The 72089-nt window shown below is 40.5% G+C and overlaps 3 protein-coding genes across 4 annotated transcripts; 2 read left to right on the top strand and 1 right to left on the bottom strand.

Annotated features, from left to right (window-relative positions):
* The first annotated feature begins 441 nt into the window (after window positions 1-441).
* On the top strand, window positions 442-3859 carry timm8b (translocase of inner mitochondrial membrane 8 homolog B (yeast)). Its single transcript, XM_035154160.2, has 2 exons — window positions 442-650; window positions 3127-3859. The coding sequence occupies exons 1-2, from the start codon at window positions 549-551 to the stop codon at window positions 3292-3294; spliced, it is 270 nt and encodes an 89-aa protein (XP_035010051.1). The 5' UTR covers window positions 442-548; the 3' UTR covers window positions 3295-3859.
* Window positions 3860-4534: 675 nt separating this feature from the next.
* On the bottom strand, window positions 4535-11200 carry il4i1 (interleukin 4 induced 1). Its single transcript, XM_035154158.2, has 7 exons — window positions 11155-11200; window positions 10025-10239; window positions 8567-8679; window positions 7561-7762; window positions 6770-6838; window positions 6538-6674; window positions 4535-5635 (listed from the first exon to the last, which is right to left on the bottom strand). Exons 1-7 carry the CDS (start codon window positions 11183-11185, stop codon window positions 4867-4869), a joined length of 1536 nt encoding a protein of 511 aa, XP_035010049.1. The 5' UTR covers window positions 11186-11200; the 3' UTR covers window positions 4535-4866.
* A 1869-nt stretch (window positions 11201-13069) lies between these two features.
* Window positions 13070-46735, top strand: snx19b (sorting nexin 19b). 2 transcript variants are annotated; one of them, XM_035154474.2, is made up of 14 exons: window positions 13070-13103; window positions 15064-15349; window positions 15499-15693; window positions 16140-17315; window positions 18199-18397; window positions 18638-18738; window positions 18857-18976; window positions 19184-19308; window positions 20631-20724; window positions 20866-21025; window positions 23976-24105; window positions 39702-39886; window positions 40468-40555; window positions 43038-46735. In XM_035154474.2, exons 2-14 carry the CDS (start codon window positions 15146-15148, stop codon window positions 43159-43161), a joined length of 2901 nt encoding a protein of 966 aa, XP_035010365.1. In that variant the 5' UTR covers window positions 13070-13103; window positions 15064-15145; the 3' UTR covers window positions 43162-46735. The 2 variants fall into 2 exon arrangements, with proteins under 2 accessions (XP_035010365.1, XP_035010364.1); XM_035154473.2 differs by having other exon boundaries at window positions 13088-13541.
* Window positions 46736-72089: the final 25354 nt, after the last annotated feature.

Here is a 72089-nt window from a genome sequence, read left to right on the forward strand (position 1 = left end):
TTGTGTTTTATCATGTTTTTAATATAAAAATCTAAATTCATCAAAATGGCTTGTGGGATTATTGTATTTCTTGATATTGACTGTTTGTATTGAGCTTTGTCATCAGTCCACATTGCAAATAAACTCTTAGTAGTTCTGTATGTGTATTTGTTCAGAGTACAAATACACATGTTCTGCTCCAGACTAGACCCAACGTTGCCATGTCACATTTCCTTAAAAACGCACGAAAACGTCAATATGTCAGAGGCCCCTTCCAACAATATGTGACATGTGCTCTTTTCTGTACTTTACAGTGTTAACAGTTGTTGGGGAGTGTCAGTGCTCCCTGCTGCCGCCTGCTCTTCATCCATTGACCAGAGGGGGCGCGGTTCGTGTTCATGTTCATTTAGACAGCCGCTCCATATGATTTGTAGATCAGTGCTTCTACCCACAAGCCACTGCGGCCGGCTCCGACCCGCAGAAATCGAAGGTCACCTCAGTCCACCACGTTTTCTCCAGGAGCTCAGCACCGACCGGCCGCTGCCTACCTACGCCTGCGTAACGACGCCATGGACAGTTTCGATAATTTCAACGCGTCGGAGAAGGCGGAGGCGTCGGAGCTGCAGCGGATGATCGCCGTGGAGCAGCAGAAAGCTCAGTTCCAGGCCCAGGTTGGTTTGATAACCGGACTAACCTGAATCCACGAAACTGGCCCTGTAGCATCCAGGTCCGCAACGAGTGGGATCACATACCGGTGTTGACCTCAGGGCGGACAGCCTGTCTCCGGGGGTGGGACTGTTGAGACAATATAAGATTCCTCTGCAGTCTGGGCAGAAATAAGCTGTTAGAATATGATGAGATACTCTAGCTGTTGTTGATGATATAACACCCTCATGGCCGGCGCCAGGGTATGTTCTGTACCCGTGCCATGGGGGAGCTGGACTAGAGGGGCTAAGAAAACAGTCAGTTTCACTTACTTTAAATAAATCAGGTTTTTGAAATCATTATTGACCACAGGCAAATGTCCAAAACGTCTTTCAGCACCGGACAGCGCCCATGCAGCCACAATTCATACACTAACACATCCAGAGGCACAGTGTAAAGATAAAAAAGGGCGATCACAAAATTAGAAATGAAATCAAGAATAGTGCAGCCACAATGACAACTGTGTGCATCATAACAGTGCCTTGGTTCTATTTACAAGCATCTTTAGCAAACAAGGATAACTTTGCTATGCATTGGTTGCAATGTTACAGAATAAGTGTCGGTCACAACTTCAGATGAAGACCCAAGTCCCTTTTTTAATTTCAGCACCCAGCATGGCACAGTGTGATACATGGCTCATGGTTTGTTTGTTACTGCATTAAGAATGTTTTAGATGTTTAGAGATCAGTGACAGAGAGAGGCTTGAGTGTGTGAACTCAGTGATGGCAGATTACAGTGGCTTCTACAGCACAGCAAAACAATATATTGTGTAAGTGAGCGAGAGCCAATTGAAGAGCCAGGGAATGATTGGAGACACAAGTAGACCGGGGCACGAAGACTATTTACGAACAATCTTAAATTTTGCACTGAATATATCAATTCAAGCACTTTCAACGGACATGTTTAGTGTTTACATGGACACCAATATTCTGATATTAGTCTGAATAAGACACTGTCAAGTTAACACCATTTTCTGAGTACCTTGACAAGAATAAGGTCATACTCTGAATAAGCTGTAATCAAAATGAGGCAAATGGAGTGTTCTGACCTTAGTCACGTTATGTAGGCATTGTATGCATCTTAATCGCATCATAACGTCCTATTGGAGTTTTTCACAGCATTTTGCAACATCGACATACAGCAATTACCAACTGCTTTGTGACACCTTGGGTTTGATTATAAACAAGTTGTTGGACATACTGTTATCATGATTCATATCAGACTATGCTCTGTAACATCTAAATGATCATAGTAGAAATAGAAAATACAGATGCCGGTGGTTGTTAGCCTCAGTATTTGCATGCACAGATATTTGATCATTACATTCCACAGCTGCACTGGCATTAGTCACTGTGCCAGCTTAACTGTTATTTGGCCAGTGTGTCCCATTACATGTGTAACAAATATCAATTGCTCATAAACACCTGCAGGTTTGCAGCTGACTTAGCTTTGACTCTGTCGTCACAATCTCACAGCCAATGATCAGAATGCCGGTTCACTAAAAACACATGTATTACCAAGGTCTTCAGTGAAAGGGACCAACACATTAGGATAAGACACAGGGGAAAGAAAAAGACCCCCTCCAATGAAGATCAAGTTCTCAAACTCATGTTATCTTACATTGGCAACACATTGTTTGCTGTTTGATAACATAGTCAAGCTAATGTTGTAGGGAGTGACACATAAGATACATTAACTTTCTGATACAAGACACTTGTGGGTAATCCTTTACAAAATAATAATAATATATATAATATAATTTATTTATATGGCGCCTTTCAAGTTTTTAACAATTTACTTTTCTTCATTGTCATTAGAGTCGGTTCCAACACGTGTGCCTGAATTACTCCTGTGCCATTGTGTAGGCGAAAAGTAGAAACGTGCAGAGGTTTGTGTGTTTGATGAGAAGAGTAAGAGCTGCAGGGGTGGGCGAAGACAGAGGTAGTGCTAATTTGCATCTTTATAGATACTAAGCAAATACTAAGTCAAAGGTGTTACATGTAAGTCTGCGGTTGTACTTAATGGCTTGTTCATTGCGTCGGGCAACTGTGACGACGACACTACTGGTTTCCCTTTTCTACTCGTACCTGAGGTGCGGAGACTCCATGCAGTTTTCTCTTTAACAATTACCTCTAAGAAATATCCAACACTGCTGGAAAAAAGTGAAGAAGAGCAGGAAACAGAAGAGTTATGACACAGGTTTCTTTCCTCCAGGAAAGAAAGGAACGTCTTTGTTCCACCTTAATGTTTTTTTTTTTAACTTAATTACCTATGTTTTCTTTCTTCTTTTTTTTTTATCCATCCTCAGTCTAGCTTTGGATCCTGTCACTAATCACCTACTGATAATCCAACTAAAATGTGTTTCTGTGATCTGTCCATCCCCATGAATTATTATCCCCATACTTCTGTTAATCAGCTATATTCCGCTCCTCTTGATTCCAGGTGCACAGTTTCACTGACATCTGCTGGGATAAGTGTATGGAGAGTCCGGGCTCGAAGCTGGACCACAGGACCGAGACGTGCCTGGTGAGCTGCGTCGAGCGATTCATCGACACCACCCTGACCATAACCAACCGCTTCACACAGATGGTGCAGAAGGGCGCTCATTAATGATGGACCACAGATGCCAGCAGGACTATATTAAGACAGAAATAATGTTTTCCTAACACATTGATGGAAGATAATGTGAAGAGGACGTGAATTTTGATAACTTACTGTTTAGACTGATGGTGCTTGAAGGGTCCAGAGTGAGTCATGTAACGTGACCTTAGTGAACTGACACTGTGATCCTTAGTCTACTTAACAAAAAGGGGGACGAGCAGCTTTCCCTAGGCAGAGTTCATTCACCAGCATGTGGATGGAATATCTGGTTTCAGTGACTTCTTTTTATTTGTCTGTTTTAGTGTCGCACCAGTGAAAAAAATCATGTAACTGAAAAAAAGGAGTGAAGATGAGAATTTATTGAAGCATGGCCACACGAATATCAAGGACAGCTTTGATTAATAACATTCATTTCATATATTTATTTGAAACAACTGAAAGCTCCCCATCAAGGTCAATGTCTTGGTAAAACTTTTTTGAAAAACATTCTCCTCTGCTGAAGTAAATGTATCCTGAAACAATAAAAATGAAAATAAATGTACCATAATAAAGTATAACAAAAAAATCCTCATGACATCAGTCTGTTGTCTCTTTCTCTGAAAACGTACTGATTGTCCAAAGGGGTGGGGGGCAATATTGTGAATGGATGTACACACACACACATATATATATATATATATATATATATGTCAGTTATTGTTAAAAATGAATCTTTCTGTTAAAGCTTGCAAAGGCTACATGTAGTAGCACCTGCCAAATGGCTGATGTCTGTTCATGGTGTTATTTCCCTCGACCTGCGACAGACACACTAATATTTTCACATGAATGTAGAATTATATTCTTGTATCAGTACTAAACCACTCCACATGGGCCCTGGGACAACTCCCCTACAAAATGCCAGTCTGGGGCCTAATGTTGATCTAATGGATGTTCCAGTTATATCAATATATTTTAGGAGAATGTTTTTCATTGATACTTGAGACACATTGTTTTCTTTAGTAACACCTTTGTCAGACCTTTGACACCCAAATAACATTTAAACCAATTACTTCATTCAGACATTTTATTTTCTTGTACCTAAGAGTAAATTTAAATACCTGAAATATAAACCAGCTGAACTGAAATTATAACAATAATAATAATAATATAATAATAAAATACAGAAATGAAAGACTTGATAGGGGCTGGTGTAGAGAGAGTGAGTCATCAGGAACTCCTTTCAAAACAACCTACAATTACCTTCTAATGCTGCTCTTCACCATCTCACAAGTATCAGGCATTGAATTGATCAGACAATTAACCGATTGGTCGATCAACATGAAATGATCTATCTTGACAGCTAATGAATCGCTCAAGTCACTTTGAAAGCTATATTGACAATGTGCCGCCTCCAGTTTCCCAGATGGCATCAAATTTACTGCTTTTCTTTTTCTAATAGTTCAGTAAACTGCATATATTTTTGTGTGGGTTTTGGATGAAAAACAAACAGGATTCCAAGGTTCCAGAAAATGATGTTTTTCATTTCTCTGAACGTGAGTGAATGTGTTCGAACATATGTAAAAAGAAAAGTCAGAAACAAAGCTACAGTGTAAAGCTGTTAATATTTTTCGCTGCCCTGAGTGCAGACTTCATGGCAGTTTCAATCCACCCATGAGGCAACGCTGTGTGTTCTCCTGCAAAGTGCACCCGTCCCTCACTCTGGAACAACTCCCTGGCGTATTGCCCCTGCTGGTAGGGCATATACAGGGCAAAGGCTCCCAGACTGTAAGGATCCAGGCCCCATTTCTTTACCAGCCCCCCTGTCCACAGGCTCCTAATTCCTTCTCCGTGCATCTTAACCAAGTCCTCCAGGACCACTGCCATCACCTCCTCCTCACTCATCCCTTGGAAGAGGGTGGAGTCGTCAGAGCAGGTGTAAGATGCCAGGAGGGCCCCTGCGTCTGTGCCCTGGAAGCTGTGGCTGGGGTAGTAGATGAAGCGCGCGGGACGGTCTGTGATGCTCTTCCCCCCTCTGATGCCCTCTTTCTCCCAGAAGCGTTCCCTGAAGCTGAGCACCACCTTGGTGGAGCTGGTGTAATGAGTCGCGCGCAGGGCCTCCATCTTGCCCCAGGAGAGAGGGGGCTGGAAGTCAATGAAGAGGGTGGCCTTGGCTGTGGCCGTAACTAGGACGTAGTCCACTGTCAGGTTGCTTAGAGAGCCTGAATTACCCCGGTCCTGATATGTTACGGTTACATTGCTGCCACTTGTTTGGTTGATCAGCTTGACCTTGGAGTTGAGAAGGATTGTGGAATTTAACACCTGGTAGAAAGCCCTGGGGAGATGGTCGAAGCCGTCAGTCACTTCAAAGTACCTGGGACAAAAACACACCTTTAAAAACTTAATCACAATACATCATTAAAATGTCACTTATCAAGAGTTTCATTGAATAAACCCCTGAAATTCTCTCTGTCTTCCTGAAAGTTACATATTTAGATGTTTTTTTCAGTGAATAATATCTCTTCATGGCCTTAAAATGGCCTGTACGTAACACTGCATCTTTGCCTCCTTCAATAATCCTCATATCTAAGATGCAGATGAGCCCAGCCTGTGTGCAGCTCTGACTCTTCTCACACAAACCTAACTAGTGTACACTACACAATGACAAGCGGAGTAACTCAGACAGACATTGACTCATGATCGGACATGGACCAAACTAAAAAGTCAACATGCACGTCAACTAATTTATATATAACAGTTTTCTGTCTGTTTAGGTCGTTCGTATATCACCTGTGTGTTCATTTTTCTGCTTAGTTCAGTTTGGACTTTTTGATGCTATAGAAAGATGTGAAACGTTATTGATAGCTGTTTTTGGAGTGTTGCTTGCCCGCTCTCCGTGCCTCGCCCCTGCATACATCTGGTCCCTTGTTTTTCTACAAAATCACTGAAACTGGATAATCTCTGCGTGAACATCCTCTTTGAGGTTCTTCTTTTGCGTTGGTTTCCCCTGGTTGTTACAGCCCCAACCTCCAGGTTGATGAGGTAAATTCCTTCTGTGCAGTTCCATGGTGGAAATACTCAGCCATGGTGTTGACTGCAAGTTAACATTAAATGTGACTTAAGGCTACAGGCAGGAGAGTTTGTGTTATCGTTGCCTGTTGAATTGAAAAATATGCTGTCCACAATATGCTGTGTATTCAAATCAGACTGAAAAATAATGCACTCCATGTGTGTTGCCAGACACATAATAAAACAGATCAATTGAATATTTCTCACTCAGTGTTGTCATTGATGTCTAACTGTATGTACAGCGTTTCCAGCAGTGATGAGTGGAAGAGGCTGTTTTCATTCAGGAGGTCCCCAATCATCCTCACGGCACCACGGCTCACTTTGGCCTCCTTCACCAGATAGTCCTGTCAGCAGTCGAATGTAAAATGTTTTTCATTAAAATTCAAACTATGGCCTGTGTGACATTGCTAAGACAATTTCAAAATCCACAAACTGTTACCATCACTGTGTAGGAATCATATTTAGCCAGTATGGCACTGCAGCCAAAGCTCTTTAGGTCATCCCTCACCTGTGCACATACAAAGAAAGAAGGTATTTAAGTCAGTCGTTATCAGTCAGACTTTATTTATATAGCACTTTTAATTGAAAAAAAAAAACATAAACTGTTTTACATAAAAACATGTGTTTTGCCTAATATCTGTTTTGTACTATTTTGTTTCTCTTCTGTTTGTACTTTAATTTAATGAGATGAGCTGTTTTTGTTTGTTTATGTGGCGTGTGTGTGTGTGTGTGTGTGTGTGTGTGTGTGTGTGTGTGTGTGTGTTGTGTGTGTGTGTGTGTTGTTGTGTGTGTGTGTGTGTTTTTGTGTGTGTGTGTGTGTGTGTGTGTGTGTGTGTGTGTGTGTGTTGGACCCCAGAAAGAATAGCTAATGCGTATACTGGTGCTGGTGCTAATGGGGATCCTAATAAAGAAAGAAAGAAAGAAAGTTAGAAAGAAAGTAAGAAAGTCAAATCAAAAAATAAATGTGTGAAAAGTAAATAACAATAACGAATTCAAAAAGATATACCAAATAATAAAGCAAGCTAAAATACAAACAAATAAATAAATGAAATTTAATTGAAAGCCAGACTAAAAAGGCAGGCCCTGGGTTTGGATTTAGAAACATCAATATTTTTTATCTTTGTGCAATAAAACCATATTTATGTGTTTGAAAAGAACAATGATACTGTTGGTGATTATTCTAACAACCTGCAAACATTATGAATTATTCTGAGAGGAAAGTAAACAAACCTTCCACAGGGCCTCACTGAAGATTTGAGCGGCTGACTTCCCCCTCTCGCTTTCGCTCAGGCTGTAGTTCAGCAAACCAGGGTTACTTTTCACATCATAGGTTTTCTCTAGCACTCCATTTATCAGATAGTAGGTGTTGATGTCGTCTTGGATGAAGTGGTTGAGGGAAATCGATAATTTGGAGACAAAGGAAAGCAGGATCCTGTGGGATATATACTGATTATATATATACTGATTATATAAAATAAAATGACCAGTGCTTACAGCAGCAATGTCCACTTCTTGAGTCAGTGTAGCGGTGTTACCAATTACTCACAGATGAAGGCCTGTTTGTGTCCAGCTGACAATTGTAAAACCCAAATTTTGAATTTTTGAATTGAAATTTTGTAGGGGGTGCCATTTTTTCACTGCATTTCTGACGTGTGTGATGAGTTTTGTGACTTTTTCGATAATATTTATCTGTCTGTCTGCTTGTGTGCTTGTAGTGGATGGGCAGAGGGGGACATTTAATTATGTGATTGGGAAAATTAAAACTCCAGGACAACAGAAGGGGAAAACAAAGTATGGGATGCATATTTGATAATTTATATCATATAAAATATGTAATTTATATCGTTTAAAATCATGGGGGAGAGGGGAGGGGAGCTGGCTCATTAGCATTTAAAGGAACAGGCACTCAAAACAGGTCACTCTGTAGAGGGCTGTTTTATACAGGGTAAAAGGGTGCTGTTTTATATGATCCTTGTGGTATTTTGACCAAAGTATGTTACAGACATTTCATTAAGACCCCAAGGAACCATATCAACTTGTGGTAAAATGGGCATGCTATGTCCCCTTTAATGTTGATATTTGATTGTTATGATATTGAACTTTCTTACTGCAGCATGTTAAGCTTTGTCCTTGCAGTCAACTACTTTTACGGAATATTTGACAACTACTGAAATGAATTTGTTGTGAATGCCCTCGTGGTAACTGTACTCAAATATTGTACTTGAGTGACACTCACTTATGAAAGTTGGGGATCCTCATGGCACCTAATTCTGCATACCAGCCCTCTCTTCTGTTCCTGAAGGTCTCCACACGTCCTCCGATACGGCCACTCGCTTCTATTAGGGTCACCTTGTTGTCCATGGGGACACAGAATCATCATGTTAAACACACGTCTACACAGCATACAATAATTTCAAGGATTCAAGGAATTAATGGGCATTAAAATACAACCTGTGCATTTCCAGAGAAAGAAATACCTGCAGGCATCAACATCCTGATGTTCTCCAATCAAAATGCACCAGACAAACTACAATGGTGTTCAGAGCGCATACCTCTGCCAAGTGCCAACATTCGTCATTTGGGACGTCATTTTAACCGAGGGATTGGTTTCATTTATTTGCTTGTCAATGGTGTTAGATGGTCAAAGTAAGTCAAAGTAGTCAAAATGGACCATATTCCACATTTTTGTAATGCACTATTTATATCTTAGTTGATTTTATTTGTGTATTTCAACTGAATGATGGACTTCAGTCATTGGACAAGTGGATCGTAAGTTATCAGAGAAAAAAGTTGAGCAAATGTTAGCAGCAGATTGGCTGACAGGCTTTCTAGATGTCCAGCATAGAACACTTCATTAATGCATCTTTATAATGCAAAACTGTTTTATTTAGTGTTTTTACAAGATTTAACCTCTGGGTATGTTTGTTTTAAAGCAGGGGAGACCTCTATCTATCTTAAAAACTTCCTGAATCATTAACAATGAGTAGATTCTAAATGGCCTATATTTATATAAACCTTTTTTCTAGTCTTTATGACTTTAAAGTACAGGCTGTTGCTATTCACCCATTCATTCATACAGTGCACCTATGGGCAGCACTTTTTCTGTGTATCTTGCCCAAGGACACGTATGTAGATGTGGAAGACTGGGATCAAACCGTCGACCTTCTGGTTAAAGGACGACTGCTCTACCCGCTCATCCACAGCCGCCGTAACAGGCCACAAAAGGTGAGAACAAAACAAGCAACAGGTGAGAACAGGTAAGACAAGGTAATAGCAAAACAAGAAGACAGTTAAAGTTAAAATCTTATCATCACATATAGCTGAGTGGGACAACACTTCAACACCTGTGGAAAATACCATTGGATACACACACGCACACACAAACATGTTTTTACATGTATCTTAGTGAGGACACTCGGTGGCATAATGCATCCCCTGACCCTGACATCCCCTGACCCTGAAACAGTCCATTAAAAGTGGGTCAGAAAGTGAGAACCGGCCCCAAATATCCTCACTTTCCCAAAATGTTCTCACTCTGTAGGTTGTATGCTCAGAATGGTCCTCACAAATCTTTGTCTCACAAAGTACACAGACACACACACACACACACAGATAGATCAAGAGGCTGACTCAAGGTTTGATTACCATGTTTTCATGCTCAGGTCATTCTTTCATCACCATAAACACATTTTACCTTATGGCCAGCATCTTCTAAATACTTTGCAGCCGTGAGTCCTGCAATGCCGCCACCGATGATTGCCACATGACGGGACGTCTTCGTGGTGGGGAGACCTGTATTCACGATATCGAGAAGCTCACTATAGTCTCCGTCTGTGAGGCAGTCGTTCAGAGGGTCTCCAGTGATCCCACTCACAGCAATCACCACCACCCCCACTAGAACCAGAGGAACTGACGGAGACAGAAAGTACCAATTCATCAAGGGGGATTAATTCAAAGGATCACGAGGTGAATAAGGAGAAGTGAGGGGCCTTTTAAGACTCTCATGAATAAGAGTATGTTTGTATGTGTTTATGTATCTGTTTTCTTTTTTCTTTATGGTGTATGTCTTGCTATTGGGTCTAGAGCCTGTAATAAAGTTTATCATATTCAGACCTTTAACCACTCAGACTGAAACCTGCTCAGCTTACAAACGTAGTCATGTCTCTCGCCTCTAAGTACAACCCATGACAAATGACTGTCTGCACATAAATGTTGTGGTCATATTGCATTTTGCAATAATTCACTTATACTGTAATGCTAATTTAGATTTTTCACTTAGACTCGAAAGAGACATTTCATAATTTATGAAATTCCAATAGCTGCATTGGGTTTTTAGACAGATATTCCAAAGTGCTTGCTCATTGTGGGAACTGTTGGGTTTCTCTATAAATTTTAAGGTCTTGACCTTATTATGTTATGATTTGGCTCCTAAACTTGAACTTAACTGAATACCTTTTATTAATTCAGTCTTCTTTTTGCCATGGACTTTTTTTTTGTGAAGCACTTTGTAACCTTGTTTAGATAGGTGCTGTACAAATAAAGTTATTGTTATTGTTATTATTATTACTATTATTATTATTATTATTATTATTATTATTACAATACATTCGAATAATTTTTCTTAGCAAAAAACTTCTAATAATTAAATATAAATATGAAAATATCAAATAAATACACAAAATATATACAATCAGCTATGCAGTTCTGCATTATTGCACAAAAGGAAACGGAATACATTGAAATATTTTTACTAAAGACATTGAAGTATTGCACCAAATGTAACTATTAAATTAATGTATTATGTCTTAACATTTTAATACTCACAGAATTTACACAGTGCCATGGGAGGGATCATCTTGAGGATGGAACTCCAACGTCTAGACTTGTTCCCTGTGCTGCTGCTCCTGACACTATAAGAGGGAAATGACACCTACCAAAGACACAGAATTGAATAAGTTAAATGGATGATGAACTAGTAAAACTTGAATATCCACCTGATCTCAATAAACTCGGACACACATACATTAAATCAGATTTAAAACGAGCAGCACATGCAGAAGTGAATGAGAAATGAGATTTCTCTCAGGCCACATTCCACTCACCTTTATCAATGGTAAATTCTCGTACGTCATCATAAACCTCTGCATGGCTGAGGAGAAATGAGCAAGTCCTTGATAAAGCTTCACTTCTAATGCTGTGTCCCCCTATATGAAAGCAACCTGCAAAACCTGGACGCGTGGTATGTGTGAAATTGCACACAACGTCATCTTAATGAGGGGACCGTGTGGCTCCTCGAGACTTGAGTCTGGAAATATTTTCCCACACCGGCTCCAGAGTCAATCATACTGAACAAATCAGATTAGTGAGCTTCTACTAGTCATCTGCATACCTCGTTTCCTCCATCTTCATTCATTTCAATATCTGACCTGAGAGTCAGTGGTATCAAAAGAAATGCCTAGTTCAAATTTAAAGCTGCAATACATCCCATGAAACAATCTACACTCAACAGCAGTAAATGTTTTCAGTTGCTTTAATTTAATGTCATATCATCTGTAATGCCATAACAAAGCGGTTCCACTAACCCACCTCCGTCTGTGTCCAACAGGTAAAAGCACAGCTTTCAGATGCTGCAGTAAATTAATGCAAAAGCAGGATGGTCAAAAAGAAGCAACGTTTCATTTTCCTGACAGCATCAGTGGCTGTATGGTGGTGATTCATATTCATAGCTAAATGCTGAATAAACACTTCTGTAGGAAAGGAAAGTGAAAGAAATAAAGCAAGTCATTTAGAACATACATTTTATTTAATTGAAAGACATGTCAAAAACCATAAGGGGCATGAAGTGTCTGGACTTCCATTGCTCTGCTGACTTATGCCACAGCCTGGTTTGAACTGCAACAGTTTCTGGTTCAGCAGAAAGTGGGAATCCTTCACCTGATCAGCAGGTGAGACTATGTCACAGGCTGCCAAACTATCAAGCAGTATAGGAATGGTGTGTAGCTGAATATGATTCTGTTATCGGGCAGGTTTTAATTTCACATTTTGTCAGCATAAGGGGGAAAAGACTGAGTTGACTGAACCAATGAGGCTTGTGGAGTGAAATCATCCATGTTAATGAACAATGTGCGTTAAGCTGCTGCTCTCACAATGCCCGGAGAAATGAGACAGGGGTCTGAGCTATAGTCAGTTCACAGGGTCTGATGATTGCAGGTAATAAATATATATATATATGACCCCCACTGTCTGCATGTCAAGTTTCAGGGGAATTTACTCCAGTAGCAGTACCATGGGTCACCATACACACACACACACACACACACACACACACACACACACACACACACACACACACACACACACACACACACACACACACACACACACAGGGTCATCCTGAACAAGAGTGAGGTGAAAATTATTTGTCACCGATTGAGTTTTTTTGGGGAATAATATTCAGAGCAAGTTCTGAAAGAAAATTAAGCTGACTTTCCCTTTAATTTTCTTAGAAATACATGCATGTATATATATAATATTACATTTCATTTAATGTTTTGTGTGGAATGCAGCTCCAAGGACCTGTACCGTAACACCGCAAATAGACGCGCATTGATTTTTCAAGCTGCGTTTGGCGCTTTTATACACAGTCTATGGCTTAGCGTGACCGCGGTTCTCACAAACCGCCGTGCCGACGCTCGGAGTTACGTCACTATACCGGAAGTAAACAAAGCGGACCGCAGTGTTCGACGTCCCCCGTGCTGTGACAGCTCGTGCAGGTGAAACGCAGCTCTCTTGTTTTTTGGTCTTCTCGTTGAAATGTGTGTGTGAAGCCTCCTCACGTTGCTGTTGTTAGCTAACGAGTCATATTCTAATGCGACCAGTCTTAGGCCACAAACTACACAATTTAAGGTTGTTATGCGCTTTGGCTGATTATAACAAAACACGTGACATTATCACAGACTTCTGACAAGTCGACAGCGTCTTGGCTTCACTTCGGGATATACTTGACAGTGGAAGAAACTATTATGTCTCTAATATTTCGACTGCCCCTTTGACATCTAGTCCCTACCCTCGTCTAATAAACATCATGTAACGGAGTAGGTCTTACACAGTCAACAGCACATTGAAGTGGACATTGTGTTGTTCGGGGTGGATTAACCTGTTGTCCAGAGGTTGTTTGTAACGGGCTCAGTAAACTACGTGAGGATTAACAGGTTGGTAGAAGCGGATTCTTGTCATGTAACAACTGACTTGTAAAGTGTCACATTTCTCTGCGGGGTAGCAAACAAGTTTGTGTGCAGCTAACGTTAGCTAATCCCCTCACCAAGCTGTTTGGGGTCGTTATCACGGATAAAGACAAATTAATACAAGTGTGATTGAACTGAACACTGGCTGAGGAGAGTAAAACCAGTAAACATTGGTCAGACATCGTGATACCGACGTTAGCTGCTAGCATAAACATGCTCGCAGCTTTATGAATGAAAATGAACTGGAGGTCGCTTGTATTTACACCATTGCTTTTTCTACGGTGGCATGTCAACATCTCTGCCACAGTCAGTGACATGAAGCAGCCATAACACCATAACTTCAGTTATATAGATTGTCATACTTCAGTCGTTAAATGAGATGGTTAAAGATCTGGTAAATTAATACATTACATATTACTTTACATGTCATTGAATTGACGCTTTTATCCAAAGGGACTTGCAGTAAGTGCATTCAACCATGAGGGTACAAACCCAGAACAGCAAGAATCATGTTGGTACAATTAGTCTTTGTTGGAAGTAGTATCGGCTGATCACCGATCACAGGGTCTATGTCTCTGTTTATACCACTGATTAACATGCCTGATCCAAGTGACAACTGAGGATCGAATTTCTCTTCCCCGCTCTGTAGACACTAAAGGGCTGAATGAGCAGGACACACACATTAACTTTCTGTGACTGTGTGGAAATCCTTTCACGTCACAGATACAGTAGATGACGAAGACAGGCATTAATACCAGAGAGCAAGTGCCGGGCTGTGACAGGCTCTCACCTGGGAGTCGCACACAGAGGACCTCAGTAGAGGAGCTTATATGCAACCCAATCAGACAGACCACTACAATCCCCGCTCTACATGCAAATAAACATGCCCATTACCCTGTTTGCAAAGATGAAATTTATTTAAAAAAAAAAAGAAGACGTAATGCGTTTTAACTGACCTCGACACTATTGAGCGAACACACTGGGACAGAAAGAAGAAGAAAGAAATAACTTCATGTATATAACGTTTGTCGAATTAACAAGAAGGCTCAAATAATTAAGTTTTAGTCATAGACAGCGTTTCACTAAGTTCAGAAAGTTTCTCTTTACTCAACAACTTTAGCACAAACATCTGTTGCTTAAAGAGAGCACAAACACGTCAGTAGCATCACAGAGAAACAAATGGTGATCAGGCAGCATTTGTACTTACAGCACATCAGGTATAAACGATCGTTCAATGTGTCATCACTCAGTAGCCACCTCAATTCCTTCTCACCTCTGTTGAGAGTTGCACATGAGTGACAGCTATTTGTTTTTCCTCAACTGATCTGCATCCAAAGAAGCAGAGATACACACAGACACACACGCACACACACACACGAAACAAAAAAAAATAGTTTGAATGTATGTCAATGCTTGGTTTTTCAGACTGTCTCTATACCAGGACAGAGCAGGATCTAATCTGTATGCCTAATTGCTTTTATTTTTCAAGGTGTGATGTGGCTCTGGCATGTATAATCTCCATATCCCTTCCTGACGGTGTCAACCCAGACAGTAACGCCGTGGAGGGTGCCATGGCTGAGGTGATGGGACAGAGGAGCTTGCTGGGCTTTGGTGTGGTGTTGGCATGGCTGGTTCTGTTCCACCTGCTGGTCAACATCTGGCTGCTTTGTTTGTTCACCAGCCTGCTGGTGGTGCTCGGTGGCTGGCTTGGGTCGCAGGCAGTCCTAGATTCCAACAGTGTGGTTCATCTGGAGAGGTTTATCACACTGGAGCAGGTAACTTTTCTGGTATTTTGCTTTGTAACCATTTAATTGGTTATACTGTACATGGTTGAGATACATTTAACCGTAAGACTCTTTGGGGAAATAGGCTTCCTATACTTCCTGTATCACGTCATTCTCATTTTGTCCTTGCCAAATGTCAGGTTCCACCCTCCGTGGAGGCTGATCAACACTTGGACCAAGAGATCCACAAGACAGTGAGGAAAATCATCAGGGACTTTGTCACCTCCTGGTACTGCACGGTGTCCTCTGAGACTGGTTTTGAGACAGAAGTTAAAGAGGCCATGATCTGTATGGCCATGGAACTGAAAACGCGTGCAAGACATGTCGACAGGAAGGTACTTTAATGTAAATTCCTCTGTGTGTGTGTGTGTGTGTGTGTGTGTGTGTGTGTGTGTGTGTGTGTGTGTGTGTGTGTGTGTGTGTGTGTGTGTGTGTGTGTGTGTGTGTGTGTGTGTGTGTGTGTGTGTGTGTGTGTGCGCACATGGCGCAGGTGCATTCTTTGTATGTCATATGGCCTGTAATGGCTCTTTTTAATCTTATTGATAAAACAATAAGTTTACATTTACAGTTGCTTCAGACCCCTTCACTTATAACACACTGTATTCTGTTGTAGATTAATTTGTAAATGAACAAAATTGCCATTACAGCAATATTGACACTCTTAATGATAGAAACAGAATTAATAGAAACCACATTTACTCATGGAAGACCCTAATTTTAATTTTAATTTCTAAACAACTGGACTTCAGAGGGGCAAGATAAACTTTTCACATCATTGCAGGAGCTGACCCAGAGGATCCTTGATCTGTTTGGCTGCCACCTGCAGGACTACATCAGAGCTAAGGAGCTGGTGACCGAGCAGCAGATGACCATGAGTCGTGAGAGCGAGCGGTTGTGGAAAGCTTATTCCAGTCTTACCACACCTCATCTTGCCATGACCAGTGACAGAGTGGAGCTAAACTACACCAGAGCATTTGTAGATTTGTTATTGCATGTTTTGGTGCCATTGCCGCACTTGGAGTCCCGAACTGGACGGTTTGTTGTTGGAGAGCTCATCACCTGCAATGTTCTTCTCCCTCTTATTGCAAAACTGTCTGACCCTGACTGGTTAAACATCCTTATAATTGAAATATTTGGGAGGTCCAGCAAACCCCAGGAACGCATTGCGACAGAGCCACTGACTCCATCACCACCAACAGATGAATCTGATCTCCCTGCATTACAAGAGATTGCACAGGTTCCTCAAAGGAATACTGAAATTCCTCAAGCAGGAGCACAGACTGAAATTGTCCCTGAGGCAGAGATGGCTGAGCTTGCTGCCTATGACGTCTTTGACTCAGAGGAGGTGGACTGTCCACAGAATAACACTGAAGAAGAAGAAAGTCCTCCACCCTTTCTAGAGCATTTCATGAGAGGAAGCAAGTCAAATCCATTTTACCAGGAAAATGACTCGGACCTTGATTCTCCTTTGGCTGAATATAAACAGAGTCCCACCGATTCACTGGTCATGATAGGCCAAGAGGAGGCTCTGGATGACAGATGCAAAGAGTTTACCACATCTGTTGAAAATAACATTGGTGTGGACTTGGAGGATGTTTGTCCCTGTCCATTGGATGTGAATTCAGAAAATCCAAATGGCTATGGCCCCTCATCAGTTGGGGCATCACAGGGGACTCCTAGTGTGAACAGCCTCCAGGACCTGGAGAGGGAGGCCAGTTCCCCACCAGTAAACCCAACCAGGGAGCTTCTCCTGAGCGTAGAACAGACTGGGTTGGGTAACCCTAATGAACTAGTCAGTCCCTCGCAGGTCACTTCTCCCATGCCATCATTCAGTTTCCAGCCCCTCAGCAGCCCAGATGGACCAGTCATCATTCAGAACCTCCGCATCACTGGTACCATCACAGCTAAGGAACACAGAGGCACTGGCTCACACCCCTACACATTATACACTATCAAAGTAAGAAGTGTCCACTTCCTCTGTTCACCAATCATTATTTTGTTCATTTGTGATCCTGTACTTTTCCAGGCTGATGAAGGGCTCAAATATGATAATCCAAAGGGAAAGACAAGTTTCAAAGTTACAAATGAAGAATAGTGGAGTTTTTGACTACTAACGGCGCTGTGTTGCAATGTTATGTTAAATGGGTTAACCCCATTTTGCTTGTGTCATTCATGCATATGCACAGGCTTGTGCATGTAAACACAAGACCATAAATGCCGTTCTACTGATTGACAGTTGTTGGTGGAAATGCACCAACAAAAATACCAACTTACCAACAAAGAGAAGAAGACAATTGGAAATTTGGTTTGCCACAGCCCAACGTGATTTATATTGCTCGTCTTATTTCATCATTGTCCAAGACCCACAGAGGTTTACTTTACATTCGTAAATGATGATGAAAAGTGTCAACTTCAGAGCTGAAGCACGTTTGACTTGGGTGCTTAGACACACCTCACTTCAATTAATCAACTTCAGCTCAAAGAAGCTGACGATTAAACAAGTGCCAAATGGAAATAAGAAGCAACAATATGAAGAAAAGTGGCCTCTATTTCCATTCTCCAATTAATGCTTTATGCTGATTTTTTATTTTAACATTTTAAAAGATCTAGGTCAAAACTATTTGTATCGGAATTTATTTCTAATGTTGGCATTTTGGACACAAATTGTTAAACTGCATTAGTTTTATAACTTAATTGTATTGAACATTGGTACAATAGCATTAGGCCTTAAGACATTTTGCAAGCTGTGCCACAAACTGCAATATGTTGCACACAATATAAATTCTGACAGGAATCAACAGAAAATGTTAAGCTTTACAATTGGTTGTGTTGGTTTTCAGTATGAGACAGCAATGGGTTTTGAGAGCCCAGGAAGCATCCAGTCCGGCTCTGATTATGCCGAAGTCGTACAGACAACTTGTGAGAATCCCTCTCACATTCAGCCGGTAGCCTATCACATGGTCAACAGACGATACAGCGAGTTCCTCAACCTGCAAACACGGCTGGAAGAGAAAACTGACCTAAGGAAACTTGTCAAAGGTAGGAGGAGTGAAGTCTGGCCTTTTTGTCTATTTTATGTATGAAATTTAAAATGAGAAACCTCTTGTTGATCCTAGGAGCCACCATTGTGCACTGTGGCCCAGTTATCTTTTGTCTGGTTTGGAGAAATCCATGCACCTGGATTTGCCATTTAGTCCTTGGACATTGTTTAGATGTTTGATTTATGTTTGTTACTTGAGCCAACAACCTTAATTTGACTGTTATCTTACTGTGCTGTAGGTGTAAAAGGTCCAAGGAAAATATTTCCAGACATGCCATTTGGGAACATGGACAGTGACAAGATTGAGGCCCGGAAAGGACTGCTAGAAACCTTTTTGAAGGTTGGTGGGTTGATATTTTATTACTTTATGAATTAAGGATTTTTATGTATATGCACAAACATTGTACATGGCTTTTGATCTTTGAGCTTGTAGACCTACATTCTGTTCTCTTTTTCAGCAACTCTGTGCCATCCCTGAAATAGCCAATAGTGAGGAGATGCAGGAGTTTCTGGCTCTCAATACAGACGCCAGGATTGCCTTTGTCAAGAAACCTTTCATTGTGTCACGCATAGACAAGGTTTGATCCTGAATATTTCACTGTGGTACAGCTGAATAATAATGTAGTTGACTTCACAATAAGAACATTGTATATGCTTAGTAATAACTATAATCAGACCATGATGCAACGATGTAAAGACACGATAAAAACTTGTTTGATGGTCTAAGCCTCTGCTGGGGTCATAATGGGTTTAAAATGCAGCACGTGTGTGTTTTTTGTGTGTAGATTGTGGTGAATGCCATTGTGGACACCCTGAAGACAGCCTTTCCTCGTTCAGAGCCTCAAAGCCCCACAGAGGATAACGAAGCAGAGGTGGATGGTTGGAAAATAAGTTTGGACAAGAAGAGCAAGTAATAAAAATAATAAATTATGATAAATAATAAAGCAAACTTTTTTATAAAGCACTTTTCAAAACACAAATACAAGGGGCTTTACAATTTAAAAAAAATGAATGCAAACAATAGTTTAGTAGAAGTTTGGTTAATAGAATTTAGTTGTCAAAGGTCAATGTCCCCAAATAAACATGTTTTTTGGCCATAGTTATGACAAAATGTCCCTTAAATGCTCATCAAGATAAAATTATTACATTTTATATCCAAAAGTTCAGAGGTCAACTTCACTGTTACATAATTACGCAAAAACACTTTTCACTATGTGAGCACTGAGACTGAAGAGGAGATTGTGAACATATTTCCTGCAAATTGATTGGTCGGCTGAGGCAAACAACCACAAGGAGGTAATTCTATTTACAGATGTTTTCTCTTCATACTTTGATAAATAGTAATAATACTGAAGCTTTATTTATACAGCACCTTTCAAAAGAAAGGTACAAAGAGCATGACATTTGGAAAATCAAGACTAGAAATTTCAAATTAGATATAGCATTGATAAAATGCCTTAGATTGTTCCAAAATAAGGGGCCCCATTTTTAAAAGCCTGGTCACCTCTGGTCTTGTGGTCGAGAAAAACCCGCCTAATGCAGCAGTCTACTTTGTAGGGGAGCAGCAACTGAGCAATATAATTAGGAGTCAACCCATGTTGGGCTTTAAATGTAATCAGAGAATATTTTAAAATCAACTCCAACTGGTAACCCTTGAAAAGGGGTTGAACATGGGTGAAATTGTGAAAATGTTATGGAAAATGTTACAGTCTATCTAATAGAGCATTGCCAGAATTGCCTTACCACACAAAAACATGGTCTTACAGTACAGGCATATTTAAAATATTTCTCTCTGATGGGAGCTGGTGCAAATAATCTAGTTATAAGTTATAAAACTTAAATTTCATTAAAAAACACAGTAAGGTGGAGAAGAGAGAAGCAGGTACCCTATCAGGGCCAGTTTTACTCCTAAGTCAGTTTTGCCATTATTTTTAATGAAAAAATACTATTAGTGACTTTGAGTGGGAAGCCTGTGAGGGATCATGTCTTGCATGAAAGGGGATTACATTACATTACATTACATTACATTTCATTTAGCTAACGCTTTTATCCAAAGAGACTCACAATAAGTGAGTTCAACCATGATCAGGATTTGGGGAGTCTGAACCCGCTCTTTGTTGAACGTAAAAAAAGAGAACATCATTCCTAGCAGAGAACAACGGGATTATGGGAAATATTGATTTTCCAATATTGATTTTATCTTTGTGGTGAAAACATTTTTTTTACTCTCAGGTCTCGTCTGAAGTTCAGTAGTAAAAACAGTCCCTCTATGAACGGCTCTGACATAAGACCACCAGTTTTGTTCAGTTGGGAGCAAACCAGCACAGTAAGTATCTTACATTTGCACGACTGATATTTCACCATTAGTTGAAATCTACAGTAACTACATTTTACTCAGTTCTGTTGCATTTTGTTTGCTGGTTGACCTGATAATTTCCTCTTCCTCTTTTTTTCTGTTCCCTCGAAGGTTTTCAGCAGGATGTCCTTGGGAGATTTGCAAGCCTTTATCACTGAACAAGAAAAACTGTGCATCAGAGTTGAGTCGGAGAGGGAGGAGAGCGCAGTGGTCCGAGAATTCAGAGGCTACCTGGATGACAGCTTGAGAGGAAAGCAGAGTCAGGAGCGTGGTAAGAGCGCACAGTCTAGATACCTGAAATGGGAAACACTGGCCTTGTGTAAAGGTCAGTCAGGTTGTTAGTTGGTCAATTTCCCAGAGTGACTGTTGGTCATTTTAAAGGGATCAGAGGACTTTAAAAGTAAAACCCTTATCATCACATGTCTTCACACCCAACTGCCAACACAACACCATATGAAGCCGAGTTACTGCTTGTACTCTGCTGCGTCCACTGACCGAGGACAGGTCCTGAGATTGGAACTGTTGATGGCGTCCGGCTGGACTGCTGGAGGAACTGTCATAACAGTGTTGGCACCAGCAGTTAAGCTTATATTACAAAGAGAGCTGCTACAGCTAGATTGATGATCCTGAATATTTTTAATCAAATATTGTAATTTAGCTGAAATCCCAAATTTGTCTAGAGCCTTAAATGATAAGGCCAGCAATTTTCTGTATTCTTCATATTGTCATCAAATATTTAAAACAGTCTTATCCTTTAACCTCCAGGCCTCTCGTCATTATCTGTGCAATCATCATGTCTGCTTGTCTGCGTCACTCTGGCTTGTCTGCTTTCGTTTTCCTTCGTGTCGGACCAGCACACTGACTCACTCCCTGTTGTGTCTTCCTTCTTTCCTGTCTGCTTCACTTACCAGTTTCCATCCACCATCTGATCACAATTACAGCAGCGCCCTCTGATCGAAACCAGCTTGTGTTTTGCAGTCACTCATCAGACTCACCAGACCAGGTTATATATTTTGGCAACCTTTGGCATGCTGCTGTAGCTGAACAGACAAAAGCACAGGAATTGACTTGATGCGACAGACCTGTTTTTTTTTATTTTTGTTCTTTCCAAACCAAAAAGTTTCCACAAACAGTGACATGGGTCAGCCTGCATCTGAACCCAGTTTGGACTCTGCTCGGCTTTGGCAAACAGCCATCTTTGTTGATGGAAACTATATTTGTGGAATTATGTTTTCAATTTAAGCGTTGTATAACTTGACTCATTGGAGGGGAAGACAGCTGCACCATATGAAAGTGGGACTAAGTAGAGGAGAGAAGTGAAAGTGAACATTTCTCCTTTTGTAATATTCTAGGTTCACGCTAAAATCTTTTAAATAATTTGTGTCCTGTTTTAATTTTCTCTACATCCCATTATGACAACAGGATTTATTAAAAAGGAAAAAACTTTAATATCACATTGTGGTATGCATCCATTTTAGGATTTGGGGATTTTCTACGATTCTATCTGCAGAGCCTCTCAAACTCTGTCAGGTTGGATGGGGGCTGTGGATTTTCGGGTCTCTCAAGAGATATTTGACTGGGTTCAAGTCCGAGCTAAGCCACTGCTGCATTGTCATGGCTGTGAGCTCACAGGGTCATAGTCCCGTTGGACAGTGAACTGTCAGCCCAGTCTGAGGTCCTGAGCACTCTGGACCAAGTTTCTGGGAAGGATTTCTTTGTACTTTTCTCTGATCAGCCCTGCCTAAAACCTGACTAGTCTCCCATTCAAAAACAACCCCACAGCATGATGCTGCCACCACCATTCTTCCCTGAAGGGGTGCTATTGGGCAGAAGATGAGCTGTGCTTGCTTTCCTCCAGACATGACACCAAACAGTTCAATCCTCGTTCATCCAACCAGAGATTGAGTCCTTAAGGTGCTATCATTTGGGACCCATGCCTTCGCCCCAACTCTACCCCTTAGCTGTCTTTACTTCTGAGATTGTCCCCCTTGTTGCATCACGCACGTCACCACTCCATCTTTGTCCGTCACTCATTCACATCATATGGAAACGATCTTTGCATTTGGTTGACATTGAAATAAGACCTTCTCTGTTTAATTGAATCCCAATTGCATTTCTTCCTTGTTCAGGCATCTGGCCATTGTCTCACTCACTCTGACTGGCTTTTTCCAGACAGTCCGAGTGAATGAAGGTTGAATGAAGTGTCTGTTCTGAACAGATGCTGCAATGTTCCACAACCAATATAACCACAGTGTGTTAACATTACACTGAATTTTAAGCAACCCAATACCTACATTCAATCCCTGCTGAATTACTGAGACTAAATCAATGGCCTTTCTTTCCAAATGTATGTAGTTTGAATTTCCCTCCCCGTTTCTCGAAACAAGGGGAAACACAAACCCATTGTAAAAAAATACTTGCAGCTGTCATGTGCTACACACGCACCCAGTGCAGCTAAGGCGTTACGTTTTCACATGCATTTAGGCCGAGGTAAGAAGGCCGAGAAAGACCCACACAGAACACATTTATAAAACAAATAAAAATGCATTTTTGAATAGTATTGATTTTTTTCAATATTCAAATTATAGCTGTTATTCTCAGAATTAGCTAACTCAAACACCAAAATTTAAAATTGTAAACTGGTTCAAGTTGCAAACATGGTTTAAGTTGTGACTCACATGATCCAAGAAGAAATAATGTAGTAAAATGTAGAAAGTACCCTTGAAAATGCACTGTATATCTTAACCCATCACTCTGAATAGAAAATCTAAATGAATTTAAGAATTCAAGTCACATCATAGATAGATGGTTTCCAAAGTACACTATTTCAGTGCTATTAACTCAGTAGTATAGACATTTTATTTATATGGAATATTATATTCCATAACTGTATCACCTTCTTGGGAATTTAAAATTCAAACGATTTCTAATCGTTAAGAAAATTGCCTTGAATTTATTGCAAACAGGCGATCAGGTTCACAGCAATAGTCACCTACCATGAGTAATTTCTCCCTCACTGCCACATGAGGGCAGTATTAATGAATGCATGTAGTGCTGATGTGACAACTGAACCAGGCTGTTTATCAGATGCACACTGAAGAAAAGACAACATCATATTGTAATCTGTCTGTCAGTCTATCTAACACAGTAATGAATTTATGAGTCTGCAGAGTAAAACCGAGTGTTGTGTTTTTCTTGTGTCCTGTATGTCGTGGGCACAGCCTCTGAGATGGCGCTGGCTGAGGTGGCTCTGGACATCCTGTGTCTGCTGATGAAGGAGCAGTGGAGCTGGCTGTGCACTGAAAACGTTCAGAGGACCATCAGGCTGCTGTTTGGGACCTTTATTAACAGGTGACGTGCCACATTCATTTGAAAAACACGAGTTGTCTAATAGCAGATGTCAAATGCATCCAAAAATCAATCAACATACTTAATTTAGATTTGGGTTTATCCATGATTGTGCATCTTTCAAACATATGTCCGTACATTTGGGTCTGGACTTTTTCTGGTGTTTGTCCTTCACACATGAACAAGGCAGCAGTAGATTCTCCGGTCAGACGTATTCACAACAACACAGATATCTCCGGAGTGTTCAGGTGATGGGTGGTGCATCAGGCAGAGGCAGGATGCAATGTAATAATTCTGCTGCGAAGATCGCATGATTCTGTTCACAATACATTGACACCGGTGTCGCCTTATGTTCCTGTTCATCCAGGAACATAAATATGAATTCAGCAGGTTTTTATTAAGATCAGTTCTTCGTGTGAGTGATTAGAAAAGAGCAGAGGAGCATAAAATAATCCTTTTTTAATTGTAATCGAGGTAAAAAGTTTTAAATAACAGTGATATTGATTTGAAGTCATATCGCACAGCCCTAAGCCGTAGTATTGAGGTCCTGCTGATACACTTGCTTGACCAATCACGAGTCAGTTAGTTAGTCATGAAGTTACACATCAAATAAGTAATAAACCAAACTTGCTGGAAAGATTAAAACTTACAAGCATCAGTGTGATAAGAACAACCTAAAATGACAGAGACCCTCTTTGAGAAGATTTTATTTGATGGGTAATTTTACTTTTTAGTTTGGCCCATGTCCCATTTACTAAAATGGAAGAGGCAGGATTAATGACCTAGAGTGCAACCTTGTGCCAGGTAGCTATGAAGACACATTGGCTTCACTTTTGGGAGCCATCATGTCTTCCATCTTTACATGCACACTGACGACAGGAAAGGGTTTGTCCTCTGAGCTCAGGTTTTATTTAATTTCCTCAAAGATGTTGTTTTTTCTTTCATTTGTCATCCATCTGTACCTTCGTCTGCACCAATATTCTTTGGCTTTGCTGAGCAGGGCAAAAATAATATATAGTACTGTGAGTTAGCTCAGTTAAACCCATCCTGCCATTTTCTGCTGTATTTCTGGGTGCAATGACAGCAGTCTAAATAAAGTAGCTCAGATGTTTCTCTTTCCAGCCGTGTATTGCAGAGTCTTTCCCAGGGTGTGTGATCAGTGATGATTTAAGAGACACGAACCACATACAGATTCCTGGGAAGAAAAGTCCATAACACCAAAGATGGTGGTTGTATGAAAGATACTCCTCCTCATGAATATCAGTCGAATGGGAAACATATCTAACTAATGGTGTTCTTGGACGGATGCAGGTGAATCCTTGCACATTTGTTGTAGAAGTATTATCTGTGGTAAAAATGATGTAATCAAGTTTTTTTTAGATGTGATTCAGTACATGCAACTCATATTTTCTGGTGATCATTGAAAGTGCAGGTGTGACTCTCTCCCCATTAATTTTGGAGCTTGTCATTGTTGGCCTGAAAAAACTGCCGCCAAGTGGCAACACTTAACAAAAAGACTTAGGTATAATGTTGCTGGTGCTGCCATGCTAATCAGACTCCCAAACCTTTCTACGCTAACTAAGTTCTTCCAATTTATATTGCTGTTGATAAAAACTGTGATAATTATTGATGTTGTTTTATTGCCCTGTCCTAGCCAGTGTCACAGATGATGTTGCACCAATTTATCTGTCTCCCTCTTGTGGCCAAGGCTGCAGGCTAGTTGCTGAAAATCAAAAGTCACTTCAATCCATGGAACTGCCAAACATAACAATGATGATTATAATATGATATTGTAATATAACAGATTCTACACAAACATTGACTTTACCTATTCTTGGTTATCAGCAGATATCAGCTGCATTTGCACAACCATCTTTCCACCTGACCGATGCTGCCTGCAGCAAAGCATTGGTTATCTCCCCCCTCACGTCGATTGCCTCTGAATGACTGTGTCTTCTCAAAGAGCTTTTACTGGCTTTTTCTCATGCAACAAAAAATGCAATGGAAACTTCTACATAGGAGGAATTTTTATCCTCAGCCAGGTCAGGACATGGAGACATATGTTTCTTAGTGGAGATTCCACAGAGAGCGAGAGCTGTTAATGAGCCATGGGGACTTATATACAGGCTTATATACTATTTGGATTGTCAAAAGAGTTGATATTTGAAAGCGACCCTGATTCCTTGCAGAGGTCTAGGTCTTAAAAAAATCGGTGGCATCACTCGCCATGCAGTTATTAATACAGAAACAAAACAGAAACATAATCAGTGAAGAAAAAAAATGCCCACTATCTGATAAGGCAAGCTTGCACTCGCTTTTTGAATAGTATGAAGGCTTTTCACTTCTGCATTTGCATTTGCAGTCTATGTGCACATGCATGCCTGCACTATTTGGCCCTTAAGAGAATGCCGGACGCAAACATTTGTCACAGTGAGGTATATATCTCGTGCTGCCAGTAAACTGAACATGTAGACAATGTTCTCAGGTTGTACTGTTCGTGCTGTGACCTCACGTTCCCTGGGGTGTCAGTATCAGAATATAATTGCTTCACATTGATGCCAGGCCCCTCTATTTTAAGAAGTTCCACCAGCCAAGCATGAACGACCTTGTACTTTTGTTTAGCCTCATCTATATTAGGCAGCAGTCTGTCAACATGGCAGTGACAGCTCTCAGTGTGGCAGGTATCTCCTCTCATCAACTGATTTCTCTGTGCAGAGGAGACAAGATGCTTTGAATTGCTTGTAATAGAAACACCACATGACCAAAATAGTTCTGTTCATTTATTATTTTTATAGAAGAATTGAAACAAATGCAAAGCCTATTCCGCGTGCTGAGCTGTCCTTGTGCAAGATACTGAACCCAAATTGCCCCTGACATTCTCTTTGAAAATGTGCTGCCAATAGATGCACTGTATGATATGTATAATGAGTGTGTGAATGGGTGAATGGCAAAAAAACGGTACTGTAAAGTGCTTTGAGTGGTCATCTAGACCAAGAAAAGTGCTTTATAAATACAGACCATTTACCATTTAAAACATCAATAAATAAAACCAAAACAAATGAACAATAAAACTGTCCAGGCATGGGGTTACATAAAAGCGAAATGCAAAAATCAAGCAGGAATACCTAAAAAAAAAATTAAATTACACAAAAGCCCAATTTAAAAACCTCTCTTGTAAATGGAAAAAGGGATTAAAGAATGATGTGAATAATTGTTCAAAATGTTAGCATATGTCAGGGTGCTTTAATGTGTCCTGGCCACAACCTTTGGGTTTTAGCCAGTGTTAAATGATGTTTACCAGAACAATGCTTGGGAATATTTGAATGCACTCCATCGAATTAAGAAACACAAAAGACAAAAGATGTAGCTATTTAATATTTTTCCATTCGTAGCTAAGCCTAAAAGCTACCAGCTTAGCTGCAGGGGCAGCAGTGTTGGTAGGTCCAGCATCATGGTGCAGACTCGCTTATGTTTCTTGAAGACGTTTCACCTCTCATCCAAGAGGCTTCTTCAGTTCTCCAACTGCAGGGGTGATGAGACACTTTGAGATGTTGGGATAAAGAAGAAACTAGAATGGCACTCAGTAGAGTATCTTCAATCAAGAAGCTAACCTACTATATATAAAACCTACTTACCGGAGATAACTGAGGAACTCAGTGGAGGAAGTGATTTTGCTTCCACTCTGTCCTTTATGTTATAAAAGCCATACACACCTCATTGTGCATTACTGCTCAGAACTGGTTTTTGAAATTTGAAGTGGACCTTTTTTCTGTTTTGGTCCATTTTTCGCATTAATAAATATATCCACACAATCTCTTGGTAAGCTTTTTTTCTGTACTGGGACTGAAAAGATTTGTCAAATATTGTGACAGGTTTTATATAATCTGACAGCTGTTAGCTGGAGGGAAATGGAAGCTGGAGGCAGCAAAATATGTATCCAGGCCAGTCCACAGCTTCAGTTATTGCACATATCCCAGAATCTAATTTAGAACTCAAAGTGAACAAAGCAAGTGTGTGCTTCTGTCTGAGAGACGAAACCAGGACCCAATGTTCGGTGGCCAAATCTTGTGTGTGTTTGGGACAGATCTGGCTGGAAATGCCGGCTCTCTTCTCATATAAATGGGGTCCAAGGTGAAGCTGTCGTTTGGGAGATGTCTGATTTTTATGGACTGGAAAGTGGGACAAGATCAGTATATTTTTTTTTCTCTTAGACAGCAGTCTGGATGGAAAATCCAACTGGAGCCAGATTGTTGTCAGGGTCTAGATGAACTGTGTCTAGATGAAGCAGAGTATAGCCACTTTGTGACAACATCACAAGCATGTCTAAGGATACTTAACGTTCTTTTTTCTAAAATGTGTCGGCAAATGTTGGGCTTCCTTCACTTTCCATATAAAAAGGTGCGCAAGTTCCAGTTGGTGACCATCTTGAGGCAAAGATTAATCCGTATAATTACTCAGTTTCACATCACAGACAGTGTGAGACTTGTTTCAGCCTTTCAAGAGTGTGATAGATATACGAGTCACATTGAGACACTGGCTTACATTCTCTGGACCACAGTGCCTGTAATCGTGTGTTGTAGAAACTGTCAGTGGTTTCATCAAGATCCATGAATTGAAAATCTGTGAAAATGTGAAAAAATGCCTTATCTCACAATGTTAAAAACGTCTTGTGATTTGATGCCATAATTATAAAATTGACTTGATTTTGCTGGAGCACCTGTCCTACCATGCGGATGCCTAGCAGTCTTTTTCTGTTTTTTCCTTGTTGGTCCAAAGGGCTTTCTACTGGATCACCTCTTCTCTGCCAGCTGCACCTGTCATTCTATGACATGATCCTTTATTTTTACTCCCTTAAATTGCATATTAACACTTCCATAAACAATTCAGTTCACAGCTTGATGAGGTGGTGGTGAGGTGAGGATGAAGGGGAGCATGGAGGCTTTAAAGCTTGTCAACATTTGTCATAGAGAACGCGCTCACTCTCAGTTTTCTTTTGCTCTCCCTCTCTCTGCTCCAGCTACACTGTTAATTAATACCCAGGCATCTCCATCTGACATCCAGTGGCTTGCTTGGGTTTCACTGGCGGTGAACAACAATTAGTTTGGCTTTGGGGAAAGTGGTTTCTTTCTCACTGCTGCACAGTTTAGCCCATGACCACATAATGGCATTTGGAGAGAGCTCAGAAGATGTGGTCTGAACTACAATATTAACCAAAAACAACATTATACTGGCTTTTGTAAGTAGTATATTTTAATCTATGATTTATTATACGAGTCCTCTCGCACAGTATTTCGTAATCTGTTTTTCACTTCTCTGAGTCGACAGCTAGCTTTGGAATTTTCTGGAGCATGGGCAGACATTCTGTATCTAAGAATGCAGAATAATATTCTGATTATTACAGTCAATACTATTTGAATGTAGATGATTTAGGTGAATTGTAAAGACCATGTCATCAAATATGATTAGTATGAAAAGGGGCATCACAGAACATCTTGCTTGTCATTACGGCACCCATGTTATCAGGCTACAGTGGCCGCACTGCCTGCATCAGACACACGTGTTCCTGTGTGTGAGCCGTGCTGCTCTTCCAGAGAGTTGGGGTCTTGACTATTTCCCCAATGTGCTGTGCGCAGTTCACAGCAGAACAGACAGTGTTAATTATCTTTTACCACAGTTTCAATGCTGATGTTGAATATGCCACAAACATAAATATTTGCAACACTTCGTGTGCCTGTTATGAATAGCAAAAGCACACTAGCGTTTCTGTTGACTGAATCCATTCATTTGATTTAAAAAGGTTTTTATTGTTATTATAGGACAGGAAGATGCACGACTTCATACAGTAAAGTCTTGGCATTTAATTGAGTGCATAGGCTACTTTTATTCAAGGAGATAGAGTCACACTAGAAACCTTACCACAAATTTACTTTAAACAGGAAGTTGTAGCAGCAATTCATGAAGAAAAGCCCGCTTTCTAACAATCTTGTGTAACTTTTAATGCTATTTTAAAACATTAAATGTCAGCGATTAAAGGTACACTTTGATACCAGTATTTTAAAAATAATAATAATACATTTTATATGTATAGCACTTTTAAAAGGTACTCAAAGGCGCTTAACATGGTAAAAACAGTGACAATAAAAACAATAACAATAAGGTAACTTTATACATTTTATATTATATTTGTCGTTTTTGTCTTTATTTATAGAGACACATTGAAGAGTCAAAAAACAGGGTGAGAAAGACGTGTAGTAAACGGTCGTTGATTATTTTTCTATTGTTGAAGCGTTGTGGTTGCATAAGGCCATTGCATTGATTCCTTTGGAGCTTTCATGAATAAGCATAACGGCAGCTATTTGTTGGATGTAATGTTGCAGCACAGTGCATCACCATGCAGACACACCTCATGGCTCCAGCTAGCTGCTGGTGTCATGTGTTGAGCAGATCCATATGGAGTGATGTTTTACCCATGTCAACTGGGTCATTTGCCAGTTTGTCGTTTGTCTGCTGTTGGCTTGACACCTTGTTCTCCAGAGAGAGAAGAATATTTGGTTCAGGCACTGTGGTCTAAAATTACTCTATGTACGAATATATGTAGCTAAAATAGCCATCTGTGTCTGGCTGTGAAGAACTGACCGTTTTAGTCTAGTTGTGACTTCATCTGCGAGAATTTATTCTTGTGGACATGGTGTTTCATTTGTAGCTCTGCCTGACTTAACAAGTGTCAGAGATCATTTTTCATCTCGTCTTAAAATAACAGAAGACCTCATGCCTTGTTACAGTGTGAAGACCTAAGGATTCTCAGTGAGAGCGATGTGGGGAATCCAGGGACTAACTCTTCTCAATGATTGGACCCAAAACAGCGGCCTCTCTTCGACCAGGGATACAACATCTGGTTGTTTTCGCTGTGAGGAGGTGATACCAGAGTCTTGTTTTCTTTCTGCTCTGGTGCTATGTCCTGACATGTGGGTCCTGAACCAGACATGAGATGCAAACAGAAGAACCCGCATGGAAGCCCCAACCTTCTTTTGTCAGCAGGCTGAGTGTGCTGGTGGTCAGATGGCAGGGCCATACGTGATAGATTTGGCATTGGATGGAAAAGATGCTTGTTACATAATGGTGCGAGCTACCAGCCTGTGTTGAGAGGGGGAGGTGTGATATCCTCAGACAGGCTGTTCCTGTGATGAGACAGATTCAGACAGCTTGTATCTCATGCTGTGTTTCAGCCTTTTTTCCTTTTTTTTTTTCTGTGAAGACATTTCTGAACTATAAATATTGACTTCTGTTACAGGCTGACAGTATTCTGCAGTTTTGTTCGTATGCCTTCAGATCTCCCTAATTTTGTCTAGGGGACATCATAGGTCAATTACCTGGGTTACTTCCTGTGGAGCTTATGAAACACACTTATCCCTTCAGCGCCAGTGCTTCCAGCCTCTGTCCATTTATCCTTATTTAGTGTTGGAAAGTTGTAGTGACATGGCAATCCTCCCTTGGCCAGACATGAAAGATAATACCGGTCATTATTGTCTACACATTTGATAAAGTTAGTTGGAGGACATGTGCTTCAGTGCTGGAGGACATGTGCTTCAGTGCTGAAGCACTGCTGGGATGTTTGCAGTGGACTTGATACATAATAAACAGTGTGTCTTAAATAAGGCCCCTTTGGCCCCTTCACATCTCTGGGGTGTGTTTTCACCCCTCACCTGAGCTGGGGCTCTGAGATGTGGCTCCTAAGTCATGGTTCATCTTCTGTCTCCAGAGACATACTTGTGCAAGTATGTCTGTTGAAAACTGTCTGTAGGCTTATTTTAGCTCAAACGTGACCTGGTTATACTTGTCTGTGTTCTCCATAAATGGTCACTAAAATAAACCCCAGTGGAGTCTAACACAGACATAGTTTCAGGCCAGCTCAGCTGATTTATATTAATTTACGTTTTCTTGCATCACACATTACTGATTTCCTGCCAAGTATTTGAAGCATCCCCCCTTTATCTTGATTGCTGCTGATTGTTGGAGCTGAGCCCAACAGTTGTTAATTTAATCAGTTGATTTAAACCCTTGAGCACTTGTGAATGTAACTGGTCTTTATCTCACAACTTTGAATAAATATGCCTAATCGTGGAAAACGAACATAGTGTCTTCCAGAGGTTTCTAAGGACACATGGTACTAATGGAGGCCTTGTAAATGAAGGGTGTTATGACTAAATGTCAAACTTCAAATTCCTGTTTGCTATGAAATTGGTATATACATCCTGGATGTATATTTGTGTAATTATTGGTTCAAACTGTTTCTCAACATATTAGAAAAAATGTTCAGCGGATGTGGTTTATCGATACAAATATGCAACAGCATTCAAAGGAAACAGACCTTGCAAATAAATCATAATGTACGTGAGGCATGTGAAGCAAATGTCACTCAAGCTTGCGAGGAGACTATAATGTTAGTAAATGTTATATATGCCGATATGTGTTTTCTGGCTGGGTACGGTCTCTACTTCTGCAGTGGCTTTAAGGAAAGGGAAACAAACAATTCACATTTGCTTTTCTCAGGTTTCTGAAGGTTTTATAATAAATGTAGATGTAAACCAGACTAATGTTGATAATTTAATTTCCTCATACTATCTCGGATCAGGAATACTGAACATGTACAGTACTTCATTCATTCATCTCAACTGGACCCATGCAGAATAACCAGCAAACACTAGGTAGAACCTCTCCTGAGGCAGAATGGCTCAGTGGGTAAAAAATCATTTCTTGTGGCTCAAGTATCATTGTACTTTATATTTTCTCACTCAAAAGTTTATAAGAATTCAAATTTCATTGTGACTTTTAAGATTTAATATTTAACAGTTCTTCCTTTAAATATCTAAAAAATACCATGAATATGTTATATATTTTGTGGACTTGTGTAATAACATGATCCAAAATGTTTCCAGCAATGTTCAAACTCAGAGAAATCCCCTATTTTATTCAAGGTAACGAAACTTTTTATTTTGGTTGCTTTTTAATCGCATCATATCCACTTTGATGTACGTGATATGTATTCCATGTAGAACTCTCTCAGAGATCTCATCCTGAGCTCATATTGGGCTGGCACTGCCTACTCTCTACCCCTGCTGCTTGTGTACCTTTGGAAACTCAAGTTGCAATGCTTGAGGGGATTTTCCTCTCAGGATTATAGTGTGTCACCTGCACTGTAAACGTCTCTTTCCTGGCAAGCCCAGCAGAGGAGCTGGGCTAATCACTACCAGAGAGAAGAGCTGGCTATGTCCCTGTGTTCTTTCGTGAGAGCTGCATGTTTTTCTCTCAGGCGGCCTCGGGTCAGCGACAGTCACCTACTGCACAACACTTTTCTTTATGATTATTGTTGTATAGCCTACCTAAAAAGGCCAAGAATGAGGACACACAAATCTGCATGAAGTTTGTAAAGTTATCAGGCTCACATACCAGACTGGTGACATTTTGGATACTTCTGCAAACGAAATCCCCACATTTGTCACAGTGTGACTTTAAAACAGTTACACTTCACGCTTTGTTTTAAGCCCCATTAGTCTTGGGCCAGAGAGCAGAACTTTCGTTAAACGCTCTCCTCTTGCATGAAAATGTCGTTGACAGTGGAGCTGTTTGTTTTCATGGTAGCAATAACGCTGCACCATGTTAGACTCAACCAGACCACAATCTCTCATATAGAATTACTTGGCATTTGTCAGCTCTAATTGGTTGAAAGCACACAGCTGTGTGTGCGTGTGCGTGTGTGTCTGTGTGTCTGTCTGTGTGTCTGTGTGTGTGACCCATCTCAGGGTTGGTCGTGTGTCAGTTCGGGTATTAATGTGACATGAATGGAGCCAAGACGGCATTAATGTTGATCTCTGTGGGCCACATGTGATTAAATTGTGGCTGAGGGTTATTATAACGCCACGTGTCTGTGCTGACCAGCCACGGGGAAACAAGACACCAAAAGTGTCCCAGTAAAACCAGGCCCAGCACATACTGTACGGGCAAACACTTAAACATAACACAGAGAGACAGAGCTGACCTCAGACAGCAGGACAGAGGGCTGTAAAACAGCAGCAGTTACTGTTCATATCTTTGGTGTTCAGACCTGCAAGGATTGGATCTGCTCGGTATATCTCTCTCTCTGTGTGTGTGTGTGTGTGTGTGTGTGTGTGTGTGTGTGTGTGTGTGTGTGTGTGTGTGTGTGTGTGTGTGTGTGTGTGTGTGTGTGTGTGTGTGTGTGTGTGTGTGTGTGTGTGTGTGTGTGTGTGTGTGTTTCTCTGGGTTCCTCCCACAGTCCATAGACATGTTTTGTCTGCTTGTTGGTGGACCATCTCCTCTGTGGCTGTCTGTAGTCAGCACTATAGAAATTATATGACAAGCTTACAGAAGGTACTGGTCGAGGAAGTCTATCCATCCATTATACTATTATATAGCTTCTTCAGACTCACTTTGCACACGTTGAAGGAGGTGGCGTCTGCTGTTACCTACCTGCTCTGATTGAATCATTGGACCAGTTCCCCTCTCATTATTGATTACTTTTAAAAATATAAAAAACAATCGAAAGATTGTAACACAGAACATTTTAAAAATGTGGTGGAGTAGAAAGTACTGATATTTGTTGATTTATGTAGTGGAGTAGGGGTAAAAAGTACCTGAATACCTGAATCTACTTAAGTGAAATTCAGATACATGAAAAGTATACGTAAATGCAGTAACAAAGTATATGTAGCCTACTTTGTTAAATCCCACCACTGCTAGCTGACGTTTTGTGGTTCTGATTTGGCCATCAGTACTTTTCCAATGAAAATTAATTTGAGTGTTTTTCTTCCCTTATGAAGCGTCTGGTTTTAGCACATGATAATTAGATTGTTGTATGTAAACAGATGTAGTGTTAATCTTAGCAGTCTCGTCTGTCTATAACTGTGATGGCTCTGAGTTGAGGGTTGGCTGTGAACATGGGACAATTAGCACTTCATCACATTGACTGACCTCTAATTTTATCTCTGCTTCTCTGTCTGAACACAGCTGCTTTTGGTGAAGGCCTGGCTCTGACTTTTACTTTTCCTGTTTGAAATGGCCTGTCTGTGGGGGTGAGACTGTCCTTTAACAGTCCCACCCACATTTGGATAGAATTTTATTCTGGAAAGGGGAAGGTTTTTTTTTTTAGAATGTTTATGCTGATTATAGATTTTAATTATTTTATGACTACATGTGTCTGATATTTTCCTCTCTATTTCTGTATCATTTACAGAGCCATATATCTAGTCATTTATATATATATATATATATATCAAATGTGAACAGTAATAAAGCAGATCCAGTGAAATACTTTGACTATAAAATCTTCATTTCAGATAAACCAGGTAGGATGAACACATTTTCTAACTTCACTCTGCAACATAGACTGTTTTTAAAACTCTGCACACAACATCCAGCACACAAACAATAGAAAATGACAGTATATTGTAGAACTGTTTGAGGAGGATTCACTAATGACAAGGACTAATTCTGAGGTAGCTCCAGAGCATCAACACAGGACAAGAGAACAGGCAGAGAGACGCTAGTTGTATTAATCAGGTTGATGTTAGAAAATTGCTGTCCATGTGAATGTGTCTATTGCTGCTCATATTTTGAGGTCTATTTTATAGAGTTTTTCATATTGTTTGTCCTTGTTTGATAGTGGTAGTAGAGATATAAAGGAACCATGGGCAGAGTAATGATGCGTGGGTCCTGGTCTGGGCGTCTGTTTTTGTGTTTCTTGACATCAGCTTAATTTCTACAGTCAACAGCTTAATTGGTGTTTACTACACAGCAGGATGTGACAGAGTGAATAAAGTAGAATCTGTTGCGTCGACTCCTCTGACTTCACCTCCCAAGATAACACTCATCAACTTAATTGCCTCTCATTAGCTCTATATCCATCCACTCATTACTGTTACGTCAATATGAGGCATTTTGTGTTTGTTTTTGAGATAAGCAGCTAGTGATGTTGTTGTTCCTGTTGCCTAGATATAGTTGCAAAAGAAGAGGGTTCAGCGAGATGACGTGATTGAAAGAGTGCCACTTAAACCTCAAAGAAAACATGATGGAAATAATGACATGTGTTTCATGTATAACTGTGATACAGTCTCCTCATGGCTTTACACAGCTCTGATGTTTTGTCGTTTAACTGCTTCATGTACACATATTTGAATTGTTGGTGTTTCCTCTCAGGTGTTTGTCACAGTGATACACACAGTGAATTCAGAGAAGGTTGTATGCGTTGATCCTGCTTTTTGTGTCGCGTTTCTCACGTGTTAAGCTCTGAAAAGAGCTCCGATGTTTTGGGCAGAAGTAAAACTGTACTCATGAGACTCAGATGCCGAAGCTAAGATGTGGGAAGGTAAATTAAAAAAAACATGCTCGTCTTATGAATGGGGATAGACTCACTTTTACCTCAGGCATTAGATAATATGTTTATTTGCTGTTTTCGACTCCGTTTCCTGAGTCTGTGCTCAAGTTTTTTCTGTTTCACATCTTGTGGAGTTTCTCTCTGGATGTACATGATGTCATGTTATCCAGTAAAACAGGCAACATGGAGGAACCTTTCTCTTGTCCAGTTACAAGCTCTGTCAGTCTGTTACAGGCTGTGATGTGTGGACTAGTTTCACTCTGTGTTCCCATGAATTCAGTTTCTTGAATTTTGAGTTTATTTCAAATGAATACACACAGGTTTTTATTATGATTAGCGACAAAACTACTTACTACATCGAAATTCTTTCAAATCTCATTGACTCTAGTAATCATACCAAAGGATCAGAAGGGAGCAAATTTTGGTGGAATATTTTCATGGAAAAATGTCTCATTGATCAGCTAAAACTTTAGGCAACCTGATAATCACTCACTGCAAGATGTTGGATGTATGATTTACTTTCGCATCTATGTTTTTAAATTTAATTTTGCCTTAAGTCAACATAAAATTCCAAACATACTCTCTTAGTTACAATGATGCTTCAGCTATTGTGCAAATTCCCTGCAGCTCCCCAAGCCTGTAAAAACTAAACACATACCTTTGTTAGAGGACCCCCCCTACAGCCAAGTATTACACAGTAGTTAAACAAATATTATATAGAAACCAATTACTTTTTAATGGTGTGTTTACTACAGCTCTTAATTACTACCTCAGGTTTTCTGTCTGGACTTAAGGTCAAAGCTCAACGACAACATTGCATTTAGTTTTCAAGTAGTTTATGAAAGTGGAGGAACTGGAATGAATGTAAGAAAATCCAAGTTGCCATCATTCAATAATACCACAGAAATTATGTATTTACAGTTTTGACCAAATAAGTACATAAACGATAACAAACATAAATGTGTAACACCAAGAGAACATTATGGAAACATCTATGTTTCAGTTTTTGTTGTATTGTTCTTGCATGATACTATAATTACACACAAACTGCTGAAATTGCTAAAATGTCCCATTAGAGTCTCTGAGTCTGGAATTTACTCTGGAGCGGATGAAAGAGGTTAGATGATAGTGGTTAAACTGGTTGGAACTGACAGAAAGGCTGCAGTAGCTCTGATAACCACTCTCACCACTGTGGTGAACCGACTCGTTTCTCAGAATGAACAACACGTCCAACCTTGAGGTGGATGTTCTACAACAGCAGAGACCACGTCAGGTTCCACTCCTGTCAGCAAAGAACAGATAAAACCATGGACCCAACCTGCCTTGTGTCAACACTCCGGGCGGCTGGCGGTGTGATGGTGTCAGGAATGTTTTCTTGACTCACTTTGGGCCTTAATATCAGTCCATCATGGTTTGAATGTCACAGTCTGATGATTGTTACTGACCTTGTTCATCTCTTTATAGCCACAGTTAACCATTTTCTAATGGATACTTCCTGCAGGATAGAACACGATGTAACAAAGTAAAAGTCTCAAAAAGGTGTCGTGAACATGACAGCGAGTTCAGTGAACCTCAGTGACCTCCTCAGTCACCAGATGTGGTAGAACAGCAGATTGGCAGCATAACTGTGCAGCTAACAAATCTGCAGAGATGATGTGAGGCAGTGAGGAAAGTTTCCAACATCTTGTGGAATCAACGACATGAAGAACTGAGGCAACGAGAGGAACTACCCAGTGTCAGTGTGGTGTTTCTAATAAAATGCTCAGTGAGCATGTTGCCTGTGTTGTGTCTTAAACTTTGTCCTAAACTTTACAAAAGCTACTGTCCAGTCTGTATTTATTTATTTTATCTCTGTACCTTTGTGAAACAGATGGATGGATACTGCATTAAAGTAACAAGTCTCAATTATAATTTTAGTGGGTTTACGTCAATATCGAAAAAAAACTGTTTGCGCAGCAGTGCCCTTAACTTATGGTCACTAGTAACATCAACTAGTAACGTCTGCTTTAAAAACACCTGTTCCCCGAAGTGCAGGTCGTGACATCTTCATAAAGACCAATATAGTCCCAAACTCATTTTGTTTGCTTGAAAAATGGTTCAAGGGATCTTGACTAAATCTTCTTGAAACTTGAAGAATCAAAATTCACTTTTAGTGATTTTTACACCAATCTACAGAAGCCAATCTATAATTTGGCTTCTCTTGCACTAATATAAAATACCATGAAAATAAGCACAAAGGTTGAAGCCAGAAATGGCAGCTGGCACAACTTTTTCATCCAAAGCTTCTCTGAGAGCAGCTCAGCAAATTGGTGAATGGCCAGAACAAGCTAATGAAATAACTTTATTAGGGCCCACATGAAGTGAGCAAACATTTAGCAGAACATTAAGCCCCGAGCGAGGTCCTTGGTTCTCTGAAGTTTTAAACAATGTTGCATCACAGCATCTGCATGGTATTAAACATTACAGGGTGTCTGCAAGTCTTGGAATCTCACAGGATCTGAAATGATGCTAAGACCTTGATGGCATTGAACACCATTATTCTGCATGTAAATAGTAGCTGTGTCGTCTTTAAGACAACTGCCAATTGTCACCTTCACAGGCTTGACCCATACAATGCTTGAGCTACACTGATGTTATTTTTAGCTTTGGCTGTGTTTCCACTCCTCCTATGGTAAATCTTGGTTTGGGGAAAAGGTCAGGTCGGTCAGAACCCAAGGGTTGAATTTACTCATCACACGACCCTGAATCCAACAGTTATGTGGAATATTTCAGGGGAATGGGCTCAGTTTGAGATTGCTTCCAGACTGTGCTATAGGCTGCACTCCTCTGCTGAGCCCTGCCTTTCAAATCCGTGTGGGAATGCAGTGAGGCACGGGTTACCTCTGAAAGGATTGGCTGGTCTGAGGACAAGATCAGTCAGTACTTGTCAGGTTAGGCATGATGAAAAGGTCACAGTTCACTGAACTTGCAGACTGTCTTGTGGGACCTTAAGTCAGCAGGTTAATCAGCTGTTGCCGAGGTCACAAGACACTAGACACACTTATTTGCAGACAGAAGTGTTCCAGCCCACCCAGATTCCAAATGCCTACATATTTGGGTGATGGCAAAAAAACAAAGGTCTCAAAACTTGAGTAACAGGAAGAATATACTCTACCTTGATCTAAACGTTGGTTCTAACTTAAAATCACTGTCATGTGTTTGTGAATTTCAGGTGGCTAGATGTGAGCGTAGCCAACCTGACATCCACAAGTTTCTGGGTGTTCTACCTGCAGGTCATACAGGAGGCTGTATGGCCTGGTGGAGCTCTGCCTACGTCCCCTCAACTTGAACGCAGCCAGCAGCAGAAGGACAGCACCAGACAACAAGCCCTACACTGTCTGATGAGACTCTTACCAGGTACATTTACACACAGACAATAGTAACACAATAGTAACTACAGGAAATAGTGACGTGGCCAATTAAAGACAACTGTGCTATGATGTCACTTGTAAAATTTGTCACTTTAGCTTAGCGTATCACAGAAATATCTATTGCAGTATATACAGGCTGATAACTAACAAAATTTGCAGTACAAAAATGTCGTCCTTTTAAACTACAAAACTCCATTACATACAACAATAAAGAAATCCTCATAAATATCTTTATGTTCTTGCATTAAAAAAATGATCACTATCAGACATTACATATAATGTACATTGTCATATATATATGTATAATATTATCCTCAGAGCTATGGTTGCAGTGTGTGCCACCTTAATGTCCATAGCTTAAAACTGGCTGTGGACCTGTTGCATGTCATACCCTCTGTTTCTCTCTCCCTCCAATGTCCAGCATCAGTCAGGTTGTGTTGTACTGTATGCTGTGCACACACATGCACGGACGCACACTTACAAACATATGCAAACACACACTCACACACACACACACAGCCAGTTACATAACTATAGATAATTCTCCATATTATTGTGTTTTTACAGATCTGGTCTCAGACATGTTGGGACAAGACAAGTACAAACTTAGCTGGCAGACGGCACTGGACTCTCTTCAAGACCCCTACATTAACAGGTGAATATACTGTGTAATTTACACTAAATGGCCACAGTTTGAAAAATATGTTGATGGTCCCTCCCTTTTTGAAACGTAGCCAAGATGGTGATGGTTCTGTTCTGTTTTTTTCCCTCTGTGCGTTGTGTTTGATGTCACAAATGCATCAGAAACTGAGAAGCTCTCTCAACTTTCTATTGCTGCACTTTTGCATCATACAAAGCAAAAAACAGCTGTTGCACGTTGTTCCAAAGATGTCAAAACCAAGTATTGAAACGTTCATGGTTGTTTACGTGTAAGCGCTCAGAAGTTCAATGTGCATCATAACATAGCGCTGAAAAAGTGCCTCGTCAGCATCTAGAGTGCCAAAATAAAGGGCATCGTGTTTTCATCAGACCCTGTCAGAGCCAAACCCGATAACACGTATCTACTGCAGAGTAATTTGACCCGGGAGAGAGCAGCGATTGTATCCATTCTCATTGCAGCCAAAAGACAGATGTTATTGGGGGGTTTTGACCAGTAGAAAAGGGGCTTATGTTAACATGCTGGAGTTAGCAACACACCACTGTGCCCAACTACAGTCTCACAGAGCTACGAGCATGGCTGTAAACTCTGATTCGACATTGTGAAAGTCTCATCATCAGAATTCGGACTCTCTAGAGGCAAATTGGTGCAGTTTTCTTTCCATGAAATCATACTAGAGCATGTATAGGATATTTAAATTGTAATTCCGGTAAATAATGTATGGTATGTCAGTAAGAAGATCTCCGTAGTACCTTCACACACACACACACGCACGCCGTTACAACACACCATGTTCCTCTAGCCTCTCTGCTCCACTGTGTCGTGCCTCCACAGTAATCTGAGGCAGAGAGAAGTGTGATTCTGTTGGAGAGACCACCTCCAGTAACAATAATGACGCCACAGCATTCGCCCACCTCACAGGTCATGTCCCCTCTGATGTCAAAACTGTGCTAGATGATCCTCTAGAATGTGGCTGCGTGCTTTGTTCACTCAGATGCAGCCACATTGTTTGCTGATGGAGGAGCTGGCTTGCGTTACCAAGCAGATGCATCTAATTAAGTGGCCTGGGAGAGTGTGAGCTCACTCCAGAGACAGAAACACACTCGGCATCTTATGGCGAAGACTCGTTTGTCTACTAAACAACAGGCTGTCGACTGAACTGTTGTTTAGTCTCTATCTCTTGACTAAACAACAGTTTAAGGGTCTGAAATGGTTCACAGATGGAAACAAACCATACGTTATTTCCTTCAATCGTGATGCTAACCAAGGGACGAGAAGCCTTCACTTTTCCAATGTTTAGTTTTTACAAAAAATGGTTGAATTGTGATGGTCACTGGATGGCCACTGGTTTCCAACTTATTTCATGTAATAATGATGTCCTTTGTAATCATAGAAAATGTCAGTAGTCAGCGGTTTTGTCTCAGTTCTGTGCGAGAGCCTCCTGACCTCGCTTTAGCTCTAACATGGACAGGGAGCACATTGGATACACGTAGACAGATACAGAATATGTCTTGTCTTTATCACATTCAGGTGACTTTGTTACTTCTGGTGTTGAACATCAGGATAAGAGTAGGGACATCTCAGGGATGATGAGACAAATTATGTTGCAGTTAATCATTATTTAGGCCAATTTTCACCAAGTGTCTGAGCTTGTCGCCCTCTGTTACCACTCTGCTCTGCTTCTTCATCATTTCAGTGATATGTTTGCATGACGATTGCTTCATCAAAGGGCAGCTTTTTACCCAATTTTTAAAAATGAGCCTTTTAGAGTGTGAGTGTAACTGTTCTCAAACCACCTTCATTTGGTGGATGTGGACTCAAAGATGAACTGATAAGAATTAGGAGGTTAAAGGTCATTGTGACCTCTTTTGGTCCTAACTCAAGAATTCATACGCCAAATATGATAAAATACTCCTAATACCCTTTATCAAATTCCTTTAAAGTCTTCATTATATACCTCATGAGTCTGGAAAGAAAATGTATGTAGACTAAATCTGCAATGGTGGGTGAAGGCTTCTAGTTTGATGTACATTTGATTTACACCCTGAAGGTCAAATATTTGGACTCTTTTTTTTGTTATAAAATACCTGGCTGTGTATATATTATTGTAAGTAATCACTATGTAAGAATACCTTTTTGTTGTTGTTTCAATGCTTATATCTAAATTCAGTAAACACTGACGTTACAATGTAGTTGCCTCCTGATGGTAAATTTGTCAACTCAGGATGTACATAGTACAGTTTGGTTATGTGTATCACCTAGAGGCTAAGCAACATACAACAATGCAAACAAATTTTTTGGTCAGCTATAGCCTGAAATAACTTAAACCTCCTTCTTTGCATACAGAAAGACAGTGACACAAACTCAAATAAGATCCTTATCATTTGTTTTTTCATTTACATCAGCCACTTTATCAAAGCATATCCTGACCAGGTCTAATTCAGATGAAAAGAGTAATGTGCCGCTCCTGTTCTCTTAGACACCTGGTCTACTGTATATTTGACCTTCTGCTGGAGTTCCTGGTTCCTGAAATACCTGAGGAGGACTTCCAGAGGAGGCTGCTGCAGACCCTCTCTAAAAACCCTGAGAAGTTGCTGGCATGAGGAGACGACCCACAAGAACACCTGCTAACCCAGCTTTCAATTTTCATCAAGCTGACTCGTCATTCAGTTCAGATGAGATGCTGAAAAGCAGCGTGACGTCGAGGATGCTCCTGTTCTGCTAACGTTCTGTGATCACAGTGTGAGTGAATATTTCTGGTAAGACTGAATTTCCTCTGTCCCCACTTTAATCTCCCGAGGTCCGTCTGCTCTGTCTCTAATTATGTACTGATGTACGGACATGAGTGTCTTGAGCACAGTGTCCTGTATACGAACACACATGTTTGAGGAAGCATTAATTACACGAGAGCACCTGGTTTGTGTTTGATCGAATGTGCCTGACGTGCGATCCAAACATGTGGCAAAGCCTTGTCCGTTGTCTACGTCCAGCTTTGACTAAACTCACTACAGATGGTTTTCACACTCTGTCCTCATCCCCTCCCACCGTCTCTGGGAACAAGACCTCGCACCTCTGTCTCTCATCTAGTGAAGCAGGATTTATCACCCCAAGATTTAGCTGTTGACCAGTTTCATTCGTCAGTGTCCTGCTGGCGCTGTATATACCCAATCCTGATTCTGACACAATATACGTCCTCGTGAGGGGAGCATAGGTCTCTTGCAGTGATTTTAAACCTGCAACTATCCGAATGTAGGAAAAGTACATGTGAGTTGGGATGAAGAGTTGTCCATAAGGTATTTTACTGGCTTTCCAGGTAGGTTCTTTTAATAAGTTCCACGGTGCAGTTAATGTCTAAATAATAAGAGAGTCGAGCCTCACAAAAGCAGGTATACGAAGGACGTCTGCTGTTGGCAGAGGTCCAGTCAATAACTTTTTTGTAGGCTACTGTAAAACAGTGAGCTGGCAGGCTGGTTAACCACAGGTCTTTAAGCGTAAATTACATAGAAGCATATTCTCTTGTGCAATGAAGAAAAACCAACATCAATTGTCTTGGAAAGACGTTGGGTCACCATGTGCCACCAGAACAGCTTCAGTGAGTCTCTGAACTCTACTGGAAGGAAGATTTCCATTCTTCCCAAAGATATTTCCTCATCTGGTGTTTTGATGATGATGATGGTGGTGGTGGAGGGATCTGTCAAACATGCTGGTCCAGAATCTACTCTTTGGTGTTTAACTGGGTTGAAATCCGGTGACTCTGAGGGCCATAGCTTATGATTCACAACATTTTTATACTCTGATACATAGGCTGTCTATAAAGATGGACGACACGTCTCCATTATCCAGAAGTGAAGCCAAAATATCTCGGATATGAGCAGTGTTAGTGGGGTCCTGTCAATTTCCATGCTCGACTAATCGCGAGTCAGTCTCAATTGTTAATCATGACATATCACCCTGTTATTAATCATCAAATAACGAATATAAACCAAACTTGTCAGAAACATGAGTCAGTGTAATAAGAACTACTTAAAATGACAGAATCCATTTTTGAGAAAACTTTATTGGACTTGTACTTTGACCTTTTAGTTTGGTCCATGTCCACTCGGTGGGAATTGAGATGCTTTGGCTTCACTTCTTCAGAGCAGTCCTTCCGTCCATTTTTGATATACAGTCAATGCTCAGACTATTCAGTGATGTGTTGTCATCCTGTTCTTTAAAATAACAGCGTCTGATCATTGGTACTAACTCACTTATTCTTACTCATTCTGTTGATTATCAAAGTAAAGGCAGGATATGAATGAGGTGTGAGACAGTCAGCAGATAATCATGATCATAGATTGTAAATAAAGAAAGATGACATGTTTTCATTCCCCCCAATTGGCCTAAATAATATCCTGGATTTCCACTTAACAAGCCCCAGATCTGTTTGATGCCCATATGAGCCCGAAGGTCGTCTGAGCCCGAACCCTCGTCCTTCAGTCACCTTAGGAACCATCTGAAGAGGGTTTTAGTGGCGTCACCACACAATCTGCAGTCACTGTAAACAAACTTTTGAAGGTTTTCATATTTGTGAAAATTGCCTTATTATCTTATTGCCTTATTTGTGGTCAGTGCCACTTGGATAAAGAATGAACAGAAAACGTTGTGACCTTAATATTGTCACATACACACACAAAATGATGTAGTACAGAGTACATCAACATTTTCTGCCAACATTCTTTTTGTTCCAAAATGTTAAGACAGTTAAGTCATGTGAAATGTTTCATTCTGTCTTTTGTGGTGAAAAACAAGGCCATATTTTAATGCTACGATCATTCCATTGTTTTTTGCACTTAAACCCGCATCCTCGTCTTAAATTCCTTTGTTTCTTTCCATTGTGTTTACTTGTGATTCAGTGTATTTATTAACCTATTTATGTGTTTGAAATATGACATAATGTCTTATTCTGAATTCCAACCATAAAAGAAGGAGTGAGCTGCTGACGGAGAGGGGCCCCCTGCAGTATTGTGAAGTGCTTTTTACCCCCTGGGTTTTGCCTTACAGGCAGATTGATGGGAGTTTGGTTTGGTGTGTCCTGCAGGTGTGCAGCTGCAGAGTGACAAGCAGCCCCTTGTAGCTCCCTGTGGTGAACCTGTTTACTGTTCTTTTTATGTGAGCGACTGTGCTGAACGTTGAAGCGTTACAGTTGTATGTTACAGTTGTATGTTACAGTTGTTGTATGTTACAGTTGTATGTTACAGTTGTTGTATGTTACAGAATGCTGCGGAGGGTCGTACATTTGCTTTCTCATTCTGTCTGATGAAGGAATTCCATGTATGTTGTTATGATTAAACTGCAAATTGCCACAGAACATGATCACATTGCTTCATACAACTGGCACAGAGACAGAAACTTACCTGCTCAGTGTATCACTGCTTTAACAACACCTTTTAATATTATCTTATCTTGATTTTCATCATAGTGGTCATATAAATCTGCACAAAACAATCTGAAAGTAGTTCACGACAATGGTACTGTACAAAAAAAACATCCTGCCTGTTGGCTACTGTGTGTTGCATAGACTGGATATTTTAATCATAACAATGTGCAACAACTTATGTTTATAACAAGAAAAGTCTGTATAATATTAGAACAGGGAACTTTGGGGGGTTTTTGTTTGTGTAAAGCCAACTGTTTTGTTATGTGATCATTTCATATGTAGCTACAACGGCAAGAGAAACGATTGTTAAAAGGATCATGTCAAAGCATCGTCATCATAAAACCCAAGTAAAAAGAGATCAGTGTTTGTCATGTGGTGGCTGCTGTACTTTCCTCCTTCAATCAGTAGATGGTAGATGTTTGACTCCTAATAGAAAAATGCACAGTGCTGTTTGCTATTAGAACTTCACATATTTATATTAAATGTTACGTAGAACAGCAGAGTTTAGTCTTTCATAGTAATGTGTGATAATGATTAACTGTTATTTCCGTTCTCCTCTGCACTGGTTTTCACGTTTGTGTCTTGTTGTCTGTTATCAGACTTTTGAACATGTGGTTGTGTTAATATTAACGCTGTGATCCCTCTCGCCTTTTTCCTCTCACCGATTGTGTCACAGTCTTTTAAAACGCTTGCTAGTGGTTCCTGAATATATATTTGCCAACACAATAAAGTTACCAAACATGATTTATTAAAACATCCAACTGTTGTTCGCACTCGTTGTTTTCTTGGCCTGAGGCGGTTTTACATTTTACAGCAGGCTGGTGAGTAGCTGGCTTATTTTTTATGAGATTTAATTTTAAATGTATCCCATGCCTGCTTCTAACAGTGCTGAGGTTCATCAGAAATGTCTGTATTCCATATAAATCTCTCTTTTCTGTGCTCAGTCAGCCCGCCACTAATTTGCTGTAGCCTGCAGACTCATGATTCATGTCCAACAACAACAAGGAGATTGTGGATAAAAACCTCTATACAACCCTTAATAAAGATCAGACCCATTTCTTGGAGAAGTTTGTGTTCAGCTCCACTTCTCTAACAACAAAGGAGGGTTGGGATGAGGTGGTGGGGAGGTGGGAGGCCATTGCAGGGCAGCTTTGCATTACTCCTCAGAAATTTGATTTACAGATAAAACTGTAAAGAACACTATGGATAAGTTGCGAAACCGAGGAATACAGATATAGACATGAGTGTGTTTTGTTGAAAATGTACACTGAATACATTTCTTTTCTGTAAGTCAAATATGATATTTATGTCCTCATCTGACTTCTGACTCTCCTGAAGGCTATGACCCTGGGGCTCAGGCTTGGATAAGTGCTTCACAGTTTCAATTTCAACATCCCACAGTTAGTTTTTTTTAACTTTAATTGATTTAGATTTGATTTAGAAAACTTAAATTGATGTATTTTCCTGTGATGTATCACTGCCAGGCAACAAATATCAGCCCGTGATGTGACCTGGATTGGAAGCCACAGACAGATTTTTGGTTCTTTCAGAGGTCTGTTAAGAAACCGACTCAATCTTCAGACCCAAGTTCGCAACTTTTCTTCTGTTCTGTAATATACCCTGGAATTATGCGCTGGCAACGAAATGGCAATTGTGCTTTTACTTTGAAGACAAATTGTTAAAGTCAAAGTGATTCTAAGAATGTTGTTGCCATGACGGAGATCAGCATGCGTGAATGTCTCTGTCAGTCCGATAAGGTGAAATAATGTGACACCAAATTCAGCTATACACTTTCTAGGGCAATGAACAACACTCATGCCAAATTTGAAGCAGATCAGTTGAATGGTTTGTGAGATATGTGTTCTAAATACAGACAGACAGACGTTTGTGGAATTAGTAGGTATGTGTATCATTATGTTGAGCACTTCAGAAATGAACTTGATAAAACACTCTCCACTTTAAGTCCATATACTCACTTGCTCATGAGCTTTCAGCCGTGTTGCATGATCTAGGGATTAATGTAAAGTTCTGTGTTCTGTGTGCAGTCTCCTGAGGATTAAAGCTAAAGTTAATAATACATGTCACCTCTCTTTATAAATAACTTGTTGGGGCCCCATGCAGGGTAAAAGAAAAAATTCAATTGGTCCCCTCATATCCAAGTTTCCATCAAGTACAGTATACACAGCAGAACATAGAGAGAAGCTTCATGGCACTGTCTTGAGACCCAGAAACCAACCAGTTATACTGGTGTAAAACCAGAGTCGCCCTCGATCCCTCTGGGGCTCTAAGCAAAATTCTGCTAAGGGGCCCTCCTTCCTGACCCCTGAGCAGAAATGGGCCCCTGCACACTAACTCGGTCCTCATGGAGTCTGTAAGGAGTGAGGGCCAGTCAGCTGTATTTGGTGCAGTGGAGCAGTAACAGCTCTATGAGGGTTGCTGGTTGTACATGTCTGGTTGTGCTAGTCCTCGCTGAGGCTGTTGTAATTGCTAAAGACATCTGTGCTGCTGCTGCTGCTGCTGCTGGCTGAGACTGGATGTGGATGGAGGATGAGTGGACGATCCGCTCTACCCCCTGAGCCACAGCCACCCCTGAATTTGACTTGACGATCCAGCTGAAGATCTCCTCTGCTAACAAACTCAAACAGCTCCAGGAAATTAACAACACTTATTACCATTAGGCCCATTCAAACAAACTGGCTCCACTATATTTCCTACAACACATTTTCAAATGGAAAATGCCCATCCCAGTGACACACTCGTAAAAAAAACAGCTCAGTTCTGTTGTTGGAGCCAGAAACACTGAAGCATGACACCAAATAAGTAAGGAGCCTCAGAATATCACTGCAGTGTCTGTGGGTTCATTAGAGAGTTGGTAAAGTGAGCAATACCCAGGAAAGAAAAAGGCCCCACGCTCGAGTTCGTGTCAAAACCAGCTAGAGTCATAACAACGTCTGTAAGAAAAACAGCTCGTGCTGCAAATATTTGTTGATCAATTCCTCAGTCTGTACAAGAAGAATCCTAAACCAGAGAGAATGTGCAGCACAACCTTCTCCAGCCCCAGATCATGTCTTGTTTTGTGAGAGGAAAAGGATTTAAAACAGAAAAGCAGCAGGTCCCCACAGTGAACCACTGGGACCACAGAACCATTAGAGATTTGGAAAAAACAAAGTTATTGCAGATGAATAATGAATTGTCTCAGCCACATTGAAACGTTCGAGAAAGTGAACTCTTTCATTGTCTTTGAGGATTTTCTCAACTCTTTTTAATACATGTGAGAGTCATCACATGTGGGATGGAGGGTTTGGATTGGACACAAATGTATGCTTTACTATTGCTTAATCTATTCATTTTCTTTGGATGACATAATTTTTGTTGTGATGGCCAGACATTTGCAGCAGTGCCAACTATGTGACTTATTGTCGCTGAATACACACTCAGATTTACTCCTGTGGTGAGATCGCCAGCTCCAGAACAGTTAGGGTACTGAATACACTTTGAGGTGAGATTGTTCCGTCAGATTCAAACACACATTTATTTCTTATCGTGTGTGATACAGTTTATGTACGTAGCAACAGAGAGGAAAAAGCAGCCAAACATGTAATTGCACAAATTCCCTCAGTCAACAACAACAAGATTATGTGTCATGAGAGGACGTCCATCTTGTTCCAGACCACGGAGCTAATTGTCTGTATCATCAGCGTGCGGTCCTGAGTGGCAGCATGAAGCCACCGCAGTTAATGGAGTAGAAGCGTGGTTTCACATCAGCGTCAGTCTCCAGCACGGACAGATTTACATGCTAACCACTTATTATAGATTATGTAATCCCCTCTCATCACCGCTTGTTTTCTAGAGGCTCACTCCACCTTTTCGTTCTCTGTTCTCATTCTTTGTTTTCTTTCTTACGTAATAAAACACAGACGCACACTGTGCACACGCACACCAGCAGCTCTGAGGACATACATGTTGGAGCTGACAGCCCTTTAAAGGACAAAATCTGAGACTGAACCCCCACAGGTACTTGTACTGACCTTCAGCTCTGTCTACTTCTGGAAGCATGAGTAGCAGTTTTTTAAATAAAATGAAATAAATAAAAATCTACGAGGCCACTCCAGGACGTTTGGAGCAGTTCTTTTGTCAGTTTCATTGTGGCTGTAACATCTTGGAACAAATAAATGTACGAAAAATCTACTCAGGACACTGTGACCAGCCAGAAAAAATTAAACTACTCAGTAGAGTGAGGTCTGCTTTTGAAAATCAATCTGTCCAAGCTCATGAAAAAAGCTCGAAACTCCTGGCCCCCCCCCCCACACACACACAGATTAACAAAATTAGCACATAAACAATAACCTTTTGTGCTTTTTGCCAAAGTTATGGGTTTATGATTTTCTGTTCTAAGGTGAGGAGTTAATTTCTGCCTGCGTGAGAAGTTTGCTCTTTTAACAACACGTGCAACACGTGTTGTTAAACTGACCGTCTTGGAATCTGGAAATGTTAATCTCCCCTGATGGTCACTGGAGTTTTACAATCTGGCTGAGAACAACATGCATATTTTAAATGAGACTATCCAGCAAGAATTTATTGTCTATCAATGTTACTATGCTCCACTACAGCGCCTTCTAGTGTGTCATAAGCAAAGTAAGTGACTTGAAATGACTTAAAATTTAGTAAAATAAACAGAAAACACAGTTCAATATGGTAAACGATACAATCTGAGGAGATTCAATTGTGTCAAATTAATAATCGTGCATGCAAGTTGTGTTTTCATTGACTGCATCTTCATCACCATCAAACATATCAAGATGCTGATGAATATGATTGAAAGTAAGTTCATCTGTTTTCAAATGGCAGCTTCATGATCAAACATCACAAACTGCTTCACGATTCAGGACAAAATGGAAACTTAACATATCAGCACCAAGAGACAAATAGGAGACAGTTGAAAATGAAAACTACAATAAATTAAATTATTCAAATGCAAGTCAAGTAGCTCTTTAACCGTCTTATGTGCAATGGGAGACAGATCCAAGGTGAATTAGAGCACTACTATGTGACTATTGTAACATCCAGAACACTTTTAATTACATTTATAACTTTACACATAGTCTCATGAGCCATACCAAACCTAAAGATTTGACATTGTTTCTGGGAATGAGCGAGACGTGTGGCTCCTTCACCTCTAGATGGCAACATAATCAAACTGTTGACCTTTCGTCCATTTTTAAAGTGACCATAGGGAGGCGCTACAGGGCAAAGTAACGGTGACGCACCTGTTACTGCTGAGAACAGGAGGCAGTGGAGGTGAGGATGTAGCAGAGGCAGCTCAGGAGGCCAGCTCTGTGGGTTGACTATGTATCTTCTATTATTAATTACCATGATAATATCCATCATCAGAAATAATGAGCGTGATCTCTGTAGGGGGGTTGTTTGGTGTTTACTGTCAGCAGCGAGTTAAAGGAAATGCATCAGTTTAAATGTGATGACAGTGAGGCTGCGAATGAAGACAATGAATGATGGCCTCATGGGGGAGGGGGGTGAGAAAAGCACCAACAGGGAGAGAGGGGTTGATTCCCAGTCCAGCCTTTTGTTTTGGTGGTTACCAGCTCTCCCACTCACTGTCGCAATGCAGCCAAACCACTGAGCAGTCTGAGCAACACCCACAGCTGGGTTTGTAACCACAATCCTCCTCTACTTAATTTGTTTCCCCGCCTGCGTAAATGGCTCACGTTGTATTTGTATCTGTGTGAAACTGGGGAAATCCTCCTCCAGTGGTGAAACGGCAGCAACAACTTCTTTAAACTGTGAATTTAACAAAGCTGCTCCTGCTGCACTCACTCACTAAGACAATGAAGTGATGGTGAATGAAACAGGTGGGGAACAGTGACCCCCCTGTCCGTGTGCATCATTTGTGAAACAGCCAAACATATGCACACGTCAACTCTACTTCGACGAGATCTTCTTCTTCGATTGTTCCCCAAATATTCTTCCCACATGTTTCGGAGACTTTTCAATACACGTGTGTGGGGTTTTTCTTGGCATCTTAAAAAACAGCTTAAATTCATAAAAAATACCAGTAACCATAAAGCTGCCGAGCACAAGAAGCCAGATGAGAAAATCAGCATCACTCCCACCTCCCCTTGACCGTCCTCCTTTAATAAGTATGTAACCAGAGTTGGGACCCCATAAAGGCTGGAGTCTCCTTCAACCTGCATAGATGTACTGCTGATCGGCAACTTCAGGAAGGAAGTATGGAAACTTAGTTAAGGAACCTTCATTAGAGTTACTGCCTAGTTACAAACTGTTCATCTGGACTGGAGTGAATGAGTTTGCAAAATGTTAACTGGCAACGTCATTTCCTATATTAACTCTTGCAATATTATATCCACCTGTAGGAGGTAAAGAGGAATGAATATGTTTTTTTTATTCTTGTTTTTAGGGATCTCAACATTAATCTGACAGTCAGTCATTTGGCAACTTTTGTCAAGCAGTAACCAAAGTCAATGAAATATACTGAATACTCAACAGATTGCCTTGTTTTTGTACCTCCGCCAAAAAGATTGTAAAGTGCGGAAAATATAAGCATATTTTCACTATATATTTAGCTTTGAAATGTTTTTAAAAAGTGGTCTGTTCTTTTTACCAGTCATTTTAATCAGATTTACAGCGATATTTGGGTTTAAATTTAACATTTAATATTGATATTATCTCTAATATATTTCAAGGGAAAAATTGAATGCGACAAAGTTTAGAAATATTGTTGCTTTCTTTACACGTTGTTAGATAGGGGGTCAACATTTTCCCAGAAAATAATTCATGGATCTTGATGAAAACAATCACACTTGTTTAGTGAACTGATCTCTATGAGTGTGTGAAATTAGCTGCAGCTTGATTGAATTTAAGGGCCGTTGAGCTGTGGCAGACGTGGAAGACGTATTTGCTACTGAGTTTCATTCTAGTTATAATAGTATTTATTAGTTTGTATAAGGTTGCCGTTAGATTGCCATGTGGTCTGTCATCTTCACGTCTATCACAGTTGTGTACAGATGATTGAGTTTAGATTTTAAGCCACGCTGAGACGGTGAGACTTGTACCGAAGCCACCCAGCATTGTCTTGGCTGCTTCAGGTCGTTGTTGTAATGAAAGGAGGTGTGAATCTCCCATCAATTGTTATGCAGTGATTCTCAAAACTGTCACCTTCAGATATATTATTTGTAAATTAATTAATTCTATTTTTATGTTTGAGTAAAGAAGCTTCTCTGCCTCAGTAGTCTGGAGAAAAACACCCTCTCTTGGTCGTATAGGGATCTTTTTTTCTGGGTTTCTTTGTTTATAGTTCAACCTGAAGCTTCTCAGACCATCTTTGCTGGCAGCTGACTGTTCTCTTTTATACACTGTTGGATGATCAAAGGTTTGAACCCTGTGTGCCCCCTCAGATCTGAACCAGGCTTACTGCAGGTGTATGTTTACATACAGTCCAATCGGGCAGATTGAGTGGAGAAATAGCAGCAATTCGATCTCTTGGAAAGCCTCATGCGCTATAAGTGGTAAGAGAAAAGATTTCGCTTTACATATGTAAATTATTTTAAAATTTATTTTACAGAGACAATATGTGGACACAATAAAAGGTATTCTTTTTGTCCATATTGCCAAAACCTAGATTTAGTTCAAAATGGACTTTTAAATTTGCATTGTTCTATGTATATTTCTACATGTGAATGTTCATTTTTCTGTTGATGGATCAAATGTCAAAAAGTTATGTCAATGCTGTGTCTTGTCGTGTCAAACCTCGGAAGAATTGCCAGCTAACTCTCCTCCAGTCTATGGGGCTTTTTTTTATCTGCACAACTGTTCTGTTTTGGTTCTCTCTCACCACTCCCAAAGCAGGCAGCTGTTGTGTGTGAGGGAAAAACTTCTACAGGCCCAGTTCCAAATTACAGACACAGGAACTTAGCTAGTTTGCTGAATATATGGATTTCCCTCAGGAGGTGGTGGAGACCAAAAAAGGCATTTTTTGAATCTGACCCTTCAGCCAAAACTGAGGGGATAAACTTTAATATACTATATTAGAGGGGGCATATTTTAACACCAAATACCAAATACATAAGAGAAAAAATATTGTAAAATAAATAATTAACATTTATATATCAATGAAATATATTGTACATCAAAAAGCAAAAAAAACCTACATTTTGATATAATATATATAATATACTGTATATCCAGTCACGACATGCATTCATATATGTAATTTGCATATATGACAAAATGGTATATCATATTTTTTCGTCGCAAAAAGAATAGATATTGGTTGTAAACACCTTCTAATGAATGCAACTGCTTGCAAATACATTTGGAAAATCAACTTAACTTGTCGCTTTAAACCTCCCAGAATTCCACTGACTCCATTTAAGTAGATTAAAAATCTTAGAAAACTTGATGGGATCAGACTATGTCAGCTACAGAGAGGGGGATATTGGGTTGATCCGGCTGTTCAACAGTAACAACCTGCACTGATGCTTAGTAAGCTGCTTAGGACCCACATCTTAGTTATAATCCTTTACTGACATGCCTTTAGTTTGCTTGCTTTTGGTAGAAATATATTTTTTACGATCACTGCTAATTCCATTTTTACACTCTAAGTTCTGGCTTTTATGCTTTAATAAACCAAGTGGTTTGATTGATGGTCATTTGCATCTACAAGATAATCAGTAAAATTAGAACAACTCTACAGTGATCCATGCTATGGTGATCAGGTTGGCTCTTTTTTGGCATATAAATATATATTAACTTTCTGTATCTGTATCTGCATGCCTTTCTTTAGTTGCCTCTCTATACCAAAAGCACTATTATTTCAGTGTGGCCACACTAATCATCCATCAGGCTTTAGTTGGTGTCTGGGATCTGATCATTCAATTCAGAATGGAAGGAACATGTTGGGGTCCTAATTTGAATCATGACAATTACATTATCAAGCAGCCAACATCCAGCCATCCATTATTGGAGATATGGCTTAAAGGGAAGCAGCTGTTTTCGTCCCCATTTTAACACTATGTGGTGAACCAACAAACCAACCAACCTCTTGCTGAAACACTTAGTTAACAAGTTGGATCTGTTGGCATCTGTTGAATGCCAACAGATTCATTTTCATTTTTTGTTGATGGGCCAACAGAAAATGAAAATGAATCTGTTGGCATTCAACAGTTACATTTATCTGAACAAGAAAACACAGAACTGTGTACACAAGAGTAATGAGCCCTGAGCTCCAGAGGCCCTTCACCAGCCAAACAGTGCAGCTGTGGCACATTGTTATTAGGCCAAACCAGTATAGCTGAGCTGTTCGTATGAAACAAAGTGACTGTGCTGCTCTTTGAATAGAGGCAATGAAAGGCTGTAAAAAGAAAATCTGATCATTTCCCAGTGTAGAACACACACACACACACACACACACACACACACACACACACACACACACACACACACACACACACACACACACACACACACACACACACACACACACACACACACACACACACACAGTTATTACCATCCTCACTGGCATCCAGACCTTGACATAGCTTCAAATGTACATTCCTGTGATGGGCATGCAGTTCTCTGCAGTCTTATTTTTTGCTCAGGCTCTGTTGTATGGGTGTGAACTGCGTGCTCTGCTGCCTGCAGTGTCTGGTTTTCTGTTGAGAGAACAGAACCGGTCCTTTGAGCAATAGCTGAGTGGTCAAAGTGCTCAAGAGAAAATGTAGTTTTGAAAAAATAAATTTCATGACGACTGGTTGAAAAACTCCAGGACAGCTACAACATGTAAAGCGGATGCATTGACAAACATCAGTAGCCGCTCAGAGTCTGTCTCTTCACCACTCTAGTATCTATCTTTGCCAGATCATCATGATGCAGCAAGTGGATGCAGACGTTAAGATGCACTCAGTAGGAGTCTTCCACAGAGACATCGAATCAGAAAACATCCTGATGGAAACCAGCTCTGATGGCCCTCGAGTGCAGCCCATAGACTTTAAATGTTTTGAGGAACAGAGCTTACCACTCCTTCTCTGGTACGATTTCAAGCTTCTGGTCTTCATTCCTCTGTTCATCTCTGGAGTGATGAGTTTATGTTAAACCTCAGCCTGCTCTTCATACTTTGCTTCTTTTGTTTCATCCTCTCTTGCATGTTGGTGGAACCTCTGCATACGAGGCCGGCTCCAACACAGTCTGGCAGTTGGATGCACTGCTTTATGAAATGCTGGACGGATACATGCCGTTTAACACCCACAAACTCCAGATACAATGAGAGCAAACTGTCCCAAGGTGAGACTCTGCTGGTATCAACAGAGTAGCTGAGGTTTGGTACTAATAGTGAGCAATGACATTGTTCCTTTCATGTTACAATAGATCACTGGAGATTTTCCCCTCTGTCCTCTCTCATCTCAGGCTGTCAGAATCTGTTGAACTTGTATTTGCCTGTAGACCCTGATGACTGCGCCCTCTGGAGCAGAGAGCAGCAGCGACCCTGGGGCTGAGATAACAACACTTGAGAGAGACAGATGCTCTTCAGGCTCATTCACACTTTCAATTTAGTTGTACGCACGAAAAGTGATGGTAAGGTGTGAAAATATGAAAATGTGAATGTGGGTTTTTTTTGTAAAGTAACAATTTCTCCAGAGCTCTGTCTTTTTAAAGGAGGCTTCAAACACAATAGGACACAATGAGACAAACCATCAAGACTGCATCTTGCTTCTGTTGTTCTAATGATGCCTGAACAGGGAAAACAAGTAGATGTGAACTACTTGACATTTACACATGATACTTTATGTAAATCAACCGTTCTCAGAATATCTGATGTGATTAATATTTCTGCAAACAGTCAAAAAAAGTAGTTTGTTTGGAATAAACAGAGGATAATGAGTCAGGAGCAGTAAACCAATCTACAGAGGACAGTGATAAATTCTTGTCTGCCTTGAATTTCAGTTCATATGTCACAAAGTAGCAAATTTAGGTTTAAAGCCTCAGTGGGTTGTTGTCTGTCTTAAGTATTTTATTATTATTAATATTTATTCTAACCTTATGTCCTTCAAAAGACAGAGATCTTCCTCTACTGCTGTCAAAGAGGAAAAGGAAAAGGGTAAAAATCGATCTCATCCATCAGTCTACTCTCCACTGCTTATTATCTGACCCCCTCCATTAGTTTTAGGGTCTTGCTCATTTACAAATGGCCACTGTAAAGCCATTGCATTCTTTTCCTCATATCTTCAGCTGTGTGACCTAAAGGTAAGATGGGAGCAACACACACAGAGGTCTGAAGACATGAGCAACAGTCGTGACCTTTAAGTGTCAATAAATCACTGCAGAGTCGTTAGAGACATTAGTGTAATGACCATGAAACACACAGGGCCAAATATAAACTGAGAACATCAGCCGTCAATATGTAGCATCTCCACACTAATAGCTAATTTATGGCTCAATAGCATTCTCCGAAGAGTAGTCATAACTTTACCCCAGGAAGAGGACATGAAGGGAAACTGTGCCGGGAACAAGCATGGGTGTCTTCTACTGTTCCCAGCCGATCTAATGAGAGTCAGCAAAGACTAAAACAAGAATTCATCTCTGACATCAGAACCAGTTCACTTACTGGAACAAAACAGTAAGTGAACTGTTTTGATAGTCATTCTGGACGATTCATGCTAAATGTTAATGTATATGGAGCAACATTTCCTGACTTCCTGAAACGGCATTTCCTTCTTCAACCAAGCTCCTTCCAAAGCTTTCAGTGGCTACTATGGTGGAAGATTGTTTGGTTGCCTGAGACAGAAACCCCCACACTGAGTCTCCTTCAGCTCGGTCACCAAGACCATCCTCTCAGACCCATCCTCACCTTAACCCCTATTTATTTATTTTTGGCAAGGAAGTGTTTTTTAACCTGGTACTGAAATATGGGAACAGATGAGAGTTGAATGAAGATCATCTGGGTGGTGGGAGAAGAGAGAATATAGATAATGCCCAGCCAGCAGCACACACTGTAGGGAAATAGATGCAGATCTGGTGGTGCTTGGTGGGCTGAATGTTAGAAGGTTTATATAATGCAGCACGCTTGTTGAGTTGTTGAGAAAATGAGTCTCAGGTGAGTCGGCGGGAAACCATTCCAAAGACCATGCCTAGCCAGGCACAGGCACACACACACACACACACACACACACACACACACACACACACACACACACACACACACACACACACACACACACACACACACACACACACACACACACACACACACACACACACACACACACACACACACACACAAAGAGGAGATTCTACACATATGAGGGAAGGGGAAAACACAGGAAAACATGAAAAAGTGGGAAGATAGGACTGGAGACCTGATATTGAATGTTCTATCATGAAAGACTCATACCTGTGGTGAGCTCCAAAAGTGGAAACTAAGAGATGTGGCTCTGCCACTCTGCTCAAAAATATGATTTTGTAGTTATTTTTAAGTGATGAAAAACAGCTTCTGTATCAGACAAAGATCTTTGCAGCCATCTTGTTGCAACATGCCCAAGGAGCAAAGAGCAGTTCTCTGTCACCCAAAGCACAAAACTAGATTAAAGACAATGTTTAACTTGAATGGTTGGGACGGTGAGTGAATGATGGGTTGAGGAATGAAGTGCATGCCCTAGGTTTTACAAATGAAAACATTATATTCTTGTTGCTACAGTTAAAGCCACTGGTAGGAAACAATGCACAGAACGAGTGGAACTCATTAACAAGGCTCAATCTCACAATGTCGGCTTGTTTCATGGCAGAGAGCAGATGCTGATGAAAACTTACTTCCAACATCATGTTCAGTGGTGACAAATAGAAGCCTTAAGCTAACGAGGGCATGATACAAAGATCTGTTTGCAACAAGAAGAGACAGAGGCTGTGAAGGAATGGACTCCATGCTGAGGAACAATGCCAGTGGTGTCTTTAGGTTTTCAGTCATCCAAGTCATGTGATATCTCACAGAAGTATGAGTACTTGCTGTTTGGGCTTGAAGACATTTCATTACTCATCCGCAAAGCTCCGGCTGGTCTGCTGAAAGGTAGGAACTCTGGAGAGACCACACAGCCACTTAGGGACATATCTCATGACAAGACTCATCAGTACACACCTCACCTCAAGGAATACATTTTTGGGGAAAATGGACTGACAGAAGTGAGTAGCACAGGATTTACTGCACACCTATGTCCAGGGAGGGGGAGGATTGTGAGATCAGCCATCAACTACCAAGTGTAAACCACCATACGTTGGCAGTTTCACACTGATTTACACTCTTCCTATATAACTCTTGTGTAACATGTTGCACAAGCGTAACTCGACCACAGAAGTTCCAACAATAGGTGGCACCCTGAATTCATGTTTTGCCTTGTGAATGTGATATCTCAGCAATACCTCACAGGAATTTTTTCAAATTTGGCACACATGTTAACTCGGACTCACGGAGTAACTGATACCATTTGGTGGTCAATGACTGATGACATATGACTGTAGACTCTTTAACTGATTTCACACATGCACTGAACTCCGGATAATCTCCTGAAATTATCCGGAGGGGCTTTATGTGAGGACACAAATGTCTGATAGAGGCTGTGGACATTCGCCTGAGTTGAGTGAGCCCATGTGAGAATACGTAGATCCTCCAGGAGGTTTAACTGTGAGTGAGTGGGTGTGTTGTACATGTTTCTAACAAGCAATGGATGCAAAACAAAACAAAAACTGAAAAGAAGACAACAATCTCAGGATTAAAAAAGTCATAGTCGTATAAGACACGTGGACTCATAGAAAAGATGTGAACTTGGAAAAATCTTTTGGCGATAAGGACCGATGCAAGTGTTGATGTGTTGTAAATAAAAACACATGACCTTGCAGCAAAATATTTATATTGTGTTCTGCCTCCGCCTGCTGCACCTTCCCTCACCTGAAGGCTCCAGAGATTTCTGTGTTTCGGTGATCACGTCTGAGTTGAGAATCTATGTGTGGACATTCTCCGGAGTTCATCTCTCAAAACGGCTTTAGTGTTAGTGTAGTGTATAGACATTTTAAGAGAGATTACAGAGATTTTAGATAGTTGTGTTACTATGGAAACAATTCCTATGCATTTGACAGCAATTTGCAGGCATTTTACCTTTGGTTAACAGGAGCACTTTTAGACATAAGGGAACATCATGGCTGTCAGAATTTCCAAGTATGTCTAACTTTGAATTACCCCAAGGATTCTGACGTGAAGGATTTTTCCCACTCAGAAGATTGTCCATATAACATGAATGCAGTGTATGTCCCCATATGTCTGTTGGCTTGCTGTGAAGTAAAGTAAATCTATGCAGCCTGAAGAATAACTTTTGTCTCAGTCATCATGACACTTTTAACATTAAAGCATATCACGGAAATCATAATTGGACTGTCAGTGATAGATATTCTTCTTTAGGTGGCACCTACGAGAAACAGCAGCTGATACTGACCGCAGGAAACAGATGCAGATCTCACACGTCACCCTTGTTCCAGTGAAACCTCAGTGGGCAGTTTTCTGTGGGAAAGTTACAATATCTGATCAGTTTACAGACATATTGCACACACTGTATCTTGCCAACAGGATCCCTTCATCTACTCCCCGTTCACCCTAATCACCGTGGAGATATTATATTATTTTCATTCTGTTGCCAGTGATTTGATTAAAAGAACATGTTTATGTTACCATTAATGGAGGGGCTGTTCTTGAGCCGCAGCTTGTTTCTTGTTCTCGAACAAGAAAAAAGAAAGAGGCAATGGGGGAGGGACCAAAAAGAGGCCTTGCTATGGTGGGAGAAGAATATGGGAAAAGTGGAGGAACAATAATGACCAGGAGTCTTTCAGAGAAAACCATCCACTGAATCACTCCTCCTCACATCCCCATAGCTGAGCTGAAGGTTAATTTAACAAGTATTTGTATGTTTAGGCAACCAGCAAAGGCCCAGTCTAATCAGTAGAATCATCCATTTCCCTCTTTATCATCTTACCTTTTGTTATTCTTCAAGGAATCTCATAGAGCCTAATATCTAGAAAGAATTCCCCACATTTATTTGTGTCTACCACTGTGGCCATTGTTGCATGACAAGGTAATGTTATTGTGGCAATCGAGACAAACCAGTTTCAGCATCTTTATTAAATTAACCAGAAACCATAAACTAACAAACCCTTAAACTGCGAATGGTCGCCAGCAGTGTCTGCAGGCGACCATTCTCTCAGACAGCTCCACTGCTGCCTTTTAAACCTGAGGACCAATCGGCTAACAGCTCTCACCTGCGCTGATTGATCCTCTGGTACAGGTGAAGGAGCTCTCCCAGCCCCCTCCACAGGTATCAAACAGAAAGAATCCAGTGGTGCACATTTAAAGGGATTTTAACTCTGTTTGAAGGTAGACAACCGCGTGTGGTGTTGTGCAATCACCACAAAATCTTTCCCAGGGAGTCAGAGAAACTGTTTGGAATGTAAGCATCATCTAAATGTTATATTGCACATGTGAAATGTAAATCTACACATGTATTTATTGGTCTATGTTTGGCAATAGCCATATCCCACTACAGTATTTTGTGTACATTTTATTTTTTTGACATTTTTGTTTAGAGTGAAAGAAGGTGTGAGAGTGGTTTTAAAAAGAGTTCAGCATCCGTAGCCCCATCCATCCATCCATCCATCCATCTATCCATCCATCCATCTATCCATCCATCCATTTTCTGCCACTTTTCTGGATTCATGGCAGCAGGTTCAGAATGGTTGTCTAGATGTCCCTAGTCTCCCCAGCAACACTTTCCAGTTCCTCTTCAGGGACCCCAAAGAGTTCCAATGTGTACCCATGAGACACTCTTCAATCTCTTCAGAGTACACTGGGTTCGTGTTTGGGAAACTGCCAATGGAAGCTGCCTAGAAGGCTCCCTGATTAGTTGCCCAAATCCCCTCAACTGGTTAAGTGAATGAGCAGCATCTCTAGCTCCCTCCAGATGTTCAAGCTTTTTAAGCTGTTTATTATAATGAGTCTAGTCACTCAACAGAGGAAACTCATTGGAACTCAAATCCAAATTTATGACCATATGTGAGAGTTGGAACGTAGATCAACTGGTATATCGAAAGCTTTGCCTTCTGGCCCTTCCTACACTCCAACTGCCTGTCTTAAATTTGTCAACGACAACATTAAATTGTGTCTTGTGTGGTATTTAATTCCACAGGCTACAATTATTTTACTAAAATCTATCATCCGGCCAAATCCAGCCTGCAGTGTTTAACATTGCAGTGTGTAATTTTTACATGACAATCTCCAAAGATTACAGTGATGAAATAGAAGATGAGACACCCTTCAGATCCTACAGCAGCCTATGTTAGAAACCAACCTGATTGCTACATACAGTATTAATATTCTTTATTGTATACATCTATGAAAACTCTGGCAACATAGAGTTGGTCCAGGGTTGAAGAAACGCAACATAGAAAGAATTTGGGAATAATGACGTGTGGGGGTTTTATGCAGCTTCTTTGCAAAGTGTGTGAGATATGTGATTTTATTCCACATAGCAAATTGTATTTAATTGTTTAGTTTATGAAAGCCACACGTGTGTATATAATATCCCACAGTTCACTCTGCATTTCAGGACAAAACCAGGCCATGAAGTTTAAGGAACTCTCTTTGATTATGACAAGGTACAGATCGGGGCGTAGGAAATCATCTCTTAAGCTTTGAGTGTTTTCAGGAGCACAGTGGTCTCAATAAATATGAAATGGAAGAAGTTTCGAAACCACCTGGACTCTTCTCGAGTTGGTCGTCCAGCAAAACTGAGTAATGACAATGATCCCAAACACACTGCAAAAGAGTTTGTAAAGAAGAAAGAAGTTAAAACAATCTCCTGGCCAAAGTAAGTCTGCTGACTTGAATCTAATAGAACCCCTTTGGAGTATTTTAGAGCAAAAGGTAGATAAATAAAAAGTGCTCCAGAAAAGAGCAGCTAAAAAAACAATCTGTTCAAAATGACGGAACGTGTGGTGTCAAACAAATGGTATCATCCACACCCACGAAGACAGAAACTGTTTTCAAAACTAGGAAGACATTCACAATATAAGAAAGCCAAATTTGCTAACGATGCATGTACAGATTTGACTAACCCTATGTAGCTTTACTTTAATATTTCATTATATTTATTATTTTTTTAATCAATTGGCCAAAGCCCAAGACGAATGGCTTCATTCTTCTCGTCAAACATAATTAGGTTTTTTAAAGAGATGATCCACTGAGGTCAGAGAGGTTTCTCAGCCCAGAAAACAGCAAGTAATTTGTCATCCAATCACCACCACCACTAATGTTCACCCTCTGAGATCCTTGGCTTTCCTCAAGAGACACTGTGGTTTGGTGGTTTCCTCAATGTCTTTAATCTGAAACTCAACAGATGGCTGTCAAAACAGCTTCAGCCCAAAACCACTTCTCCAGAGTTGTTTCCAGGAGTGACACATGAGTAGAATAATAACACGCTCTCCATGTCACCCGTGCTGTAGGATGCTTGGTCAATATTCTTTTAATTGCCATCCCACCGTCCCAACCCTCTCTGGTTAATGTTAATAGTTTGCCAAAACAAAAGTAGGAAATAAAACCCTCAAGATCCACTTACAATTTTTTCAGAGGATTAAAAAGCTGATTGTTCCCAGACCCAGGCTCTTTAAAATGCTGGATTGGCCCAAATGTAACAAGGTTTTTTCAAGGAATTAATGAAAAAGTTGGCACCATATTATGTTTAAGCACTTAATGGTCCTAGGCTAAATGGTTTTCTTTCCCACACCATTTGTTTTGTGTGTTTTACAGTTAGGCTTGGGACCAACTGAAACCTACAAACTGAAACCACACAAGATTGTTTTCACCAATTTCAACAGGTCTTTAGTTTCCAGTGATCAACATCTAAACAGCGACAGGAGCTCTGGTGGTAAACTACTCTGAAAATCTCATAAACTCTGCAGCTGTTGACACAAACGAACACTCAGAGGCTTGTTGCTTTTTATGCATTGATTTTCCACTGAAAAGGCAAAAAATTAGATTTCAGTTGTCCGGTGCTCACTCTCACACCACAAGCCTTTTGCTCAACATGCTTCTTCTTTCTTTTAGTTACTGGTGCAGCACATTTCCCTTGTGCGACACGAAAGCAAAAACATCAGTTGGCAATGTCACTTGCAAATATGAAACATGTTTAAAATAACCTCCAGCTATTGGAACTAAAGATTTAAGATGAGAATTCATACATATCACACACTACATGATTTTATTGTGACTACGCCCAGACTAGAACAGCCCTGGTTTACCTTGGTAGTGCGCCCCTCTGCTTTGGTTAGTCCTGAGAATGTTTAGGCCCAGTGTAATCTTCGGGAAGGATTGCTTGGATATGTACATGTGTGGTGTTTTGCTGTGTGTTGAAATGACTCCCGACATCTTTGCTGCAGAGAAGAACTAAACCATCTGTCCAGCCACAGACTGTGAAATACGAGAAAAACCTCAGGAAAAAAAGTCAGTAAGTGGATCGTGAGTTATGGTTTTTTACAGCAAACCACAGCATGAATAATACTCTTACTATGGTAGTATTTCTCATCTTCCTGTATGTAATATTATTCTTGATTGTATATAATCTAATCTGATTATCTGATTGTCATTGGTCCCTATAAAATGTCGGACATATAATTAAATAAAACTGTAATTTCTGAACTGTTTTATTGCATAAACCTTTCAGGATGTGTATTGTTAGCAAAGCTTCATAAAAAAAAAAATGGTGAAATATGATGCGATGCTCAGGTTTATGAAAAAGCTCCGGGGAGTTACGACAGCACTTGAACCATTTACAGACCTCAGTTTAGAGCCTGGAGATGTGGATGCTGATGGATGAGGAGCATCTTTTTCAGAGAGCAGCTGAAATCTCTCTATTCTACCTGGACACAAGCCAAATGGATGAAAAGCAAATGTTCCCACTGAGAGAGGAGAGGAGGAGAGTTTTTCCTCTCGCAAAATTCCTCTAAGAGAGCAGGGAATTAGTTAATCAGCTGCACCTGTTGCAGACCCTGGGACTGCTTGGTGGGAAAACACACACACACACACACACACACACAGAGCTCGGCATTTTCACACACACATATCCACACACCCACACGCATGTAAAACCACACATGCCCACACACACACACACACACACAAACACACCTAGGCATTTGCACACTCACCTACAGACATACCCCTGAGCATTTGCACACACACACACACACACACACACACACACACAAAGAAGGCATTTGCACACATACACATAGAAATCCCACACCCACATGCATTTAAAACCACACACACACACACACACTCACATGCATGTTAAACACACACACACACACACGGATCCAGAGGTTGGTGGGAACATGCCTGTGTGATTGGTCAGCCTCTCTGGAGGTAGCTAAGGTCAGAAGCGAGTGTTATGCAGTGTTGTGATCACTGCTGTCACATCTCACCAGAAACAGAGGGACTTTCCAGCGCAGCGAGCTCCAACACAAAATGGTTTATGCATTCATGATGTCATCTTTCAGTGTGTCACAGCACATTTGGAAAACGTTAGCACTTAAACCGTGCTGCAGCCCAGTTTCAGCACAGGCATCCCAGAGCTCAAGTGCACATTCTAATTGCCTCTTTGTACTATTAAAATAATTAGTCGAGATAATTGTTATAATGTTAATTATAATATGACGATCTTAATAGTTGCTTGAAAGTTCTCTGCTTTGACCCAAACCACAGCTTTGTTTAATGATCTGCTTGGGCTCCAGCCACATGACAACAGGCCAGAGGAGGAAGAGAGGAGGCATATGATTTTGATGATAACGTCTCCAAACAGTTGTGCGTTTGTTCATGCTCAGACTGAGGGGCTAATGTGGGCCAGCACTTTCCTGGCCCCTATTAATCCGATTATCTGATTGGTCATTGTAGTATTTCTCTCATGAGATTAACATTCCTCTTCTGTTTGACTTGATTGTCACCATTGATTCTGGTCAATACCATCAGGGAAATAGCTGAGAAGTTTCTCACATTGGCAATGAAATGTCCAAGGCTGGGAGAGGTGGTTCTGTTGTCAGCGTTTGGCCCCATAAGACGAGCTATTTCCAGAGCCCTCGTGCTGTGTATACAGTGTGAATATAAGCATTATGCAATCCCGTCTGTTTATGTAAAATCAGTATTTCTTATGAGTCAGTGTAGATTGTAATAACAAGCCTGAAGCTATAGATCTGGATTACTTTACGCCACACTGACCATACCCATTACATATCAAAAGCAGCTAAATCTCTTAAGCTACAGGAAAATACAGGAACCTTCTCGTATCCGTCCATGTGGACCTCCAACAACAGTGTGCATCCACCCACTAGGAGGTGCTAGCTAGAAGGTCTGCTCCAGCTCGGGTCCAGGCACTCAGCTCCCGACACACTGGAAACAATTATGACGTCATTGACTTCAGTATAGAAAAGCTTTTAAATGTCATGTAAGCACTGCATCTATATTTGGAGTGCCAGAGGCCTGTCGGCATTAATGAGGATGATGTTGTTACAGCGTTAAGCAAAAATGTGGTGAATAACAAGCGGGCTCAGGCCATGTGTGCCTTGTTGCGTTGCTCGGAACATGCAGGTCGAGAACGAGACCAACATGCAGAGAGAGAGAGAGAGAGAGAGAGAGAGAGAGAGAGAGAGAGAGAGAGAGGTAAGGGAAGGGGATTTTGGGTGCTTTGGGTGTGGTGGTTGGATGATGGTGATGATGGAGCATTAAACTCAGTGAGGCGTTTCAGCTATTAGTGTTGGCCAGTGTGCTGTGTGGTTACTAACCAATGTTGTAGGTCTGGCCCATGTCCCTCACTCGCTCCACTCTCACTCTGACAGACACACACACACACACACACCGTCACATATGTGATACACACATGGCACTTGCACAAAATCTGGGGTGAAAAAAAACGGAGGGTGTCCCCAGTTCATCCATTAAAGTAAATGAGCCACACTGATTGTAGTAAATGAATGTCAAGTGTATGTACAGTAAATGTTATGTTGTAAATACTTTTGAGGAAATGCTTTTTATTAGTCGTCCGTATGAAAATGAATTCCTTCAATATGTCACTTCATTTGTCCAGTTAATGATGCAGACTGACGGATATGGAGACCCAATCATTTCTTATGAATGCCGTCTAAATGCAATTACAGTTTTAGGCAGTACAAAAAATGAAAAAAAGAAATAGCCCTACATTTCTGTGAATTATTGATTTGTCCCTTCGAGAGTTAGCTTTTTTTCCCCCCCTTTGGACAGTTCAACAAGCTGTACAACACTGATACCTCTCTTACCTTGTAAAGTTGATATAGTGAAGTTGTGTATCCATTAGACACAGAGCAATGCGTCAGTCGTGTTTTCAGTTACACTCATTAAGTCCAACATTTGCTCTTTTTTGCTTTGTGTCAGTTTCCACCAACTCCTGAGAAATGCATCTGTTCTCTTCGGCTGCTGGATGCACCCACTTTGCTCACCAGCTCGTTTCAAAGTTGGGTCCAAGGCAGTTAGAGTACAAAACCTTTGTTTTGAAAACTGTTACCTGCTGCCACACAAACAGTAAATTTGTTGGCCATGAAAGCTGCGACGCTAAACGCTGCATGGAAAGGACAAGATCTACGGATCAGTAATACATTTTCTGTTTGTAACATACGACTTTTTGACTCTATGACTGTATAGAAAGATGGACGACATGTCAGCTTCCAAAAGATGAAGTCAAAGCATCTTGATCACCTGGTGGCTGGCTGCAGTATATGTCATAAATCAATACATTTATATTCAATGTATAACATGTCCAAATCGCACAAGATATGACACTGCATTTTCTCAGGCCACAGACAGACGGACACACAGACAGACAGACAGACAGACAGACAGACAGACGTTGAAGGAATCAGTAGGTAGATAGAAGTTTTGAATTCCATACACATACAACTAATCTACTAAAAAAATATGTTTTGAGGGAAACATAACTGGAACCAGCTGTTCCCTATAAAGTAATGAGGATAAGTTGTTAATTTATAGCATTTACAGCCACAACGTAATTAGGAAAACAATTTAGTCAAGAATGGAAGTAATTTATAGGACCCGGTTGATGACTGATACAGCAAAAACAAAACAAAATTTATAGGCTAAAGTTAAAGGCTTTTTGTAAAGTTCAGCAGAGCAGCAGTTTTTCAAGTTTTACAAGAAAACACATACACATTACTGTGTCTCAATGTTATTTTTAAAATGTTGATTAATGCACGTTCAGCTAAACACCCTGCAATGCTGATTGATTTTCATTCATTATGAGCATTAGCTGTAGTTCATAATTAAGAAAATTACAGTACCATGCACAAACTGAATACCCCGGTACCCACCCACCCACCAGGCACACACACACACACACACACCCCTCTGCACCTGGCTGTGAGTGACAGCTGGGCGGTGGGTGACTCTTTGTGGATGACAGTGGTGACCTCAGACTGGGTGACGTTGCGGCAGCGGCAGCTAGCTGATGCCGCCAGATGTGCTGGCTGCGGCAGGTTTTTACAGCTGTGCAGGGATAAAGGCATGGACAATATCCAGTAACAACCTGCTCTGTTCCTATGATCCCTGGAGACTCGTGGCCATGTGAAAATAAATTCTTACAAGAGCTGGAGTGAAGGGAAGCAACTGTTACACTGTGAGCTACACTTTATTACCTGGGACAGTCACGAGTTTGTTGTGTGTTCAGCTTTTGCAAATATGGGCATTTGAATCTTTCAGAGGATAATATATATTTGTCATTTAAATTAAAAACTAAGTCCAATTAAATATTTTAAATGAACTTTCTCCCATCAATCATATGTGTTGTTTGGGTTATTTGTTAGTGTGAACACTGATAACCAGTATTTGAGTGTAATCCTTATCTTTGGCTGAAACCTTTGCTGAGTTATATTTCCTGGGACAAACCCTCAGCATTTCCACACAATGTTCCCTCAATAAAACATTTGTTGTTTATTCGATTCAGGGTGTGTGAATGGAATCTAGTTGAGCTGATTGTAATGTAAATACTTCACACGATGGTTCATTCCCAGAGTTAATATTCCGGCAATTAGGAGCTCTTTTGTTTCAGGCTGCTTTTGAATAAAGTGTGCTCTCCTACTTATGTATAAGTGTATGTGTGTGTGTGTTGTAGTATGGCTCTGATTTGTGATGTGTTTTTAATAGAGGGTGGTGCGAAAGGTTAATGTTTCTTGTGCTACATCATGTGGATGAGATACGGACCACGCAATTCACTCGTATTTGGACAGCTGTCTTAATTTAGACTCCTCTCTCTCTCTCGCGCTCTCTCCCTCTCTCCCTCTCTATGAGATCACGTGATCGATTATGAAGTGCTCTGTACATTGTTGTGCATGTTCACTTCACAGCATCATCATTATAGTAACTATCAGTAAAGGGATAATGGTGGAACAGCAAACTCCATTCACCCTTTCATAAATGTATTACCAATTGATAAAGGTATTAGTTACAACTTATGAAGCCCTTAATATAGTAGACCTTATTCAACGGTGTTACGATAGAGCAGTGCTCTAATGGGTAATGTTTTATCTCTGTTTTATAAACCATTAATGATTAATTTGTAAGAGTTGACCACGTTTAAAAACAATCCTTTGGCTTGTGTATTTCTTCCTTCTGCATAACCTTCTTTGTCTTTTTATTTAGCTCTCTAATTCTTCTGTTTGACAGCTTAGTCTCTGGAAAAGAGCCACAGACCCAACAGAACCAAATCCATTAGTTTGAAGAAAAAAAAACAGCTGCACACTTGATGGATTGTTTCCCTCTATAAATGGCATAACACCATGTTAAACTGGTTAACTTATTCTTAGCTTGGACCCCTGCCTTACGACAGATGGAAATTAAGCCTTGATGAGAGTCACAGAGGTCCCACCACAAGCAGCAACAAGAGTAGTCATCAGCCACTAACTAAGAGGAAAACTGTTTGATGAGCACACCAGGGTATTTGACGGATTAAGTTTTTGACCAGATGATGGTGTTAAAGTCAAAATTGTTCAATGTGCCTTTAAGTCTCACGATGAGAGAAGCCACATTATCAGAAATACCTTGTGTTTCAGTTACAATATTATGATAAGTTAGTAAACCAGGTGTAGTAAGGTACGCGAGTATGCTCGTAATTAATGGCAAGCTAATGGAAACTCCAGTACCAGTGACCGTAGTAGATCTATGCACAGCATTGATTCATTCAGACCCTCCTGACACGGCTCACCCTCTCTCTCAGTCGCTTGCTCTGACACACACATCGACACACACAAACATTGTCATCCGACTCATCTGTAAACTCACACTGGGCTAAAACAACATCATTTGGTTTTAGTGAACACAAATGGCGGAATGACATATAAGTGGTCAGATTCAGGTTTGAACAGAGGAACTTTACACTGACCACTTGTGATCGGGACTCTGAGGTCGAATGTTAACACCAGGTCTGAACAGGTTTTTGACTCTTGCTCTACACTCTCCATGTTGCATCCACCAAGACACACAGACCCAATCTGTTATACAGTGGGACTTTCTGCATAGTCAAAAGAACAGCAAAGTAAGAGCTTCACTGTCTGGTGTTGTGTAAAAAACCAGCGTGATCTTGGAGGAAATTGTTTTTTTCACAGAATTGTAATTGAGAATTCAGTGTAGTTGAGTGGGAACATCATTTTTTAGGAGAATGTGCCTGAAAATGTTGCTTTGCGTCTCGCTCATTCTCTAAGGACAAAAAGAGAAAACATCAGTGGACTGGATCACAGTCCTTTATAACAGCAGATAATCTGAATAATGAAACTGAGAAAGACTGTATGTGCACTCTAATATTGCACATGTACAATATGACCAGAGTATATGACTTATGATGAATTTTCATGACCAATTGGTTGGATGAATAATGGTCTGTATAACCTTACATACTTGTACATGTAGAACGTACAATACGTTGCGTTCTAATGCGTTCTTGTTCTTTCTGTCAATCGAATATAAAGAGCTAATATGTCCCAGATGACGTAAGAATATTAGTGTCTCCCCCGGGGACATGTTAGCCTCCCAATTAGCATCACTGAAAAAACATTTACACAATGTTTCATAAGGTATCGAGTGACGAGTGGATTTCAGTCATACGTTGAGTCAAGGTGGGCTGTTAAGATGTGACTCTTGTTACAAAACAACAACATACCAGATGGATGAAGTCGACTCGAGGAAAAAAAAACTGTGGTTCTTTGTTTTTTACAGTTCAAAGAGAGAACATGAGCTCATTTCATGTTCTCCATCCACACACTGTAATATATTGTTTTACCATTAGGCCTATTACAAATATAAACAGACTATTTGAGGGTATGGTGAGTGTGTAGCTAAATGCTGTTCTTCCATTTTGTCACCTCTGTAATGTTATGTCTCGGTGAGATATTGGAATTGTCCAAAATAGAATCTGTGTTTATTCACCACAGATGTTAAAACTGCATCGAGAAAACCAGAAAACCAAATCCGGAGTATTATCCCCTCCTCCTCCCCAGTTTAAATCTACAGACATGTTCATTAGTCCACAGGAGGAATTTTACAAGGACAAAGACATTTCAGCCGAAACCACAAGTAGCTTGCGTACAGTCATCTTTAAATAGCCTCAATATGGCCTATGCACAAAGATTTAGCCATTTTTCGTGTGAATTTATTTCATAGGCATGTTCCTAATGGTGTGTGAGAAGTAGCAGTAAGTCGCATGTGAGAGCCGCAGATCGCACGCAGCACAAATAATATATGTCATGTGACAGGGTCAGTCAGCTGCATTTGGTTTTAAATGCAGGCAGTGATAGAGAGCAAGAGAAATCACCGACTGGTGAGATTTGTATACTGTATTTAAGAAAAAGTAATGAACACTAAAGTTGTAAAAGGAACTCGTGTTTGTTGTACAATTCCATTTAAAGGTGGGTAATCAGGCAGTTTATATCCTAGCAGTCCTGCTATACCTACAGCGAATTGTA

Source organism: Hippoglossus stenolepis, chromosome 4, assembly GCF_022539355.2.
Source record: "Hippoglossus stenolepis isolate QCI-W04-F060 chromosome 4, HSTE1.2, whole genome shotgun sequence".
Lineage (NCBI taxonomy): Eukaryota > Metazoa > Chordata > Actinopteri > Pleuronectiformes > Pleuronectidae > Hippoglossus > Hippoglossus stenolepis.

What these genes read in the sequence shown, in the direction of transcription:
- timm8b (XM_035154160.2), top strand. Translation starts at nt 549, where the DNA reads ATGGACAGTTTCGATAATTTCAACGCGTCGGAGAAGGCGGAGGCGTCG. An exon ending in AAGCTCAGTTCCAGGCCCAG is followed by an intron (nt 651 to 3,126) that starts GTTGGTTTGATA and finishes TCTTGATTCCAG; the next exon opens with GTGCACAGTTTCACTGACAT.
- il4i1 (XM_035154158.2), bottom strand. Translation starts at nt 11,185, where the DNA reads ATGATCCCTCCCATGGCACTGTGTAAATTCT. An exon ending in ATGATTCCTACACAGTGATG is followed by an intron (nt 6,675 to 6,769) that starts GTAACAGTTTGT and finishes GACTGCTGACAG; the next exon opens with GACTATCTGGTGAAGGAGGC. An exon ending in GACATCAATGACAACACTGA is followed by an intron (nt 5,636 to 6,537) that starts GTGAGAAATATT and finishes TTTTTGTCCCAG; the next exon opens with GTACTTTGAAGTGACTGACG.
- snx19b (XM_035154474.2), top strand. Translation starts at nt 15,146, where the DNA reads ATGGCTGAGGTGATGGGACAGAGGAGCTTGCTGGGCTTTGGTGTGGTG. An exon ending in TTGTGTCACGCATAGACAAG is followed by an intron (nt 18,977 to 19,183) that starts GTTTGATCCTGA and finishes TTTTGTGTGTAG; the next exon opens with ATTGTGGTGAATGCCATTGT. An exon ending in TCTGATGAGACTCTTACCAG is followed by an intron (nt 39,887 to 40,467) that starts GTACATTTACAC and finishes GTGTTTTTACAG; the next exon opens with ATCTGGTCTCAGACATGTTG.